We start from the raw sequence: 71,697 nt of genomic DNA, 5'->3' as shown, positions 1-71,697 counted from the left end.
GAATGGTCTGGTGCCATTTTATTATTGCAGTTTGAATCATGAAAGGATATTGCAGGATGAATGATATATGGATATTAAGATGAATGATGAATGGATGTTAGGATGAATGAATATGAGGATGGTTAACTGGGAAAAACAAGGAAAGAAAACAAATCCTTTACTAAAAAGTTCCACAGGAATCTTACAGGAATTTGGGCCTCTGTGAACGAATTGTGTAGGTACCTGCAGGAATCCTGCAGGATTAATATATATATATATATGTATAATTAATATATATATAATACTATCAACAAAAGTTGATAACTGTCAGAAGTTTTGTATATGCTTCTGCATGACTTTTGCATTTTGCTTTGCACCAGATCTTGAGACTAATACAACCTCATAGTTTGTCTGAGGTTAAGATTACTCCAGTGATAGATCCTTTATTCAAGTTGATAACATGATAACCAATAACCATAATACAAGCCATGATTTACTCAATATTAAACAGCGATTCTGCAAACTATATGAATAATTCCTACCGTAAGATAATTCTACAAATACAACGTTAAGTACTCAAATATTTATCTGAGTAATGCGCCTTCTAGTCTCCACGCGGTAGGTGGCGCTTTATCTATCTTAACTCTAACCGGATGCGCTCGCAAGGAAGGTCACAGTTATCGAAGATGGCGAAGTGTTGACAATAAGCCATATATTCTTACCAATATTACTATTTATTGAACAAGCTGGGTAAAAACACATTTTTGTAAAGGTTTTTCATCTCCATAGTAGTTCTACAGTAGTTGTGACCGGTTTCACAAAACCAAGGGCTTAAAATGTCTGAGTCGAGTGTTTTGCATCAACGGATAAGCTCCGTCATGGACATTCTAACCTCCGCTGCGGTGACAGAGATTTGCAAATTAGTAGAGGATTGCTGTGGAGCGTTAAGTGTAGAAGTCTCTCAAAGCAAAGAGCAAATCAAAATGCTAGAGAAGCAACTCAGCCTGACCGAGTCGAGGTACATGTCGGTGAGTGGCGAAGGAGGTCAGACGCCTGTCAGCAGCGGCTCACCAATAAACAACAGTCCTTCGGGCAATTACCCCACGGCCGATGACGCGGACGACACTCACGATGACAAAGGTGGGCTATCGATTTGTAACTGGCTGTTGTCAGCCTTTGACCTAATCGTAAACTAAGAAATGGTCAAGTTGATCTCTCTCTCTCTCCCCGGTAGCGCTGTACTCCAAATAGAGATCAATGGCAGTGGTGTAAAGTACTACATAAGTCGTTTGTATGGGTATCTGTACTTTACTGTTTATATTTTTGACAACTTTTACTTCACTACATTCCTAATGAAAGTAATGTACTTTTTACTTTTACTCCATACATTGACACTCAAAAGTACTAGTTTCATTTTGAATGCCAGGACAGGATGATGGTCCAATTAACGCACTTATCAAGAGAACATCCCTGGTCATCCCTACTGCCTCTGATCTGGCAGACTCTAAACACATACTTCTTTTGTAAATAATGTCTGAGTGTTGGAGTGTGCCCCTGGCTATCTGTAAAAAAGAACAACAAGAAAATTGTGCCGTTTGCTTAATATAAGGAATTTGAAAGGATTTACTTTTATTACTTTTGATACTTTAGTATATTTAAAACCAAATCATTTTAGGAGGGGCTGGAGATGATGAATACGAAGAGAACATAAAATACAAATATAAATGCCCCTTTAAGAGATTTTATACATTTTGTTTTGAGATAATCTTCATCAGGTAATGTAACATTTTGTGAATTTGAAGCATTTATTTAATAAAAACAAGCACACCGAATTCATAAGGGTAATGTTAACTGACTGATATTACCTCCTAGAACAAAATGTTTTTAAGATCTAAGAAAAAAAAAAAAAAAATGTTCCAAGACCAATGCAGTGTGATTGTGAAGATTTTGGACATGTTTCAAGTGTTTGCAGAAGGGAGAAGCCAAGACGTTCAAGTTGTGGAAAAGATCATACCATACGTTTTGAAAGTGATGAAAATGTGACCTGTTGCAATTGGGGTGGGAACCATGAATGCCCAACAAGGGTGAAAAAGTATGAGCTGGCCAAACTTGGGGCTGTCCAGAGCATTTCATATGCCGTGGCTGTTAAAAGGGTTGAGGGTTCGAATGGCGCTCCTGAAGAGTCCATGGTGTTGGATAGGCCTTCACTGAAGGCTGCAGGGTGTGCAGTTCAACAGCAAGACCCAGATATGTTAAAGGTTAACATTGTGGCCTTTATAGCTATGGGGATTAATGGCACTGCCAAGGTGGAGAGGAAGTCGAGGAACATAGATGTCATTGTGGACGGGGCAGAGCGGTTCTTGGAAATGAAATACTTCTCGGCGAAGGAGTTGCATGGAGTATTGTCACAAGCCAAACCACCCTCTCAGGTCATAGAGTCTGAGAAGGGAGATTTGGGGTTTTGTCAATGTTGTGTTATTGTGGGTGGATTAAATACATTTTCTCTATCACGTATGGGTTTTATTTATACCTTGGTTTTTTCCAACCCCGTCTAGTTGGTGGCAGTAATACACCTTTTTGGGATCCAGAACTTAATTGAACAGCTGACCAATTATGCAAAAGTTTAGTTCTTTAGATTACTGAATACAGTCGCTCACTGTACTACCTTTGCTTTCTTTAAATGGACCATTAGTGGTGTTTAGACCAGTATTGAGCAATGCGCCTTCCATTATAATCATTAGAGTCAGATTGCGGCTACCGGTAAAATGATTGCCCATTATACACACTTGAAAAACTGTTTGGGTCAATCGACAACAATACAGATGAGGGCGAAATCCTGAACTATCTTAAAAAAGAAGGTTGTGCCATCCTATCCTAGACCCCGTTATGTCAGATGGCGCATAAGCACCTATCTAATCGGTGTGTAAAGGTTTTTAGCAGCTCTAGTATTTGCACAACAGCGTTGATGGGAATTAGCTTGCAAAAAAAGCTGAATAGTGAAATAAAATGATATTTCTATTTACTCTGTCAATTGGGGGGGGGGGGGGAATAATTAAACAGACTTTCCAAACATGGGTCTGTTGTAGATCCACTTCCTCTCTGCTTACCTCATGTAAAAAAAATAAAAGTCCCCCACAACTTGTTGATTTTTTTTCTGTGCAGGACTTTTATTTTGACATGAGGTAAGCGAAGATGAAGTGGGTCTACAACAGACCCATGTTTGGAAAGTCTGTTTAATTTACATTCTATTATGTTTTTTTTCCAAATTTAAGTCAAATTAAATTTAAACTAACTTCTGTCCTCCGGCAGACTTCTGTTTTTTTTATTTAAAAAACCCCAACTAATTCCTAGCATTGCTAGTGTGTAAATACTAGCGTTGTTAAAACCAGCTAATTAGCATTTCAGTTCTAACTCATCCTTTCTCCTTCCCTTCAGATTTCCAGCAGTTCATTGTCTCTGAAGTGGAGTTTCTCCCTGAGCAGCAGCATTGTAAGCAGGAGTTGAGCCCCATCCTGGGGCAAGATGACTGGAACCCCATACAGATTAAAGAGGAACAGGAGGAATTCAGGATCATCCAGGAGGAGGAAGACTCTGTATTCACTCCTGCCTGGGTGAAAAGTGACTATGATCAGTACTCAACTCAGTCCTCACAAACCCAAAGTGAAGAATATGAAGACAGAATGGCCTCAACTGAACAGATCAAAACAGAACCTAAGGAAGATAATTCCTCAGAGCCAACAAGTGACTCTCATCCCCAGTGCAAATTGAAGAAGACATGGACAGAAATAGGGCAAAGCTCGAAGGGTAGAAAAACCATGGATCTAAGGTTACCAGTGCAAATGAGTCACACAGAAGAGAAACCATTTTGCTGTAGTGATTGTGGTGAACGTTTCACTCAGATGGGAAAATTGGATGCTCATAGGAAGGCCCACAAAGGAAAGAAACCGCATCGCTGTGATGATTGTGGCAAATGTTTTACTCAAATTGGGTATCTAAACTATCACAGAAAGACTCACACAGGGGAGAAACCTCATCGCTGTCATGATTGTGGCAAATGTTTCTATCGAGTTGGTGATCTGACACTTCATATGAGGATTCACACAGGGGAAAAACCACTTTGCTGCCAGGTCTGTGGCAAATGTTTTGCTCGTCCTAGTAATCTGAGGTCTCACATTAGGATTCACACAGAGAAATGTTATTCCTGTCATTATTGTGGCAAATATTTTCGGCGTAAAGATAGTCTGACCGTGCACATGAGGATTCACACAAGGGAAGTCATATAATTGTTGCTATAGTAGCACATCTTTCAGCACTGGCGGTAGTCACATGAGTTCATGTGAGGATAAATCACATGAGCTATAAACTATATCGCTGTCAGGATTGTTGTAAATGTTTCAATAATTGTAAGAATATGAGGAGACCAAGAGCAGGAACCACATGCTACCATGACTTGAAAATATTTCATAACTGCCTTTCTTTAACATTAGCTAGGTTTCCATTCAATTGGCGACAGATATTAATGTGAATATTCTAAATTCTGCATAAAGAAAATTTGCGAATTTTCCCACCAGTTTCCACCAAGCAGACTTGTTGTGGATAAAAATTTGTGTGTGATGACGTGGTGCACACAATGTACATTTTCGCTTAAGTTTTCATGTACCAAATAAAAATCTAACTATGTGAATAGTTTTGTCACAAACTGTTGCTTTAAATAGCAAATGTGCCTACTCTGGTCTTGGCTCGTGCTCTCTAACCAACAGGTCGCAGAGACAGGGTAGGCTGTGCGGGTAGGCTAGCATTCATGATGAGATTTATTATGGATAAGAGTGAGAATATTTGTATTCATGTCAATAAGACCCTCAATATTTTTGAGAAAGGAGCATCAAGCTCATACCATGCACTTTCACCACCCTGTGAAGTTCATCATAACATGACACGTTCTACTCTGATTTAGCCATCGTCTCCTGTGTTCCTGACCCTGAGTTGGCTCTAGAAAATGTATTCTCCATATTTATTCCTCTGGCAGATACACACACCCTTTTTAAACAATTCAGAGTCAAACATTGATCTAACCCTTGGCTTGAATCTGAGTTTTCTGAGCTCATTCAGATGAGAAATCAGGCCTGGGCCAATTCAAGGAAACTGACTTTGTAGTGGACTGACAATGTTTCAGACAATTGAGAAACAGATGTCCTATCTCGATTTCAGAAGCTTAATCAAGCAATCTCTGACTCTGCTGGTGATCCTTCTAAGTTTTGGAAAACAGTCAATGCGCTGAATAGAACACATTCCTCTTCTTCCCTGCCAAGGCAGGCCTCTGGCATCATAACGGAGAAGAATGGGATAAGTGATGCTTTTAGTCATCTTTTTTTATCTCGGCAGGCTTTTTACTTGAGAAAAACTGGTTTAATTGATCCTGGTAGGTCAAACAACTGCTCTTCCCTCTGCCAGCCTCCAGCTGACACGATGGTTAACCCGTCAACTTATAGTGAATCTTTGTTTATTTCAACAATTTACTATCTGTGATGTACTAGATGCCTTGCTTAAGATTGATGTGTAAAACTTTTTTTTGAAAATAATAATAGTAAAATCCCCTGGGGCTAATATGCTTGATCCATTTTTGCTGCAGTTCTCTGCCCCCCTGATTGCTGAATTATTAACCCATATTCATCCTGACCATTATACAGTGGGAAAAAAAGTATTTAGTCAGCCACCGATTGTGCAAGTTCTCCCACTTAAAAAGATGAGAGAGGCCTGTAATTGATCATAGGTACACTTCAACTATGACAGACAAAATGAGAAAAAAAAATCTCCAGAAAATCAGATTGTAGGATTTTTTATGAATTTATTTGCAAATTATGGTGGAAAAAAACTTTTGTTATTGACCAAATACTTAATCTCAATACTTTGTTATATACCCTTTGTTGGCAATGACAGAGGTCAAACGTTCCACACACTGTTGCTGGTATTTTGGCCCATTCCTCCATGCAGATATCCTCTAGAGCAGTGATGTTTTGGGGCTTTTGCTGGGCAACACAGACTTTCAACTCCCTCCAAATATTTTCTATGGGGTTGAGATCTGGAGACTGGCTAGGCCACTCCAGGACCTTAAAATGCTTCTTATGAAGCCACTCCTTCGTTGCCCGGGCGGTGTGTTTGGGATCATTGTCATGCTGAAAGACCCAGCCACGTTTCATCTTCAATGCCCTTGCTGATGGAAGGAGGTTTTCACTCAAAATCTCACGATACAGTGCCTTGCGAAAGTATTCGGCCCCATCGGGTTTTCTTCCAGAATGGTCCTGTATTTGGCTCCATCCATCTTCCCATCAATTTTAACCATCTTCCCTGTCCCTGCTGAAGAAAAGCAGGCCCAAACCATGATGCTGCCACCACCATGTTTGACAGTGGGGATGGTGTGTTCAGCTGTGTTGCTTTTACGCCAAACATAATGTTTTGCATTGTTGCCAAAAAGTTCAATTTTGGTTTCATCTGAACAGAGCACCTTCTTCCACATGTTTGGTGTGTCTCCCAGGTGGCTTGTGGCAAACTTTAAACAACACTTTTTATGGATATCTTTAAGAAATGGCTTTCTTCTTGCCACTCTTCCATAAAGGCCAGATTTGTGCAATATACAACTGATTGTTGTCCTATGGACAGAGTCTCCCACCTCAGCTGTAGATCTCTGCAGTTCATCCAGAGTGATCATGGGCCTCTTGGCTGCATCTCTGATCAGTCTTCTCCTTGTATGAGCTGAAAGTTTAGAGGGACGGCCAGGTCTTGGTAGATTTGCAGTGGTCTGATACTCCTTCCATTTCAATATTATCGCTTGCACAGTGCTCCTTGGGATGTTTAAAGCTTGGGAAATCTTTTTGTATCCAAATCCTGCTTTAAACTTCTTCACAACAGTATCTCGGACCTGCCTGGTGTGTTCCTTGTTCTTCATGATGCTCTCTGCGCTTTTAACGGACCTCTGAGACTATCACAGTGCAGGTGCAGTTATACGGAGACTTGATTACACACAGGTGGATTGTATTTATCATCATTAGTCATTTAGGTCAACATTGGATCATTCAGAGATCCTCACTGAACTTCTGGAGAGAGTTTGCTGCACTGAAAGTAAAGGGGCTGAATCATTTTGCACGCCCAATTTTTCAGTTTTTGATTTGTTAAAAAAGTTTGAAATATCCAATAAATGTCGTTCCACTTCATGATTGTGTCCCACTTGTTGTTGATTCTTCACAAAAAAAATACAGTTTTATATCTTTATGTTTGAAGCCTGAAATGTGGCAAAAGGTCGCAAAGTTCAAGGGGGCCGAATACTTTCGCAAGGCACTGTACATGGCCCCATTCATTCTTTCCTTTACACGGATCAGTCGTCCTGGTCCCTTTGCAGAAAAACAGCCCCAAAGCATGTTTCCACCCCCATGCTTCACAGTAGGTATGGTGTTCTTTGGATGCAACTCAGCATTCTTTGTCCTCCAAACACGACGAGTTGAGTTTTTACCAAAAAGTTATATTTTGGTTTCATCTGACCATATGACATTCTCTGGATCATCCAAATGCTCTCTAGCAAACTTCAGACGGGCCTGGACATGTACTGGCTTAAGCAAGGGGACACGTCTGGCACTGCAGGATTTGAGTCCCTGGCGGCGTAGTGTGTTACTGATGGTAGGCTTTGTTACTTTGGTCCCAGCTCTCTGCAGGTCATTCACTAGGTCCCCCCGTGTGGTTCTGGGATTTTTGCTCACCGTTCTTGTGATCATTTTGACCCCACGGGGTGAGATCTAGCGTGGAACCCCAGATCGAGGGAGATTATCAGTGGTCTTGTATGTCTTCCATTTCCTAATAATTGCTCCCACAGTTGATTTCTTCAAACCAAGCTGCTTACCTATTGCAGATTCAGTCATCCCAGCCTGGTGCAGGTCTACAATTTTGTTTCTGGTGTCCTTTGACAGCTCTTTGGTCTTGGCCATAGTGGAGTTTGTAGTGTGACTGTTTGAGGTTGTGGACAGGTGTCTTTTATACTGATAACAAGTTCAAACAGGTGTCATTAATACAGGTAACGAGTGGAGGACAGAGGAGCCTCTTAAAAAAGAAGTTACAGGTCTGTGAGAGACCGAAATCTTGCTTGTTTGTAGGTGACCAAATACTTATTTTCCACCATAATTTGCAAATACATTCATTTTAAATTCCTACAATGTGATTTTCTGGATTTTTTTTCTCATTTTGTCTGTCATAGTTGAGTACCTATGGTAAAAATTACAGGCCTCTCATCTTTTTAAGTGGGAGAACTTGCACATTTGGTGGCTGACTAAATACTTTTTTTGCCCCACTGTACATAGACTTGAAATGGCCACTTTAATAATGGAACACTAGTCACTTTACTCATGTTTAATGTTTACATACTGCTTTACTCATCTCATGTGTATATACTGTATTCTATTCTACTGTATTTTAGTCTATGCCACTCTGACATTGCACATCTTAATATTGATATATTCCTTAATTCCATTATTTTCCTTTTAGGTTGTGTGCATTGTTGTGAATTGTTAGATATTACTGCATGGTTGGAGCTAGAAACACAAGCATCACCACATCTGCTAAACATGTGTATGTGAATGTGACAAATAACATTTGATTTGATTTAACTCGTATAAAAACTGTGGATGGAAATGTGGCTACTGTGTATGAGACATTCACACAGGAGGAATCTTACAAGTGTCTGTCAAATGCTTAAGTGCCAAAAGTGCATTGAATTGTCTTCAGAATACACACTATATAGGCTAAGTGATGATTGCTTCATAACAAAGGCTTAAGCAGACACAGGGAGAGAATGCACGGGACATGACTGTGCCCTGTGTAGGGAAGGGCATCAGTTACTATTGTTCATAGTTTAACTTGATTATATTAGTCTCATTTTATAACTTTCCATGTGAACCCTGCCAGGCAATCACTGCACAACATCTGTCAAATAATTGGTCCAACGATAGTGATACAATTATCTTGATCTGATGAAATCCACGTTGATGCAAGCTGTAACCGAGTCTAGCTCAAACGGTCACTTAAACTGGTCCTATTGAATCCAGTAGAGACCATTAGATTCCAGTTCAGCCCACTAGACACCAGTAGCCATTCTCTACCTGAACAAGCTGGATTTTCACCTAGGGAATTGATACATTGTTTATCTACACATACATGTATGATACCTACTTCGGTGTGTAGTTATCGTGTGTTTAACCCTCTATTATTATTATTATTATTTTGAATATATATATAAAAAATGAAATAATTGAAATTTTAAAAAATGTATTAAAAAAATAATTATATATATATTCTTAAATCTTTTTTTTATTTTTATCACAGCCCCCATCTCCGCGGGTGGTCTTTTGCCTTTTGGTAGGCCGTAGTTGTAAATAAAAATGTGTTCTTAACTGACTTGCCTAGTTAAATAAAGTTTACATTTTTAAAAATGAGTATTTTCATCCTTGTAAATCATAAAACATTTTATGGAAAGGTTATGGAACGATTTCTTTAAGAGTGGGAATCCTGTTTTTTTTTTTTTTTGACTAAACAATTACCACATTACTTCAAGAGATCTGTGTGTTTTATAACTAGTATAAAATGTTAATTCCATTTGTACTTTTATTGTTAATTTTTCAGTTTCCCATAATATTCTTACTTTGAAGGATTAAAATAACTTGCCCCAGAAGTTCTTCATTACTCTTGTAGGCTTCACGGGCGACGGAACGCAATACGAGCTAGCCATGGGCATTATCTGAAAAAATGTCTAAATTGGAGTTGTTGAGAGTGATTTTTAACCAACGATGTACAGGGCCTGCGGAGGAGATATTCAGAGCCGTTGCAAAAACGATATCAGAGTACCAGGACAACGTGTATCTATCGAAAGAGGACAACCGACGTCTACAGGGGCTGCTTGACATCATCCTGAAACCTGAGATAAAGTTGTATAGAGCAGGTTTGTTACTTTAGATATAGTCTCAAATATTTTATATTTTTAAAGAGCAATGGGGCTGGCAGGTAGGTTTTAGTTTCACCCTGTCACTGGCCCACACTCCAGGACAGTAGGTGGCGGTAATTCATCATAACGTTGGATGCCAAGATTGACCACACCAAATAAGAAGTAGATGACTTTGGCTGTGGTATCTAGTGACGCAACTGTAGCTGGGGGCATTTTCATTACGCCAATTCTGTTGCAAAACAATTAGTAAACAGAAGCGAATGAAACGGGAGGGACCTATCTGAATTTGTCAAATAGAAACATTCGTTTGCTCTGTTTGGTTCTTAAAAACTGAACGGTTTCCGTAATGAAAACGCCCCAGATATACATGAAATGTATTAAGGTATGTGTTTGATATCATTCCATTCAATATTATTGTCCTCCTTCTGCAATACACTTGTAATAACCTAAGTGTTACAAAACTTATATTAGATTTTTAAAAAGCCTAATTTATCAAAATGGCAATACATTTTTATCTTGACAAAATTCCACAATCATTGCCCCCCCACCCACCCCCCCACATTACTTTGAGAAGCTCCACAGGTCATTAGTGGTGGTGCGTTAAGCCAGTCAGAAATACTATCAGATCCCCAAATGGGCATCTTTTTCTATGCCTACATTTGCACGCAGGCCAGGTAGCCTATAGAACTACTTCTCTGCGTGCACATCCTTACACAACATTGACAGCAGCGCTCCAAACAAAACACACCGACTAAATTGACAGAACTCAAATTGAATTAAATAAACCAAAACTTGTTTCTCACAAGTGGTTGTGAGGTTGTGCAAACAATTGTCCACTCTGACAATGAGAACAGGAATAATAATATTGAATGCATTAAAATAAATGACTGGAACCAAAGTAAAACATTGAAGATTAGTAATTATAAGAATGAACGGTAAATGTACTACTGGTGATACACACTACCGGTCAAACGTTTTAGGACACCTACTCATTCAAGAGTTTTTATTTTTGTACTATTTTCTACATTGTAGAATAATAGTGAAGACATCAAAACTATGAAATAACACATATGGAATCATGTAGTAACCAAAAAAGTGTAAAACAATTCAAAATATATTTTATGAGATTCTTCAAAGTAGCCACCCTTTGCCTTGATGACAGCTTTGCACACTCTTGGCATTCTCTCAACCAGCTTTGTGAGGTAGTCACCTGGAATGCATTTCAATTAACAGGTGTGCCTTGTTAAAAGTTAATTTGTGGAATATCTTTCCTTAATGTGTGAGCCAATCAGTTGTGTCGTGACACGGTAGAGGTGGTATACAGAAGATGGCACTATTTGGTAAAAGACCAAGTCCAGCTCAAATAAGCAAAGGGAAACGACAGTCCATCATTACTTTAAGACATGCAGGTCAGTCAATCCAGAAAGTGCAGTCGCAAAAACCAGATATGCAGGTCAGTCAATACTGAAAATGTAGTTTCTTCAAGTGCAGTCGCAAAAACCATCAAGCGCTATGATGAAACTGGCTCTCATGAGGACCGCCACAGGAATGGAAGACTCATAGTTACCTCTGCTGCAGAGGATATGTTCATTAGAGTTACCAGACTCAGAAATTGCAGCCCAAATAAATGCTTCAAAGTTCAAGTAACAGAAACAGACACATCTCAGCACCAACTGTTCAGTGAAGACTGTGTGAATCAGGCCTTCATGGTTGAATTGCTGCAAATAAACCACTACTAAAAGACACCAATAAGAAGAAGAGACTTGCTTGAGCCAAGAAACACGATCAATAGACATTAGACCGGTGGAAAAGTGTCCTTTGGTCTGTAGTCCAAATTGGAGATTTTGGGTTTCAACAGCCGTGTCTTTGTGAGATGTGGTGTGGGTGAACAGATGATCTCTGCATGTGTATTTTCCATCGTGGAGCATGGGGGAGAAGGTGTGATGGTGTGGGGATGCTTTGCTGGTGACACAGTCTGTGATTTATTTAGAATTCAAGGCACATTTAACCAGCATGGCTACCACAGCATTCTGCAGCGATTCACCATATGGTTTGCACTTAGTTCCACTATAATTTGTTTTTCAACAGGACAATGACCCAACACACCTCCAGGCTGTTTAAGGGCTATTTGACCAAGAAGGAGAGTGATGGAGTGCTGCATCAGATGACCTGGCCTCCACATTCACCCGACCTCAACCCAATTGAGATGGTTTGAGATGAGTCGGACCGCAGAGTGAAGGAAAAGCAGCCAACAAGTGCTCAGCATATGTGGGAACCCCTTCAAGGGGAAAAGCATTCCAGATGAAGCTGGTTGAGAGAATGTGTGTGCAAAGCTGTCAAAGCAAAGCTGTCAAGGCAAAGGGTGGCTACTTTGAAGAGTCTAAAATATATTTTTATTGAACACTTTTTTGGTTACTATATGTGTTATTTCATAGTTTTGATGTCATCACTATTATTCTACAATGTAGAAAATAGTACAAATAAAGAAAAACCCTTGAACGAGTAGGTGTTATAAAACTTTTAACCGGTAGTGTATGTAATGAGAATTAATATACACTAACAATCAAAAGCAAACATTTCACACAATGAAGTTGGATGTGCACAAATTGCTGGGAGAGAGCGCATTCTGGAGAGTGAAGTGCGTTGTTCATCTGGGCGCATGTTCAATCTGACGTTTGCATTTACCATGCAGCATTTATGATGATATGACCTCAGCAGAAGTCAGGGCATTCATACTTCTTGCGCTTCACAGAGCAGTGCAGAGATGTCAAGAAAGTGAGTTTGTGTTTATACAGAATGTACCACCCCCACCTACTGTCAACCAATCATGTCAATGCGGAGCTATACAGAGCCCTCCGCATTGTTGCAAAATTTGGGAGGCGCATGACGATGCGGTACAGAGCTCGATTTGGCCTCTACATGCCACTGCGTCACACCCTCCATACGGAGTCTCCGACCACAATTTCAAATCAAGCATATATTGGCTGTAGTCTAGGCCTCCGCAATGGATTAGTTCACAGAGATGGGCGCAGATATATATATATATATATATATATATATATATATATATATATATATATATATATATATATATATATATATATATATATATTTGTTACTGCTCGACTAAAACAATCTCGGTTGACCAACAGCCTAACGACCAAACAATCGACCAGTCGATTAATTGGGGTCAGCCCTAATTTGATTTGACATTGCACAGTTGCACTTCCATAGATGATTTGCTAGTTGTGGCTTAAGTTAGCCAATGTTTGTAGTGGCTGTTTAAAGATTTATAGGCTACTTTCAAGGTGAAGAACCAACTAGAATTACGTCGTAAAAGGCTGAACTTATCCTTAAACAGGGACCCCGATTATTTTTGTTGGGATTTGTCTACACTGTCAGTTGAGGATGAAGCACTGCCTGACTTAAGGCAATGCAAAGACATCAGCTTATAAATTCTAACTCTTCTTTTCTCCATCCCTTCAAATTTTGAGCAGTTCATTGTCTCTGAGGTGAAGTTTCCCCCTAAGCAGCAGCACTTTGAACAAGAGTGGAGCCCCGATCTGGGGCAAGATGGCTGGAACCCCATACAGATTAACAAGAAGCAGGAGGAATTCCGGATCATCCAGGAGGAGGAAGACTCTGTATTCACTCCTGCCTGGGTGAAAAGTGACTATGATCAGTACTCAACTCAGTCCTCACAAACCCAAAGTGAAGAATACAAAGACAGACCAAAACCTAAGGAAGTGGATTATTCAAAGCCAACCAGTGGCTCTCGGCCCAAATCGAGGAGGACACAGACAGAAAAGAGAAAAAGCTTTATCAGCTCCAAGGGTAGAAAATCAATGGATCTGAAATCACCAATGCAAAGGAGGTGTCAGACAGCAGATAAACCATTTTGCTGTAGTGATTGTGGGGAACGTTTCACTCAGATGGGAAAACTGAATTGTCATAGGATCATGATACACTCCCAGAGGTAATCAGTTTCGCTGTGTTGAATGTGGCAAATGTTTTGCTCAGTGGGGATATCTGGATTCTCATATGAGGATTCACACAAGGGTGAATTGTGGCAAAGTATTCACTCAGTCTGACCGCTTCGAACCCTCCTTGACCACTTTGAAGGATCACACAGGAGAGAAATTTTATTGCTGTGGGGAATGTGGCAAATATTTTTCTAACGCTGGTTCCCTGAATTATCATAGGAGGTCGCACACAGAGGAGAAATCGCATCGCTGCCATGATTGTGGCAAATGTTTTTTTAAATTTAGGGATCTGAATATTCACAGGAGGATTCACACAGGGGAGAAACGTTTTCACTGCCAGTTCTGTGGAAAATGTTATAATCAGCACACTTCTCTAAGTTATCACATGAAGAATCACACAGAGACATCTTGTAACTCTCATTATTGTGGCAAATGTTTTCGTCATAAAGGTCATCTGACAACGCATATGAGGATTCACACGAGGGAAATCAGATAATCGTTGCTATAGTAGCAGATCTTTAAGCACTGGCGGTCACAAGTGCATATGAGGATAATCAGATGAACAGTAAACTATTTTGCTGTCAGGATTGTTGTAAATGGTTCACTCCTTCCAATCTGAATCGTCTGGGGAGACGGAGGGGAGGAACCACATTAATACCATGACTGGCTAATCTTTCACAACTGCCTTTCAGTTGACACTGCGTATGAGACATTCACACAGGGGAGGATTCTTCCACGTTTTCTGTAGAAAATGCTTTAGTGCCAGAAGTGCGTTGACTAGTCATCGGAGAACACACAGCTAAGAACAACCTTCAAAGCCTAAAAGGGTCACCTGAGGACATTGCTTGAATGACCTTTACTCTGGTAGTCCTGAAGCCTGATTCTCTATTCAAATCTAATTTTATTGGTCACATACACATATTTAGCAGATGTTATTGCGGGTGTAGCAAAATGCTTGTGTTCCTAGCTCCAACAGTGCAATAGCAAGAAACAAAGGATCCAATTCGGGAAAGTTGTAATGCTGGGGAGTTACCGCCACTCTGATATCCAAAAGTACTTTCCGGCTCTATGTAATCACACAAAACGTTCTGGGCCAGTAATGTAAGAAATAACACACACAAAAAAACAAAATACTGCAAAGTTACTTAGCTAGAAGCAAAGCTGCCATGTCTGTCGGCACCATCTATGCATAACTATTAAAAAGCCATAATCGGGACATATTCTGCTTAACCTGTCATTTTCCATTCTGCATTGGCTGTAACTTTCATTAAGTGTAAAGCTGTATTTTTCCACTGAGAACAGAACTTGTATGGGTAATTGTGTAGCCCGTCTCTTCCAGAAACCATGTTGTGTGTTTCATTGTTCAGTATCACCCATCGTCTATAATGATGCATGTATGTCTCATTCAGAATTAATATTCTTGTCACTCCGAAGAATAATTTGCCTTTGAGCCATTTTAGCAGTTGTATCTTGAAGAGGTTGCTGACTTTGTGTCGAGTGATCTCCCAGTAGGCCTACTGTTTGCAACATTAAATACTTTTTCTGAATGTGATGACCATCACCTGACTCTCTTTTCACACTGACAATTTTCATTGGAGCCTTTAAGGCTATGATACACTTGGAATTTCTGGAGGTAATGTTGCCTCTGTATCATGGGCTTAAGAGTACACATGGAGAGAAACATGACTCTGTCCTGTGTGGGGGAAGGGCATCACAGAAGATTGAGGCACATTTTGTAACTTCCACCTGTTAGTGGAGACATGCCACAGTTCTTATTTTAAAAGTCATTCAGTTTTTCAGAAGTATCTAATCGGATTACAATATTTTTTTAGTCAGATTAGTTTTGAATGTGTTGAAATCTGTCCAGTGTTTTGGCGGGGAGTCGGTAGAGAATAGTGTTGCAGTAGTCCAGTCCGGATACAACAAGGGCGTGAATGAGGGTTTCAGCAGTGGGGTCAGTAAGAGAGGGTCTCAGTCATGAAATGTTTGTGAGGTGGAAGAAGGCTGACTTGGTGGTTTACTTCCCAGAAGATCCAATCAATATCATGAACGAGCAGCATTAGGTCAACATGAATGAGAAATACTCTTGGACATAAAGAAGGCAATATTATCTGGAAAGTATGCATTTTGAATGTATCAATAACATCATTCTGATACTCTCCTCATACAGAGACATTCAAAATATAACGGAATCCCTGTTTTTAATAATGTGAAAACAGACTTTGAACCAGAGCTGTGAGTTTCCTACAGTACTCTGTACTGTTTAATAGTTACATCATTCAAATCAAACTTGATTCACTTAGGGGCCTATTTACTCAGGACATTTACCCCATTCCTAGGCATGCCTTTACTCTGCACTTCTTAGTAGTTGGTATTCGGACTAACCTTATGTAGGTGCGAAACGAGATTTGTGGGAGTGGCTCCCTTGCGCGCACTGAATACATTTTGTTTTACCCCAGAAAACACCCACTGAGCGACAGACTGAATCGATCAGGTAATTTATTCAATTATTTTTTTCTGCTCATGTATCTAAAGCAATCCCTTTAAATACGGTGTACCTTTTAATTTGAATCTGATCGGCACAAGACAAATCTAGCCTACGGAGAATGCGTTCAGAATATGGAGCTCAATGAAAGATACCCATCAAAACATCAATATTTGTCTCCGTTTCAGAATCCATGGGTAGATTTAAAAACCCTCTGATATTACACATTTATCGTAAGGTAAGTAAGTATTCATGAATCCTAGGTTACTTCCAGGAAAAATAGGGTTGTAGGGCTTTTATGCATAAAATAAAACTAAGCAGTGTACATTATTAGTAGGATATAAATTAACCCTGATTGCCCGCACTGATCATGGAACTGTGTGACAATAAGGTCCAGGTCTTGCGCTGCAATTTGAGTTCAAACTATAATGATTTGGTCTGCGCTCCATTATTGTTTTATAAGCTTAGATGCCCGGATGTATACTACAATTTGTACGAGGCCTTCAATTAAATAATATCCACTATTACTAGCGACCCTCCGTAACAACCACAAGAACGTGAAAGCGTTTACAGAAGAAACAAATTAAGGTAGTCTAAACCAAACAATGCAATGGAATTATACGAAATGTAGGGTATCAACTGAGGGGAACTAACACTAAATGTGTTAAATAAGAGTGGTTAATACTGAGGGTCACTACCTATTTAGCTGCGAATAACATTTGACATAAAGCAAATGATAGGAAACAGGAAATGTCGTAGCATTTAATTAAAGCATTTTAGAGCGACTCACTGTGCTCGGCTTTGCTTTGTCATCCCATTTGGCTTGCGTCTCCAAGTTTAGTCCTGCAAGTTATAAGAGCATAGAATTGCAATTCTTTACAACGGCACAGCATGCCATACTTCACAGTGGGGAAAAGGGCAGAAATACCATTCATGTTGGTTTGCTTATGAGTTTTCTTCACATTTGTCTTCAGCAATCATAAAGGTAAATGCTCTTATCAGTTTATACATTACAGTGCATGGAGAATGGTGTCAAACCTATGGGGGGGAAATGAAGTATATGTTTTTCCACTTGAAACCGACAGGTTGCTCAACCTTATTCTTGGGATTTTCACGGTAAAGTGGTGACATCATGAGGGAATGAAGTCGAGGTCAGAATATGGCTTATATGTAGACACACCTCCATTTATTTGATCTCCTCCCCAAACACGTGCCTGGCTGGCACTAGCGTTTCCCATGCTTCAGTTTAACGTCAGAATACCATAGAGAGGGCAATGCAAAAAAAAAAGGGAATTAAGTTCCATTTACATTTGCAACTCGGTCTGAATTACCCCAATATAACTGTTTACAAAAGTAAATCTATCACATATTTTTTTTTCAGTTGTCCAAACCCTGCCTTTTAACTTCCATCTTCTGATGCAGGTCAGCGTTTTCTTCCGTTATGAGTCTTGTTCTGGAGGCAGCTCTGCAGAGTGGTCACTAGGTCGCACAGCCACAAATTCGTAAAATCTGATTTGACCTTAACCTTAAATTAAGACCAAAGAGCAAAAACATTTTTTCATAATTGTTTCAATATAGCTAATTTTGACTTTGCAGCTGACCCATCTAGCAGAAATCACTCAATTTTTCCTCAAGGACAAGACTCAACCCAATAAACGTCAACCGGCTCTTCTGACAGATCTTTGTCTAAATGTTATTTCTTCTGTTTTAGTCCTGTTCTCTTTCTTTTTGTGAACTTTATTCATATGTTTTAACAGCTGAGCTGTACGACTGAATCTTTTCCCACAGACAGAGCAGCCATATTCCTCTCATGTGTGTCAGTTTGTGTATGGTTAGGTTCCCCTTGACACTAAAGCTTTTCCCACAGTCACCACAGCCAAAAGGTTTCTCTCCTGTGTGAGTCAGTTTGTGCACATTCAGGTGCCCCTGCTGATAGAAGCTTTTCCCACAATCACCACAGCTAAAGGATTTCTCTCCTGTGTTAGTCAGTTTATGCTTCTTTAGCGAGTCCTTAAATTGAACCTTTTCCCAGTCACCACAGCTAAATGGTTTTACTCCCATGTAAGTCAGATTATACATGTTTAGGGGCTGCTTGCGATTGAAGCTCTTCCCACAGTCACCACAGCTAAATGGTTTCTCTCTTGTGTGAGTCAGTTTATGCATGGTTAGGTGTCCCTTCTGTTTTAAGCTCTTCCCACAGTCACTACAGCTAAATTGTTTCTCTCCTGTGTGAGTCTGAACATGTTAGGTTAGGTTACTCTTGAGACTGAAGCTTTTCCCGCAGTCACCAGAACTAAATGATTTCTCCCCTGTGTGAGTCCGTATATGTTGGGTTAGGTTCCCCCTGCGATTAAAGCTCTTCCCACAGTCACCACAGCTAAATGTTTTCTCTCATGTGTGAATCATCATGTGCTTGGAAATATCTACTTGGAAAGTCTTGCCACAAAAGGGACAGGGGCAGGTTTTCCCATTGTGACACAGTCTGACATGGGCCTTCAGTTTACAGGTAGACTTGTAGCATTCACTGGGTTTCTTCTTGGCGAGAGTCACATGCATCTGCAGGTCAGATTTTAGAGCAAAGGTTTCACCACAGTCATGGCAGCGGAGAGCTTTTATAGCTGTGGTGCTGGGTTTGGATCTTTGTTTCTTATATGGTGGGTTGTGATCCAATGGTGGGCTGGGATCTAATGTTGGGCTGCTGTCAAGTCCTATTGGGTCGCTGCTTTCGGCTGTGCTGTGGCTGGATGCATCGTTTTGATTATTTGGAGGGTCACCGGGAATGCTGAGAGACCTCAGCGGAGTCACAGTGCCAAAAGGTGTGAGATTCACTTGTTTAGGGTTATGTTCTCCACAGTCTGGATTTGAGGAGGAAGGAAGGACTGAAGTGGGTCCTCCTGATCACATTCACTTGTCACACAGAGAGGAGCGAATATGAATTCTTTGGTATCAAATAGTTATTGAAGCGGTGACTTCCTCCTCTTTAATCTGTGTGGGCTCAGTGTTCTCCTGCCCCAGACTAAGGCTCCGCTCCTGCACACAGTGCCCAGGGAGAACCTCCTCTTCAGAGACAGCGAGAGAGAGCTGCAGGGAGTCTGGAAGGAAGGAGATGGGGAGTAGAGGTTATACAGTCTTTACACATCAGGGTTGGGGTGAATTTGAATTAAAAGTGGAAATCTGCAGTTTAAACAATAACAAAGTGGCCACACCGCCATTGTTTTGGTAAAGAGCTGAGGGATTGGGCTGGAGAAATGTAAGCGCTCTCAAATTCAGACAGAGTTATGGGGAAGGTGCTCAAGGACTGACCAGCTATTATATCAAAATTATAGTTTTAACCATGTTTAAAGGCTATACTGTTTTTGATAAGTCACATTGTGTAGAAACACTGTGGTAGAACAAGCTTATATTTGGGGTTTTGATGGGGTACGACAGTTGAAGTAAGCTAATGAAGCATTATCTTAGGGTTAGTTATATTCTTCAACAGTCAATGGGTACATACACTGAGTGTACGAAACATTAGGAATACTTTCGTAATATTGAGTTGCAGAACAGCCTCAATTCGTAAGGGCATGAACTCTACAAGGTGTTGAAAGCATTCCACAGGGATGCTGGCCCATGTTGACTCCAATGCTTCCAACAGTTGTGTCAAGTTGGCTGGATGTCCTTTGGCTGGATGTCCACACGGAAAACTGTTGAGCGTGAAAAGCTCAGCAATGTTGCAGTTTGACACAAACCGGTGCACCTGGCACCTACTACCTCGTCCAAAGGCACTTAAAACGGTTGTCTTGCCCATTCACCATCAACAGCACACATACTCAATCCATGTCTCAAACATCCTTCTTGAACCGGCCTCCTCCCCTTCATCTACACTGTATGAAGTGGATTTAACAAGTGACATCAATAAGGGATCATAACTTTCACCTGGATTCATCTGGTCAATCTATGTCATGGAAAGGTGTATCATTTAGGTGTTCCTAATGTTTTGTACACTCGGTGTATAATTAATTTAAAATAAGAAAAAAAATTACCAATCGCAGATTGCCCCTTTAAGACAATAGATTTGATTAGTCAACTGAAATTCCAATTCAATCATTTGAAAACCATAAGCTATTTTTGATATCTTCTCAAAAATCTATTTCAAAAGTTTTGACTGTCAAGACATATGATTCACCTGTAAAACTAATGAGACGATATTTGGTTGCGACACACAAAAAGTGGACGAGGAAGCATGTTTGAATTAAGCAATAAGGCACAATAGGCAGTGCTATGTAAAGAATACAGTCATAGGTAAATGGCGTTGTTCGGCCCGACGCGAAGCAGTCATTATATAGCATTATATATATTATGTATTCATTATATATCACTGACTCGCATACCTTATTGCTTAATAAAACGATTACCAACATATTCGTCAGGTTGTCCATGTTACAGACGTGTGCGTGTCAGTCGCATTTTCATTTGTTTTAGCGTTTTTCTATTGGCATTTACTTTGATATATCCATAATAACGAAGAAAAACATTCGAGACGCTTCACTTTTTTTTGGCACAGGAGAAATCACAGTTCAAGAGTGAAACATCTTTCCGATGTCTGACAGCAACGCAAATGCCGTGTTCACGTGCTATCAGAAACCCGGAACCTCAGAGTTCAAACGGACACTTTTTTTTTTTGCATAGAACTTCCTATTAGTTGAATCTGTTACTTCCCAAGTGGGAAACTTATCTTTCTACAATGAGTTAGTAAATCAGACATTTCAGAGTTTCCTAGTTCCGACTAGCACGCGAACGTGACATTATACACTGCTCAAAAAAATAAAGGGAACACTAAAATAATACATCCTAGATCTGAATGAATGAAATATTCTTATTAAATACTTTTTTCTTCACATAGTTGAATGTGCTGAGAACAAAATCACACAAAAATTATCAATGGAAATCAAATGTATCAACCCACGGAGGTCTGGATTTGGAGTCACACTCATTAAAGTGGAAAACCACACTACAGGCTGATCCAACTTTGATGTAATGTCCTTAAAACAAGTCAAAATGAGGCTCAGTAGTGTGTGTGGCCCCCACGTGCCTGTATGACCTCCTTACAATTCCTGGGCATGCTCCTGAAGAGGTGGCGGATGGTCTCCTGAGGGATCTCCTCCCAGACCTGGACTAAAGCATCCACCAACTCCTGGACAGTCTGTGGTGCAACGTGGCGTTGGTGGATGGAGCGAGACATGATGTCCCAGATGTGCTCAATTGGATTCAGGTCTGGGGAACGGGCGGGCCAGTCCATAGCATCAATGCCTTCCTCTTGCAGGAACTGCTGACACACTCCAGCCACATGAGGTCTAGCATTGTCTTGCATTAGGAGGAACCCAGGGCCAACCACACCAGCATATGGTCTCACAAGGGGTCTGAGGATCTCATCTCGGTACCTAATGGCAGTCAGGCTACCTCTGGCGAGCACATGGAGGGCTGTGCGGCCCCCCCAAAGAAATGCCACCCCACACCATGACTGACCCACCGCCATACCGGTCATTCTGGAGGATGTTGCAGGCAGCAGAACGTTCTCCACGGCGTCTCCAGACAGTCACGTCTGTCACATGTGCTCAGTGTGAACCTGCTTTCATCTGTGAAGAGCACAGGGCGCCAGTGGCGAATTTGAAAATCTTGGTGTTCTCTGGCAAATGCCAAACGTCCTGAACGGTGTTGGGCTGTATAAGCACAACCCCCACCTGTGGATGTCGGGCCCTCATACCACCCTCATGGAGTCTGTTTCTGACCGTTTGAGCAGACACATGCACATTTGTGGCCTGCTGGTCATTTTGCAGGGCTCTGGCAGTGCTCCTTCTGCTCCTCCTTGCACAAAGGTGGAGGTAGCGGTCCTGCTGCTGGGTTGTTGCCCTCCTACGGCCTCCTCCACGTCTCCTGATGTACTGGCCTGTCTCCTGGTAGCGCCTCCATGCTCTGGACACTACGCTGACAGACACAGAAAACCTTCTTGCCACATCTCGCATTGATGTGCCATCCTGGATGAGCTGCACTACCTGAGCCACTTGTGTCAGTTGTAGACTCCGTCTCATGCTACCACTAGAGTGAAAGCACCGCCAGCATTCAAAAGTGACCAAAACATCAGCCAGGAAGCATAGGAACTGAGAAGTGGTCTGTGGTCCCCACCTGCAGAACCACTCCTTTATTGGGGGTGTCTTGCTAAATGCCTATAATTTCCACCTGTTGTCTATTCCATTTGCACAACAGCATGTGAAATTTATTGTCAATCAGTGTTGCTTCCCCAAACTGTTTCCATAAAGTTGGAAGCACATAATTGTCTAGAATGTAATTGTATGCTGTACCGTTAAGATTTCCCTTCACTAGAACTAGGGCTTAGCTCAAACCATGAAAAACAGTCCCAGACCATTATTCCTCCTCCACCAAACTTTACATTTGAGTTGCTAGGTTCTCCTGGCATTCGCCAAACCCAGATTTGTCCGTTGGACTGCCAGATGGTGAAGCGTGATTCATCACTCCAGAGAATGCGTTTCCACTGCTCCAGAGTCCAATGGCAGCGAGCTTTACACCTACCGATGCATGGCATTGCACATGGTGATCTTAGGCTTGTGTGTGGCTGTTCGGCCATGGAAACCTATTTCATGAAGCTCCCAATGAATAGTTATTGTGCTGACGTTGCTTCCAGAGGCAGTTTGGAACTCGGTTAGTGAGTGTTGCAACCAAGGACAGAATTGTTACGGGTTATGCGCTTCAGCAGTTCCATTCTGTGAGCTTGTGTGGCCTACCACTTTGCGGCTAAGCCATTGTTGCTCCTAGACGTTTCCACTTCACAATATCAGCACTTACAGTTGACAGTACACCTGTCAGCAATTTGAAGGGGTGTCCACATACTTTTGTATACATTGTGTAGGTGGGAGGATATACAGGCTGTAGCAAATGTAAGCTATTAATGCGCAATTTGCCTAAATGGATAAGGGAAACACTTTAACCATATTTTTATTTCGACATTCTAGCTTTTTGAGAACTTTTTGTGTGTGACTTCATTACTCCAGCTGTTTTTAATCGACACAAGACCGTTCAATGGAAACGCTCCTTAGCATGCAATTGTCAGGCGGATTTTTCTTTTGTCAAACATTCTTTATTGCGACAAATGATGGAAACAGAAATTTTCAAGTAAACTATGATTGCAGAAGGTATGCAGAGCACGTGATGTCATCACGTAAAAATAAAGCTCAACTGCACATTTAATTCTAAATGCCTATTGCTTGCTAAAAATTTTTTTTTTAAACTATAAAATGTATATGTTTCTTTGCCTGACAAGGCATATCCTGACTTTCAAGAATGCCTGAATTGTTCTGCCTTGCTTTTCGGGTTAGCTGGATGGCAGTTTCACCACCGCATGTATGGACCGTGGTGATACGTTGCAATATGCAAATGATTACAACATGGCAAATATTAGTTCATTATATCCATGCTGGCTATTGCGGGTTACCGGAGACCCTATGAGACAGTTTATGCTTGATCTGAAAATGTGGTCGGAGGGGCCGTTTGGATGGTGTGAAGCAAACGCAGAGGCCAAATTGAGCTCTGTACCACGTCTCCGTGCGCCTCGTGAAGAAGGCGGGGTTGCAATCGTGGTTGCAACGGGGTTGCGATCGTGGTGGAAATCACGTTGCCGAATTCCCGGAGCGCCCTGCTTAGGGTGAAGGAGTTTGAAGTAGCACGGCAAGTTTCCCACACAGAGGCGCAGGAAAGTGGAGCTGAGGAAGCTAGGACGGTGGATGCCTATCAGCCAGTTGAGATTCAGAATCTCGTTCATCAGTTGAAGGATACAGATACATTGATTTGTTGCGCAAGTGATTTAATTGTACTGCCCAAGCGAGCAAGAAGTCGGACATAATTCTATCCGCAAGGTTTTTGGATATTCAGGAATTACAGTTGAAACATGGTTGGGAATACTGTTATAATAATGTTGAACATTATTTACCCTCCCAGGCCCCTGATCCCGTGTAGGGGTGTGATTTGGATTGGACGATGACTGAAGGAGTGGGATGTTTTTATTTATCTATTTGTATTTTGTATGCTTTTTATTTGTCCTTTGAGCAATGGATTAAAACGTTTTTTCCAGTTCACTACAGTTAGTGGCGGCATATGCACATTAAGTTAGCGCGAACACCATTATATCCGAAAATAAGTCTTACTCAGTGGGTTTACTACATTTTATAATTCCCAGTTCCTATCTGCTTACGCCTTTTAAGGGGTGACTCTCCCATAGGCACCAGTGCTATGGCAGCTGTGTCTGGTCTGCTTAGATCACAGACAGTATATGGACCAGAAAAAAAAGGAGGGAGTGGAATCGCTCGCTTCCTCTTCCATCTCTGAAATAACCTTTGGAGCGGGTTTGTTTTGTTTGTGACGACCATTATTTCCTCGAAGTAGCCATAGTCGCTGATTACCCAACTCTCAGTCGACTGAAAATGTCTCCACTACAGTTGCTGCGTTTGTTTTTAAATGGCCGTTTAATGGCTACTGCTGTCGAGATTTTCGGGGCAGTTGAGAAAACGGTTACAGAGACTGCTGCGAATCACACCGGAGATAAAATGTTCATATAGAAAATAACTCCGTATGGTCGCCACATTCAACACTAGCTATTTCCATTAGGGATTTTTTTGTGTCGACATTTAACACGTTTGCATTGAAAGTAGACGCGGCAATTGCCTGCTACACTGCGTTTTCATTGAACTGTCTTGCAAATAAATCACACACACAACTTTCGCCAAACCTGGGTCATTTCTCAATTAGATTTTATCAACTAATCCGTCCTCCTTTAGAAAATAGTCAAAGATAATCCAAGAGAGGGAAAATTGGCAAAAATGACTGTAGAAGTCAGGGCCTTCATGCTTATTGCGCTTCGTGGAGCAGTGCAGAGCTGTTGTGAAGGAAGTGAGTTTGTGTTCATACTCGACCTCCCGCCACCCAATCATGTTAATGCGGAGCTACACGAACATTGTTACGGGAATTCGGCAACGTGATTTCTACCACGATTGCAACCCCGTATATCACCTTCTTCACTACATATAGCTTCTGTCGGCTCACACTTGATACATTACCATCACTTTTGCAATTAAGACACTGCAAACGTTTATTCACAAACGCTCTCACTGCATATCTTATGAGTAGGCAGATACTCTACTTCAAACATCAGTAGCACTAATTGACTTTCCGACTTCTTCCCATCTATTACCAGTGGTGGAAAAGGTACCCACCCTACATTTTTGAGTTGTCAACTAACGTGAAATCAACAAATAATGTCACCATGTCATTGGATTTAGGTTAAAGGTTATGTAAAAAAACAATTGCAAATATAATCAGTTTTCTGTGTTGATTCAACATCATCACATTAAATTTTTTTGATGTCGAAACAAAGTTGATTCAACCAGTTTTTGCCCAGTGGGCAGTGTAGATTTTGCCTTGTGTTGTAAGTCAGGAGTTCCCAAACCTTTTCACTCAGGCCCCTCTTCCAGGACTGGGAAACACACCCATACCATGATGCAGCCACCAACATGCTTGAAAATAAGGAGACAGTTACTCAGTGACGTGTTTTGATGGATTTTCCCCAAACATAAGGCTTTGCATTTAGGCCAAAAAGTTGATTCCTTTGCCGTGTTTTCTTGCAGTATAACTTTAGTGCCTTGTTGCATAGAGGATGCACGTTTTTTAACATATATTTTGTATTCTTCTTTTCACTGTCATTTAGGTCATTATTGTGGAATAACTATAATGTTGTTGATCCATCCTCAGTTTCTCCCATCACAGCCATTGACCTCTGTAGCTGTTTTAAAATGACCAATGGCCTCATGGTGACATCCCTGAGCAGTTTCCTGCCTGTCCTGCAGCTCAGTTCAGAAGGACGACTGCATCTTTGTTTTGTTTGGATGGTTTAATATATCATCCACAGCATAATTATTAACTTGACCATGCTTAATGAGATATTCAATGTCTAATTTGTTAATGTTACCCATCTACCAATCATTGCCCTTTTAGGCTTTATGAGCTCCCTGGTCTTTGTAGTTGAATCTGTTCTCGAAATTCAATACTTGACTGAGGTATCTTACAGATTTTATATGTATGGGTGACAGAGGAAGGGGTAGCCATTCAAAAATCATATCAATCCCTATTATTTCACACAGAATGAGTCCATGTCACTTAATATGTGACCAAATTGTACACCTGAGCTAATTGCCTAAACAAAGGTGAATACTTATGCAATTACCATATTTTAGTTATTTAATTTTTATTAATTTGGAAACATTTGTAGAATTTTCTTTTCACTTTGACATTATGGACTATGTTGTGTAGATCAATGACCAAATAAATCACTATTAAATCCATTTAAATCCCACTTTGTAACACAACAGAATGTGAATCTTAATATACTTACTGTATATTACTGTAAAACCAGGGTCCAGTCTACTGACTAGAGTTCCTAAAATACAAAATGGTTGAGTCTCCTGCACCAGAGAGAAGCTGAGTGAAATCCCAGGTCAGTTCTTCTCTATGGGCTTTCATCAAACAGGAGCATCACTGTCTATTATGTACCCTTTTTCCTGATAAATGAACATTTAGGGATTCCCTTTTGTGAGACTTCACATTGGTATGAAACAGATGCATTCAACTACCTACAGTATCATCTATAAAATACTAAAGGTACGAAAACAAACATATTTATCTGGTGTCTATAACTCCCTGTCATAGTGATTTGCTGGTGGCAAAATAATGATATGCGTCTCTGATTTGGTGGATTATTTGTGCTTTTCCAGAGGAGGAAGTAGAGGCTGAGGCTGTTGAAGAGGTGGCGGCAGAACCTAAAGCTATAGGTATATTGACGCTTCACGGTGAATGATGTAAAGTCACAACTATCACCGATACTGGTTCTACTATTTCTGATTTGTGGTACATGCTGCAATACATGGCCACACAATGAAAGATCTTATATGTTGGATCTGTCAACAGGTAGGGGGAAAAAACACCAAAGACTAAATAAACGTTCATATTTTACATTATCAGATCAAACGTTGTACTTCAGCAAGGTCATACTCCTGCCTATATCAACGCCTTGGTATTAAGATGTCAACACATTTGATCTTTGTCTTTACAGCACCACGCAGGTTCTGCCCTGACGGATGGTTCAGCTACCAGTCCAAGTGTTTTCATGTTTGTGAAAACTCAACTCAATGGTGAAGGAGGTTTCTGATGAACTCCATCAACAGAGTTGAACTGAGAAGAGGCTTTGTGGAATTCAGCTGTGACTACATTGATTCTCCCAAGGTCAAAACATTAAAAAAATGTATAGCAGGAAGATCGGAATGCTGTGAACCAAGAGGTTGTGAGTTCAAATTATAGGTCAGGACATAATGAATAATATTTACTGTATAAATGAACATCCACAATGTAATCATGTGTGTCAAATTTGTAAGTTTAAAACATTGTATGTTAAAAGCACTGTGTGTGTGGGTGTCCCTAACCTTGCCAACAGACAAAGAGCTGTAAATAGATCAGTGGTACACCAATTAGGGCCTTGATGGGCTCGGCTACAGTAACAAGGGGTGGTGTGTAAAAAAAAAATTGTTTGTTTTTTTTGGAAGGGCCAACATTTATTTTGTCTCAGGAACATGCTGGAAACTAAACAAAAACCTTCAGGCGACCATGACAGAACATCCTATGTTTTAAACGTCATCAGACACAGGAATGTTTTCACAAAGTTCCCATGGAAACATGTCTAGAACATTAATATCTTATATTCTGAGAAGATGGCAACCATGTTCTGTGCGATGTTGATGGAATATTCTCCTAAACCTCAAAACTGAATACATGAATGTTCTTACAACGTTCCCAGGAAACGTGTCTAGAACATTACTATTGAATATTCTGAGAACATGGTAACCACGTTCTGGGTAAGGTCGGTTTGAATGGTCTCTGAGAAACAGTCCTTGCACATCACTGGATCATTCCTATGAAAACGTTAGGTAATGATCTAATGAGAATCTTAAGGAATTGTAGTCTAAAGTTGTGGGAACGTTTGTTGTTAGCTGGGTATTTCCTTGAGATTCAATTGGCACATGCATTTGTGCTGAGTTGCCATCTTCGAGCACCAGCATTGAGCAAACGGTGGTTGTATTTGATTAACGTTTATTGAAAAAGTATGGATTCCAGGAAACAAAGAACTAGAGAGGACAAATATAGGTACAAGGCAAGATTTTCATAATTTACATTTAAAAAAAAAAAATGTTTTGACCTTAGATTAATCAATGTAGTCGGAGCAGAATTCCACAAAGCCTGGTCTCTGCTCAATTCCATTGTTGGAGTTCATCAGAAACTTCATTCAACATGGAGGGGACAATTTAAGCTTCACAATTTAATTAGTGTCTGAGTTTAATGTGAATTTATTAATATGATAGTACATTGTAGACTTAAAAAAAAAATATATATATATTTTTTTAGGTATTCACTGATAGTTACTATGAGGGTGCTTAACCTTTTTTACGTGTGTGTGTGTCTCATCTCCCCCTTCTCCTTTCAGTAACACTGCTACAAACTGGGCGCCAGCCTGGCCTCCGCCAGCTCCTCTTCTAAGGATTGTTACCTGCAACAGATAACAAGAACAGCCAACAGAGCCACCGCCTGGATCGCTGGATTCAACCTCCAGCTGAGAGAAAGGGTCCCCCGACAACGTGACGTGAGCAGAACCTTTTTGGTCCCAGAATTTTTCACTCGGGTCACATGGTCCGGAAAAACACTTGGGCCTAAGCAAAAAATTGTTCTGATACGTTACTCATGCAGCTAGGCATGATATCAGATCTGTTAGTGGAAAGGGACAGCAGTGCAGCTGTATGTAGCGTAGTGGTTAAGAACAGACAGTTAAGAGCATTTGGCCAGTAACGGCAACTGAAAGGTCGCTGGCTCGAAACCCCGAGCTGACTAAGTGGGGAAAATACTGCCATTGTGCATTTGAGCAAGGCACTTAACCCTAATTTCTCCTGTAAGTAATCTGCTAAATTACTTTTTAAAAAACTATAACAGCTGGTATAGGCAGAGCACTGCAACCAGCAACTACTTTATTTATTTAACCTTTACTTGTGTTACCCATTAAAATGAATGGCAGGTAGCCTGGTCTCAGAACTGTATGACGGATTAAAATATGGCAGATAAAACTACTAAAATGGCACATTTTCGTTTTTCCTTTTTGTAGTGGGCCAGGGCTGGAGGAACCTCACACATGGCACACAATACCCATTCATTTGCGCATGTTAGACCATAAAATGCTTCACAACGTTGACTATCTTGTTAGCCACACACAATTCAGTGCATGAAGATTTCTCACTGCTTTGAACATTGGTATTATTTTACTGCAAACAGTTACTCTAAATAAGTGTTCGCCAACAGGTGTGTTGTAATTTCTCTAAAAATGTATTTCTATGTACTTAAACTGGTATTGTTTTTTTAAGTGTGTGTGTGTGTGTGTATATATAAAAAACACATTGGATATGTTGCTTTTGGTTGACAGCATAAAATGGAATGAGAAAAGATTTAAGATGAGAACAGAAAGTCTGTAGAGTCCTCCATTTATTTGAGCCTCAATTGACCTGTTTACTGAGACCTGTCTTAGGCTCGGCTGAGGCTCTGTTAAATACAGCAAAGGGTGTAGACTGGATATGGGGGTGTTTCGATGAGACATTTTGCATGGAATGTTTTTACAGCCTTATTTGGATAAGAGTTTCCATTTCCAGTAAGAGATGGTGTACAAAAAAGACTGACCATATATAAAAACAGTTACTCAATTATTAAACAATGATTCTGCAAACCATAGGAATAATTCCTACTGTCAGAGAATACACCAAATTTAATTTGTGCTCAAAGATTTGACTCTGAGTAATGCGCCTTCTAGTCTCCACGCGGTAGGTGGCGCTTTCTAACTATTTGTCTATCTAAAATCTGACCGGATGTGCTCCCAAGAAAGAACACAATTATCAAAGATGGCGAAACATTGATAACAAGAAGCCATATGTTCTTTAAAAATATGACCATTTCGTGAATAAGCTGCTGCTGCAAAAAAAACAGTTTAGAATCCAAATAGATTAAGTAATTGTGTCCGGTAAAAAAAAAAAAAAACAAGGGCTTAAAATGTCTGAGTCGAGTATTTTGCATCAACGGATAAGCTCCGTCATGGACATTCTAGCCTCCGCTGCCGTGACAGAGATTTGCAAATTAGTAGAGGATTGTTGTGGCGCGTTAAGTGTAGAAGTCTCTCAAAGCAAAGAGCAAATCAAAATGCTAGAGAAGCAACTCCGCCTGACCGAGTCGAGGTACATGTCGGTGAGTGGCAAAGGACAGACGCTTGTTACCAGTGGTTCATCGAGAACCAACAGTCCTTCCGGCAATTCCACCGCGGCTGATGATGAAGGTGGGCTATCGATTTGTAACTGTCTTTAGGGTTGCCAGGTTGTTAAACGGGTGGGCCTAATCCTGAATGCTGATTGGTTAAAACCGCATTCCAGCCGTTGTTTATTTAAGCAATAAGGCCTGAGGGGTGTGGTATATGGCTAATATACCACGTGTAAGGGCTGTTCTTGAACGACTCAACCCGGAGTGCCTGGATACAGCCCATAGCCATGGCATGTTGGCCATATACCACAAACCCCTGAGGTGCCTTATTGCTATTATAAACTGGTTACCAAGGCAATTAGAGCAGTAACAATACATATTTTGTCATACATCAGACCTATACCACAGGTATCACGGCTGTCAGCAAATCAGCATTCAGGGCTCAAATCACCCAGTTTATAATCCACAAGTTGCCACAGGCATTTTAACTTAATAGATTTAGCCGATTTACTCTGTTCCATCTGACTGTGCGATCCACTGTCTCATCAGCCCAGCCAGGCAATTTATAAACTTGGATCTCCACTATAAAAAGCATCTAGACATTATCTCACATTTCTTTTAGACTAACATTTTGTTTTCAACAGCGGAGATTTATATATACCATGCTGTCTGTCTCAGACATTTGCAAAATAGTTTCAATATTTAAATTCGATCTCCTGCTGTCCCATAGTAATGAACGTGTCGGGACGAGACAGGCAGGCCGTGTTTCTCAGCCAATCGAAATCGTGAACCAACTGGCATCATTTTTATGGATATATATATAAAATATAAAACGAAACGAAGTGCAGCTAGTTTGCAGTCTTTTCAGCTTCAGTTTGAAGTGATTGTGTTTTCTGTGTTGTTGGCTAGCTTCTCTGATCAAGTGTCCTGACAAGTGAGCACATTTTCTATGCCAGGCAAATTGCGCCTCATTAGCTCGTTATGGATGTATCCAAATAAATGTCACTAGAAAACAGTTTAAACAAATGCGGCTACGTTGCTGTTAATCTGGCTGCACTTTTTGACGTGACTGTAAATTAGCCTTAGTTGGCTAGCTAGAAAGTAAGGGATAAGAACATACACAATGAAACATTTAGAACAAACAACTGGATCACGTCCATAGATCCAGGACAAAAAGACGGATTAACTGGGTCGTGTCTCCAGCAACCGAACCAATAGAACGAACAACCGCCCCCGGCTTGGGTAGCAACCCTAGATTTGTGTCGTCGGGACTATATCTTGTGGAAAGATGAAATAGTATGAATACATTTATCAAAATAACATTTTAATGAAAATATATCAATAACCCGTTGTATAAAAGTGATAATGCCCTCGAAGCTGGTGTTTGGAGGATATATTGGCACGGTTTGCAACACCCCGTGCTAATATATTCTCCAAACACCGGCTTCTCAGGCATTATCACTTAAATTACTACTTAAAATCAGCCAAAAAGGCCTGAAAACTAGCTCCAGCAGCAAGAGAGGAGTTACCACCTTAATCCAATAGGTGGCTCCATAATGACAATCTAACATGCTGACCAGACCGGACACGTCGCAAATAAAATTTAGAAATCCATGTTATTCAATTATTGCATCCACACTGCTCGCGCGCGTCTGCGACACCAAGGGCTAAATTAGAACTCATTCCTATTTCTGAAGCAGATTGCGCTGAAAGTCCTGCCTCTCCCATCTCCTCATTGGTTTATAGTAGCAGGTACCCAGCAGGTGCCATCTCCTCATTGGTTATACCCACGTGGGTGACTGAAAGACGAACTGTTTTGCCAGTAGTTGTGGTAATACTATGAAAGTTTAGATGCGATCACCATATAAGTTAAACGATGAAAAAGCCTGGAAGGAAGAGAGATGACTAGAAACGATTCGGTTGGTCGTTTTTTGTCGGAGTAGAGGTCCTTGTGTATTTCAGGTAAAATAACAACTCAATGTTTATATCCCAGGACAAATTAGCTAGCAACAGCAAGCTAGCTAAATAGGACAAATTAACGTTATCTAGCAAGTGCCAGCTAACTAGCTAAATTGCCATACATGTTTAATGATTTCCGACCTGTCCCCAAATTAATGTCATTGGTTCAGAGTTTGTTTTGATATTTTAACCTGCGTGTCGTAATCGCGTTCGGTGTGGGGGGGGGGGCAAAATACATTTATGCACGATGGCGCACCCGCGCAACCGTTTTGGGTTCCGTGTTAATCCAACTGCTTTACCTTGTTCTCTCCATTTCTCCCTTTATTGGTTCATGATAGTGAATGGTTAAAACGTATGTTGTTTTTTCTGAACATTCTTGTAAAATGGTATTGCTCTAAAATAATCATATTTTCAACTGGAGTATATAAATCCAAACGCGCCAACAGTTTGCTTTTTGTCTTGTTTTATGAAAAAATGTTTTAATTCATGTGTGGCTGCAGACTTCCATCCCTCTGAACAGCCAGTAATGGAGTTAATAGGAACCTCTCTGTCCTCCAGTCTGCTCCGTTGTGCACAGCTCTCTCTTTCTCTCTCTCTCCTCTGACTTTCTGGCAAATGCTAGCTAGGTTGCGACATCGAAATTAACTTTTTTCTTCACCATCCCAGAATCGGCCCAAACTGAAGATAAACTGTCCCAAATTTAAAATATATATATATTTTTTTCATATGCCGACATGGGTGTACTCTAGGACAAAGGTCATTCACAATGATTGAATAGGCTGTCATGACTTTACTTTCATTAATCTGATGACTTCTATTTATCTAATCAACTATGTTTAATTGTTACCCGATTTAAATTCATCATGTAACAATTAACTCATTAGGATTTGGGGCACCACGAGAGCGGTTGTTTAAAGACTTGCCATCTCCTGAATTAAACTCTAAAGGTCTTTACCTATCACATCCATAAAACAGTCAACGTATTAATCATAACCTCATATAATAATTCTGAACAGTCGTAACCTCCTACATTGCAAAAAAAACAGCCTTATGATTCAGTACGACACAAATTGGTTTATTTATTTACTAACTAACTAAATGGGTACACAGGATAAACACACACACTTAATACATTAAAACAGGTCCCTAGCAGTCTGACGCAAATGGCGGCTTGTTACAAAGGAGATGGGGAGGGTGAGAGAGAGGGACAGAGACATAATACTTTGGACCATTTAGAAACTACTCTCACAGTTATCATATGCACACGAACCGCTGCCCATTTGGAGTAAGAAATCACAAATGCTCTGACATGATAATTCACATATCCCAACTTCACCTAGGTAGAGAGGGACTCCGCTTAAAAAAACAAAAGGACGCTCCTCACTTTCTCTCCATTAACCACTCAATTTGCCCGACCTGCGTCATCCACTCCAGGGATATTCTTCTATTCTTTAATGTCAACTCCCCATGACACGCCCAATATTACCCCCTTAATCTGAGTTTTCACATTGATGGGCGCCCTGCTCAAATCGGATGAGCCAAAACACACGCTCTTTCTGCTCCGCAGAAGTACAAGAAATTAAAACTAGCCCACTTCTCCTGATCCTCACAGCTTTAACTTTACCTAATACCTTTCCCACCAGTTAAATCTAATCAAATGTTATTTGTGACATGCTCCAAATACTACTAATACTAATACTAGTACTACAGTGAAAGGCTTACTTAACCAACAATGCAGTTTTAGGAAAATACAAAAAAAAGATAATAATAACAAATTATTAAAGAGCAGCAGTAAATAATAATAGCGGGGCTATGTAGAGGGGGGTACCGGTGTCGAGGTAATTATGTACATGTAGGTAGAGTTATTAAAGGAGCTATGCATAGATAATAACAGAGTTGCAGGTGGGGTCTGGGTAGCCATTTGATTAGCTGTTGATTAGCTGAGTCTTATGTCATCTCTTCTCTGTTGACGTTGAGACTGGTGTTTTGCAGGTACTATCTAATGAAGTTGCCAGTTGAGGACTTGTGAGGTGTCTGTTTCTCAAACTAGACACTCTAATGTACTTGTCCTCTTGCTCAGTTGTGCACCGGGGCCTCCCACTCTTTCTATTCTGGTTAGAGACAGTTTTTCGCTGTTCTGTGAAGGGAGTAGTACACAGTGTTGTATGAGATCTTCAGTTTCTTGGCAATTTCATGCATGGAAGAGTGGGAAGAAGGCCAGTTTTATTGCTTCTTTAATCAGGACAACAGTTTTCAGCTGTGCTAACATAATTGCTAAAGGGTTTTCTAATGATCAATTAGCCTTTTAAAATTATAAACTTGGATTAGCTAACACAACGTGCCATTGGAACACAGGAGTGATGGTTGCTGTTAATGGGCCTCTGTACGCCTAGATATTCCATTAAAAAAAATCAGCTGTTTCCAGCTACAATAGTCATTTACAACATAGTAACGTAAAACATTAACAACGTATACAATTTGCTGTTATTTAATACAAAAATGTGCTTTTCTTTCAAAAACAAGGACATTTCTAAGTGACCCCCAAATTTTTGACATCTTGTACATCTCTTTTCCATAAGATATGTTTGAATTTTTAAAATAATTTTCATTGGGAAGGCAGATAAAAGCATTTTTATCAAAAGCAATCACTTTTGTTTTGAGCCGACTTCACCCATTGCAAAACACGCTTACCCGGGCCAGATTAGTTAAATCCCCTCACCAGTCAAGAAATGGTCAAGTCAGGGGTCGCCTTCCCCTGCTCAGTCCTTGCATGCATCATCCAATGGCTGTGTGTCACGTCAACAACCGTGTCATCGACTGACAGATTGCTGTAACATATGATACTGTAAAATACCTATCTAGGCGTTGTAAGATCTGGCAGGCCTCTCACTCACACACAGCACTGTATTGCTAATTATCCCAACTGACAAATCAAGAAGATTGAAATACCGCTCGTTTTTAAAAGATGTTGTCAGTAGGCTAGCTAATGCTATAGCAGGTCAAAATCAATGGGTTGATTTAGTATTAGCTAAGTTCAAAGTTCCTCCAGAGAAGCCGCTCCATCTAGGTGCATTTCTGTGGGCCTAATTCAGATAATGCATGTCCAGCAAGATGTCCAGCGCTTCAACCCAAACCTTCTCCACCCTCTCTCCCTACCAGCAAAATGTTAGTCGCATCTCGCTCAAACTAGCTTGCCTGATCCTAAGAAAGCTGCTCTATCCTCACTGTTGGAAGTAATTTAATGAGCTAAATGTGAGAGGAAAATAGTATTTTACAGGTTAAAAAAATAACAATATGAACGGTACTTTTTTGGTTTGAACCGGTTCAGAACTTTATTTTGCTGGGAGGAACAGTGGAACGGATCGAAAAAAATGGTGGTTCTGTTCAAAACAAAACGATTGGAAAATTATTTTGGTTCCAACCCGTGGTTAGGATAGTTAGGAGTTTGTTTTCTGAGCCATATCTCGCGCCGGCTGTCCTGATCGTGGCATAGCACTGTTCTGACTAGAGCGAGAAGTCGTGAACATCTAGTCGGATTCTTATGGCTAGCAAGCTCCCACTGCTCAGCCACACAAGAACTGTGAAATGAGCAACATTAACAGTAGTGGAATCAAATGTTCGCCTCCAAATTAAAAGTCCTGTATTGAAAACGATGCAAATGGACACAATAAATGTGCCGAACAATGTTGGAATGTCTTTACATAATTTCAACAAAATACAAATTTATTTATTTGACAACAAACATTAAAAAAATCTGTACTACTTCATTACACAAAGGAAAAACCTCAACCAATTTCTAAAGACTGTTGACATCCAGTGGAAGAGGTAGGAACTGCAAGAAGGTCCCTTAGAAATCTGGATTCCCAATGAAAATTAAAGAGTGACCAAAAAAAAAAAAAAATTCTGAATGGTTTGTCCTCAGGGTTTCGCCTGCTAAATAAGTTATGTTATACTCACAGACATGATTCAAACAGTTTTAGAAAATTCAGTGTTTTCTATCCAAATCTACTAATAATATGCATATCTTATCTTCTGGGGATGAGTAGCAGGCAGTTGAATTTGAGCATGCTTTTCATCCAAAATTCTGAATGCTGCCCCCTATCCTAGAGAAGTTAAGAACACATTCTTATTTTCAATGACAGCCTAGGAACGGTGGGTTAACTGCCTCGTTCAGGGGCAGAACAACAGATTTTTACCTTGTTAGTTCGGGGGATTCAATCTTGCAACCTTATAGTTAACTAGTCCAACGCTCTAACCACCTGCCTCTCATTGCACTCCACGAGGAGACTGCATGTTGCTCGAATGCAGTAAGCCAGGGTAAGTTGCTAGCTAGCATTAAACTTATCTTATAAAAAAAATCAATCAATCATAATCACTAGTTAACTACACATGGTTGATGATATTACTAATTTATCTAGCATGTCCTGCATTGCATATAATCGATGCGGTGCGTATCGTTGCTCCAATGTGTACCTAACCATGAACATCAATGCCTTTCTTAAAATCAATACACAGAAGTATATATTTTTAAACCTGCGTATTTAGCTAAAAGAAATCCAGGTTAGCAGGCAATATTAACCAGGTGAAATTGTGTCACTTCTCTTGCGTTCATTGCACGCAGAGTCAGAGTCTTGTTTTCGAGATGATAGTTTCCGGATTCGACCATATTAATGACCTAAGGCTCCTATTTCTGTGTGTTATTATGTTATAACTAAGTCTATGATTTGATAGAGCAGTCTGACTGAGTGGTGGTAGGCAGCAGCAGGCTCGTAAGCATTCATTCAAACAGCACTTTTGTGTGTTTTGCCAGCAGCTCTTCGTTGTGCGTCAAGCATTGCACTGTTTATGACTTCAAGCCTATCAACTCCCGAGATTAGGCTCGTGTAACTGATGTTAAATGGCTAGCTAGTTAGCGGGGTGTGCGCTAATAGCGTTTCAAACGTCACTCGCTCTGAGACTTGGAGTAGTTGTTCCCCTTGTTCTGCATGGGTAATGCTGATTCGAGGGTGGCTGTTGTCTTTGTGTTCCTGGTTCGAGCCCAGGTAGGAGCGAGGAGCGGTACGGAAGCTATACTGTTACACTGGCAATACTAAAGTGCCTATAAGAACATCCAATAGTCAAAGGTTTATGAAATAGAGCGAAATAGTCCTATAATTCCTATAATAACTACAACCTAAAACTTCTTACCTGAGAATATTGAAGACTCATGTTCAAAGGAACCACCAGCTTTCATATGTTCTCATGTTCTGAGCAAGGAACTTAAACGTTAGCTTTCTTACATGGCACATATTGCACTTTTACTTTCTTCTCCAACTCTTTGTTTTTGCATTATTTAAACCAAATTGAACATGTTTCATTATTGGAGGCTATATTGATTTTATTGATGTATTATAGTAAGGTAAAATAAGTGTTCATTCAGTATTGTTATTGTCATTATTACAAATAAGTAAAAAATAAATAAAATCGTCCGATTTATCGGTATCGGCTTTTTTGGTCATCCAACAATCGGTATCGGCGTTGAAAAATCATAATCGGTCGACCTCTAGTCTGTTTCAGAATGTGTGGAGCTGTCAATAAATCAGTGGAATTAAATTCAGGTTTGAGACGTCAGGCAAACCTCCCTCCACAGACATTTCCAGTCAAATATCAGGTTTGATCGGGGGTTTGGGCTTTGTCCACTCTAGGATTCTAACTCTACAATCAATAGTGCAGGTTTCATATAGCGAGCGAAATTAAGTAATTTGCAGTCAATATTAATCATTTTAAATGTGAATATAATAAACAATATAAAATCCATGTTTATTAAGTACATCCTCTGTAGACGTTCTCTCGTGGACAGACTATGTAAACATAAATGAGCAGGAATAGTTCCGGTGCTTGGATTTTTCCTGTTTTTTTGTTGTTGACAAATCACGATTTCACAGTTGGATAGCATCTTTAGAATTTCGGGAGGGGACTTTTGGCCCATAACTTGCAAAGAGAGATGGTGGAGCTCCTCGTTCTTGTTCTAGTGTCTCTTCTCTTAACACGTATGGACCCAGAACTGAATCAAGCAGCTGACCAATTACACAAAACTTGAGGTCTGTGTTAACAGAGATTACTGAAGACAGTCGCTCGCTGTACTACCCTTGTGTTTTTTTATGGATCATTATTGTTGTTTAGACCAGTAATGAGCTATGCCCCCTCCATTATAATAATTAGAGCCAGATTGCGGCTGTTGGTGAAAATGATTGGCCCAAACAGTTTGTGTACATAAGTCAATCAACAACAGCACAGATGAGTGCGAAATCCTGAACATAGCATAGGATATCTTAGACCCCATTTATCTTATGTCAGATCATCAGTACCTAGCTCATCAGCTTATAAATTCTAACTACTCTTTTCTCCTTCCCTTCAGATTTCCAGCAATTCATTGTCTCTGAAGTGGAGTTTCCCCCTGAGCAGCAGCATTATAAGCAGGATTGGAGCCCCAGTCTGGGGCAATATAATTGGAACCCCATACAGATTAAAGAGGAAGACGAGGAATTCAGCGTCATCCAGGAGGAGGAAGACTCTGTATTCACTCCTGCCTGGGTGAAAAGTGACTATGATCAGTACCCAACTCAGTCCTCACAAACCCAAAGTGAAGAATACGAAGACACAATGGCCTCTACTGAAGAGATCAAAACAGAACCGAAGGAAGACTATTCCTCACAGCCAACCAGTGACTCTCATCCCCAGTGCAAATTGAAGAAGACATGGACAGAAAAAGGACAAAGCTCGAATGGTGGAAAATCCATGGACCTGAAATCTCCAGTGCAAAGAAGTCGCACAGAAGAGAAATCATTTTGCTGTAGTGACTGTGGTGAATGTTTTACTCAGATGGGAACACTGGATTCTCATATGAGGACCCACACACGGGAGAAGTTGTATCACTGTCAAGATTGTGACAAAGTATTCACTCGGCTTGACCGCTTCAAATTGCATAGGAAGGCCCACACAGGAGAGAAACCGCATCGCTGTGGTGAATGTGGCAAATGTTTTTCTCAAGTTGGGTATCTGAACTATCACATAAAGACTCACACAGGGGAGAAACCACATCGCTGTCATGATTGTGGCAAATGTTTTTTTCGAGTTGGTGAGCTGACACTTCATAAGAGGATTCACACAGGCGAGAAACCACATCGCTGCCTGGTCTGTGGCAAATGTTTTGCTCGTCCTAGTAATTTGAGTAGTCACATTAGGATTCACACAGGGGAGAAATCTTATAGCTGTCATCATTGTGGCAAATATTTTCGTCATAAAGGTAATCTGACAACGCATATGAGGATTCACACGAGGGAAATCACATCATTGTCGCTATAGTAGCAGATCTTTCAGAACTGGCGTTAGTCACATGAGTTCATATGAGGATAATCACATGAGTGATAAACTATATTGCTGTCAGGATTGTTGTAAATATTTCACTAATTGTTTGAATTGTCTGGGACATCGGAAAGAAGAGACCACATTACTGCCACGAGTAGAAAATATTTCACAACTGCCTTTTTTTGACATTGTGTATGAGACATTCACACGGGAGGAATCTTACAAGCGTCTGTCAAATGCTTAAGTGCCAAAAGTGCATTGAATTGTCTTCAGAATACACACTATATAGGCTAAGTGATGATTGCTTCAAAACAAAGGCTTAAGCAGACACAGGGAGAGAATGCACGGGACATGACTGTGCCCTGTGTAGGGAAGGGCATCAGACAGACAAGTTACTATTGTTCATAGTTTTTAACTTGATTATATTAGTCTCATTTTATAACTTTCCATGTGAACCCTGCCAGGCAATCACTGCACAACATCTGTCAAATAATTGGTCCAACGATCGTGATACAATTATCTTGATCTGATGAAATCCACGTTGATGCAAGCTGTAACCGAGTCTAGCTCAAACGGCGACTTAAACTGGTCCTATTGAATCCAGTAGAGACCATTAGATTCCAGTTCAGCCCACTAGACACCAGTAGCCATTCTCTACCTGAACAAACCTAGAGAATTGATACATTGTTTATGTACTCATGTATAATACCTACTTCGGTGTGTAGTTATTGTGTGTTTAGCCCCTTATTGAGTACTGTCTTCCTTGTAAATCATGATAAAACATTATGGAAAAGTTATGTAATGATTTATTGAAAAGAGTGGGAGCCTTGTTTAAAATTTTTTTAATCAGAATTACTTTGAGGTCCATGTGTTTTATAACTAGTATAAGATATGTTGATAATACAATCATTCAAGCCTTTATTATTAATTTTACAGTTTCACGTGACATGACTAACTTTGAAATATTTACACTTGACCCGGAAGTGCTTCATTACTCCTGTTGGCTTCACGGGTGACAGAACATAACACAAGCTAGCCATTATCTGAAAAATGTCTAGATTGGAGTTGTTGAGTGATTTTTAACCAGGCGCTGTGGATGAGATATTCAGAGCATTTGCAAAAACGATATCAGGGTAACAGTTACCAGGACAACGTTTATCTATCGAAAGAGGACAACGGACGTCTGTCTACAGGGGCTGCTTGAAGTCATCCTGAAATCTGAGATAAAGGTTTATAGAGCAGGTTTGTAACTTTTTTTTCTGTTATTCAACGTTCATTTTAGGAACATTGACGATGTTGACGGTTTAATTCAGTTAGCAGGAAGATAGGCTACATCTAGCAAGCTCACACTGGGTCACTAGCAGCCCGGCCTCTGCATCATTTATAGCTTGAACAGCCGCTAGTGATCGTTGCAAGGTTATAGTTTTGTGATTTAATATTCATTTTTTATTTTGATTAGAAATTCAGTTTAGTTGGAGTTAGTTTTTAGACTTGATTTGCTAGTTTTTATTTTGTTTGAGTTTTGATAGAAATGTTTATTTTGTTTTTATATTTAGTAGCCTATGTGTGGGAGGCCAGGAGACATTTGTTGTTTTAGGATGTCACTTCTGGGCGCTGTAATATATAAGTTGATGGGCCTGGACCATAGACATAACATCTCTGTGTCACGATGGCATCTGTGAGAGAATGGGCAGTGCCGTTGAGGTCATCTCATCTAAAAAAGTCAATTTTCTTCTTCATGAGTAAAATTCATAGGGTGATTATTCCTAATGACCTGGCATCAGGACTCAAACTGGATCATCAGGAAGGAACAGACAATGAATTGGGACGTTAATGAAATCAAAATGGTGAAAGTCCTCAAAAACACTGCCCAGGCTTTTAGCCAGTAGAGACAACTCCATGCAACTTAATGGCTGGGACATAGGTTTGGTTTCAATTATAAAACAATCTGAATGTGACTTGGATTTAAAGGATAAGCCCCTGGTGAAAGAGAACTCTTTCCCAATTTTACACCAATCCAATGCCTTTTTAACTTTAGTAGTTTGTTAGAATAATTAAGTTCCTTAACCTGACAGAGAGGAAAAAACAAATGAAGGTCATGGCACATTTGACATGCTATGTTTATGTAATATTAAACATGTACAGTGCATTCGGAAAGTATTCTGACCCCCTGATTTTTTTTCCACATTTCATTAGATTACAGCCTTATTCTAAAATCGATTAAATCACCCCCCCCCCCCCCCCTATAATGACAAAGCAAAAACAGGTTAACATTTTTGCTAATTATTAAAAGTAAAAAACTATCACATTTACATAAGTATTCAGATCCTTTACTCAGTACTTTGTTGAAGCACCTTTTGGCAGCGATTACAGCCTCGAGTCTTAGGTATGAAGCTACAAGCTTGGCATATCTGTTTTTGGGGAGTTTCTCCCATTCTTCTCTGCAGATCCTCTCAAGCTCTGTCAGGTTGGATGGGGAGTGTTGCTGCACAGCTATTTTCAGGTCTCTCCAGAGATGTTTGATCGAGTTCAAGTCCTGGCTCTGGTTGGGCCTCTCAAGAACATTCAGAGACTTGTCCCGAAGCCACTCCTGTGTTGTCTTGGCTGTGTGCTTAGGGTTGTTTTCCTGTTGGAAGGTAAACCTTCTCCCCAGTTTGAGGTCCTGAGCAGGTTTTCATCAAAGATCTCTGTACTTTGCTCCGTTCATCTTTCCCTCGATCCTGACTAGTCTCCCAGTCCCTGCCGCTGAAAAACATCCCCGCAGCATGATGCTCCTGCCACCATGCTTCATCGTAGGAATGGTGCCAGGTTTCCTGCAGATGTGATGCTTGGTATTCAGGCCAAATGGTTAAATCTTGTATCTCATGGTCTGAAAGTCCTTTGGGTGCCTGTTTGTCAAATTCCAAGTGGGCTGTCATGTGCCTTCTACTGAGGGGTGACTTCCATCTGGCCACAATACCATAAAGGCCTGATTGATGGAGTGCAGAAGAGATGGTTATCCTTCTGGAAGGTTCTCCCATTTCCAAGTCTGGAGCTCTGTCAGAGTGACCATCGGGTTCTAGGTCGCCTCCCTGACCAAGGCCCTTCTCACCATATTGCTCAGTTTTTGGCCGGGCCGCCAGCTCTAGGAAGAGTATTGTTGCTTCCAAACTTCTTCCATTTTTAAGAAAGATGAAGGCCACCGTGCTCTTGGGGACCTTCAATGCTGCAGTCATTTTTTTGGTACCCTTCCTCAGATGTGTTCCTCGACAAAATCCTGTCTCGGAGCTCTACAGAGAATTTCTTCCATCTCATGGCTTGGTTTTTGCTCTGACATGCACTGTCATCTGTACAAAGTCTGTTTTTACATCCATTGAAAATGACAATTCCTCAATGTATTTCTAAAAAAACTTTCCAGCTCTCTCCCTTTCGATAACCACTCAGCGTGAAAGTAAAAAGTTTCATTCTCTGATCCAGTGGAAACATCAAATGTGATTTATAGGATATTTTATTTTTAGCAGCATATTTTTTTGTGGGGGCTTTCTAGTCTATTTTTACATAGGTGGCAATGGACAGACCACATGACAAGTTATTTTTTAGGTTTGTATAATTTTCATTTAGATACAATTGACTGACCACATGACAATGATTTTGAGATGTTATTATAAATGTGCACATGAAAATCATAACTTGCACGCAGATCAATAAGATAAATTGGCATTCCACATGAGAAAGGTTGCAGACTCCTCGTGTAACCTATTACCGGCAACTTCAGGAGCGTAATGGCAGAATCTGCGAGAGCCAGCAGGAGCGAGAATAGTTGGGTCAGGTTAATTTTTTTTTTTTTTCTGGTAATCCTGGTCTTTGGCTCCCTCTTGAGTCATTAGTGTCTTATTTAATCAAACCGGGAGCTTAAAGCATCAGACAAGCTCAATGCATATATCGTTGATTCTATTAAAACACACAGGGTGTATCTATATGCTCACATACGTTTGAAAATTTCGACCAATTGACTGATATTTTTGGGGGGTCGGAGGTAGCCCTACTTAGGTCAATCGTTTTCCTCATTGTAATGCTCAAAAGAACAGCAACTGGATACCTGACTGCCTGCTTTATACAGCAAGACACAACCCCGTGACTCACGGTCTGTAGGAGCGGACCATTTTGCTGAACAGGGTGGTGTACCTAATAAACTGGCCACCGAGTGTATATCATCACATGTATCTACAGATTAAGATCTGATCCGCAAGATGCAGCTTCCACCAACACCACAGAGGAGACCGACACCAGAGGATACCGAAGACGATACCTCAACAAAGGAAACCAGGCTGGAAATGCAAAAAAGAAAAAGCAGTCCAGGCTGCTTTTCATGTACTCCCACTTTTCTGCATCAAAGTGGACACGCTAGGGGGGTCATTGTTACACCTGACACAAAGAATCACATCACGGCATCCTTGTGATTCCCACCCATAATTTGTTAGCGGTACTCATGATGTGGTGTGAGAGCGTAGGTATCATCAGCTTTTTGACAGAGGTAATGACAACCTGTAAACCTTTCTTGGTCTGGGGACTTCATCTTGGGCACTCCAAAGGTTCCAGGGTATGGATTAGCCCGGACATATAAGAGAAGTAACCAGTGGAGCTACCATAAAATGGTATGTTTGTTAAAGTCAAATTGGTTAACGTTACAGCTGATGTTGTACACAATATAGTATGCGCCTGCTTTTTAAATTATGGTGAGACATACCCTGCAGCGCAGGAACATTGCTGCTCCATTTCATTCCCCTTTGCCTCGATTGTCAGCTGGTGGGCTTTTTCTCTTACTGGGACCAGTAGGCGTTGGACTCTTAGTCATTTTATTAAATTCAGACAAAGCCTTTTCTTCTTTAAAATATAATTGCGTCACCAGCGGTTATGGATGAAGACAAACGTGCGTTTTGAGTAAGTTTCTTAACGTGTTAACTTTTTGTTGCTCCTTGCTGAAACAAGTAAGGTGTTGTGGAAAACAAGTCTACAGTTGCCTAGGCAACACCCCCCTCCATGCAGCACACAGAAATATACTGCTCAAAAAAAATAAAGGGAACACTAAAATAACACATCCTAGATCTGAATGAATTAAATATTCTTAAATACTTTTCTTTACATAGTTGAATGTGCTGACAACAAAATCACACATTATCAATGTAAATCAACCCATGGAGGTCTGGATTGTGAAGTGGAAAACCACACTACTGGCTGATCCAACTTTGATGTAATGTCCTTAAAACAAGTCAAAATGAGGCTCAGTAGTGTGTGTGGCCTCCACGTGCCTGTATGACCTCCCTACAACGCCTGGGCATGCTCCTGATGAGGTGGCGGATGGTCTCCTGAGGGATCTCCTCCCAGACCTGGACTAAAGCATCCGCCAACTCCTGGACAGTCTGTGGTGCAATGTGGCGTTGGTGGATAGAGTGAGACATGATGTCCCAGGTGTGCTCAATTGGATTCAGGTCTGGGGAACGGGCGGGCCAGTCCATAGCATCAATGCCTTCCTCTTGCAGGAACTAATGACACAATACCGCCACATGAGGTCTAGCATTGTCTTGCATTAGGAGGAACCCAGGGCCAACCGCACCAGCATATGGTCTCACAAGGGGTCTGAGGATCTCATCTCGGTACCTAATGGCAGTCAGGCTACCTCTGGCGAGCACATGGAGGGCTGTGCTGCCCCCCAAAGAAATGCCACCCCACACCATGACTGACCCACCGCCAAACCGGTCATGCTGGAGGATGTTGCAGGCAGCAGAACGTTCTCCACGGCGTCTCCAGACTCTGTCACGTCTGTCACGTGCTCAGTGTGAACCTGCTTTCATCTGTGAAGTGCACAGGGCGCCAGTGGTGAATTTGCCAATCTTGGTGTTCTCTGGCAAATGCCAAACGTTCTGCATGGTGTTGGGCTGTAAGCACAACCCCCACCTGTGGACATCGGGCCCTCATACCACCCTCGTGGAGTCTGTTTCTGACCGTTTGAGCAGACGCATGCAGATTTGTGGCCTGCTGGAGGTCATTTTGCAGGGCTCTGGCAGTGCTCCTGCTTCTCCTTGCACAAAGGCGGAGGTAGCGGTCCTGCTGCTGGGTTGTTGCCCTCCTACGGCCTCCTCCACGTCTCCTGATGTACTGGCCTGTCTCCTGGTAGCGCCTCCATGCTCTGGACACTACGCTGACAGACACAGCAAACCTTCTTGCCACATCTCGCATTGATGTGCCATCCTGGATGAGCTGCACTACCTGAGCCACTTGTGTGGGTTATAGACTTCGTCTCATGCTACCACTAGAGTGAAAGCACTGCCAGCATTCAAAAGTGACCAACACATCAGCCAGGAAGTATAGGAACTGAGAAGTGGTCTGTGGTCCCCACCTGCAGAACCACTCCTTTATTGGGGGTGCTAATTGCCTATAATTTCCACCTGTTGTCTATTCCATTTGCACAACAGCATGTGACATTTATTGTCAATCAGTGTTGCTTCCTAAGTGGACAGTTTGATTTCACAGAATATATAGTATAATTAATAGAATGGGCTTGGAATCTAACATGCTGACCGGACCAGACACATCGAGTGTGTGAGCATCGCAAAATAAATGTAGATATCCAAGTTATTCAATTATTGCACCCACACTGCTCACGTGCCAACGAGTGTCTGGAATACCAAGGGCTAAAATAGAACTCCTTTCTATTTCTGATGCAGATCACGCTGAAAGTCCTGCCTCTCCCATCTCCTCATTGGTTTATAAAAGCAGGTACCCACATGCCATCTTCTCATTGGTTATGCCCACGTGGGTGATTGAAAGACGAACAGTTTTTTCAGTGGTGGTGGTAATACTATGAATGTGTAGATACGATCACCATACAAATTCAAAGATGAAAAATGCCTGGAAGGAGAGATGACTAGAAACGATTCGGTTGGCCGTTGTGTGGATTAATTGTCGGAATAGAGTTCCTTATTCATTTCAGGTAAAATAACAACTCAATGTTTATATCCCAGGACAAATTAGCTAGCAACAGCAAGCTAGCTAAATAGGACAAATTAGCTAACAAACTAAATTGCCATACATGTTTAATGCTTTTCAACCTGTCCCAAAATTAATGTCATTGGTTCAGAGTTTGTTTTGATATTTTAACCTGCGTGTCGTGATCGCGTTTGGTGTAGGGGGACAAAATACATTTATGCACAATCGGTTTGGGTTCCGTGTAACCCTGTCAATTTGACTGGTACACTCACAATGACTAACTGGTATTGTGATGCAATAATTTCCATGGTAATGTTCATTCAAATGATAACTGCTGTGGCTCATGCAAAGTGTGCTGTATTCACTAAAGCCTTGCTCCCATTGATATTTTTTTTTTTAGCTACACAGCCAGTTTAAACTCTTCCATAAACCAGGCTGGACCTGTCTTAAGTCCATTTAAAGACATGCACCGGCACTTTGGTTACTAAGTCTTTTTTAAACCTCCCATTTTTGACTGGATGTGTAAATGTTTACCTCATACATGCATAATCTGATCATAATTAATTCTTATTTTTTACCACAAAATCTGTAGTTTTAAAGCAACTTTGTCTGGATGCTATGCTGCACCATTTTCCCCCACGTGGGCCAACCCCTAGCCAATGAGCTTCAACTCCTCGCCATTTGAGTGGCAGCTAACAAGTTGCACACACAGCAGTGCGAGAGAGAGAGCAAAGGTGTGGTACACATGTGACATAGTATGCAATTTTTGGGGACCACTTTTGGCTCGTGAGCACTACTTTCAGAACTACTGGCTAAGAAGTGTACAAAATAATCTCTTTAATCAGAACTGTAACAAAATACATAGGATACAACAGGTAAGTACCATAGGTTGCAATTACACAAGCAGTCCAATTCTGATATTTTTTTCACTAATCGGATCAACTCTGAAAAAGATCTGATGTGATTGGTCAGAAGACCAATTGGTGGAAAAAGTATCAATTGGCTGCCTGTGTAAACAACCATATTGGGGTTCTACTAAGCTAACGTATTGAATTGTTTTAAGATGGTCATACCAAGGATCATTTAGCTATTTGATTTAAAATTTTAGGTTTAAAAAAAAAAAAAGTATACTTTTTGGGAGGATGAAACATTGGATTTGGCCTAACTGCTATTGGCTCATATAAATGCATTGAATAACAAATTCATACAATGGAAAAAGTCAAATAAATCAAGGAAGTTTGTTTTGAAATGTCTGTCCTTTATCAGGGATATAAGAAGTATTCATATTTTTGGGGGGAACCCTTTTCTTAGGCACTAAACTTCTTCCATACATTTTAACCTGGTACCAGGCTACCTTCAGACGAGGCTCGTGGGCATCCTAGAGTGATTGGTCATCCAAAATTCCATGACCGTCACAGCCCTATCGAATATTAATGCCTGTTAGGTACCGTTAGTCGGCTGTACCAAACTGGAGTCTTTCTCCACCTTTTTAACATGCACTGTTACTTCCATGACTGATCAAAAAGATTGCAAACTTATACCACAACTAGCTAACAGACTACTCTCATGGTGCTGAACCTATCCTGTAACAGAGACCCCATTGTCTTACGTCAGATAGCACAAATAGTCTGTTAGTTGAAGGACGAGCACCTCCTGACAAGACAATTCAGAAACCCCTATCTTATCAGCTTTTCAGTTGTAATTCATCCTTTTTCCTTCCCTTCAGATTTCCAGCAGTTCATTGTCTCTGAAGTGGAGTTTCCCCCCGAGCAGCAGCATTGTAAGCAGGAGTTGAGCCCCATCCTGGGGCAAGATGACTGGAACCCCATACAGATTAAAGAGGAACAGGAGGAGGAAGACTGTATTCACTCCTGCCTGGGTGAAAAAGTGACTGATCAGTACCCACAAACCCAAAGTGAAGAATACAAAGACACAATGGCCTCTACTGAACAGATCCAAACAGAATCTAAGGAAGAGGATTCCACAGAGAAAACCAGTGACTCTCAGCCCCGGTGTAAATCGCAGATGCAGACAGAAACAAAAAAAGTTTTTCGGAAGTTGGGTATCTGAATTATCACGAGGATCCACACATGGGATAAAATATTTAGCTGTAATGATTGTGGCAATTGTTTTCATTTTGGCACTGGTCTTAAAATCCACATGAGGAGTCACACAGGGGAGAAATCATATCACTGCCAGGTCTGTAGAAAATGTTTTGCTCAGTGGTGATTGGGAGTTATCGCATTAGGATTCCCCCCCAAAAAAAGAAGGGAGGGGGGGGGCAACCTTATCGCTGTCATTGTGACATATCATTTCTGCATGGCCATAATCTGACTACGCATATGAGGGAAATCATATTGCTGCTTTAGTAGCAGATCTTTGAGCACTGGCGGTCACGAGAGTGCATGTGAGGATAATCGATACACCATTATGCTGTCAGGATTGTTGTAAACGTTTCACGAATTGTTCTAATCTGAACTGGCATGTGAGGAGACCGAGGGGAGAAACCACATTCTACCATGACTGTTGCACAGCTTTCACAATGGTCTCTTATTTGACATTGCATACGGAAGTTCACAGGGTAAATCTTACACTGTCATGCTTTAGTGCCAGAAGTACATTGTAAGAGAATACCCACTGAGAAAACAACACGATACAAAGCAATGCCTAAGGAAACGTGGAAAGAAGGCACAGAAACATGACTGTGCCCTGTATGGGGGAAGGACATCAAACAAGTTTGAGAAGCATATTTTATAACTTCCACCTGTTAGTGGCAACGACAGTTCTTGGGCAATGAGGATATGACTACCAATATTGTTTATAGTTGAACAATATACTCGTTCACATCTCTTTTTCCCCCTCCCACACTTTAGCAGTGGTTCATTCTGATTTAGAACAAAAATAATATTTGAACGTGTGCTTCTCATGAGGGATTCAAAATTCTGCCCAACCTAAACTGTTTAGCCAAACACAAAATGTAAAGAAATGTACAAAATGTATTGATTGTGGCTCACTACACACCCATTTGAAGAGTATTGAGATGCACCCGTTGTCAGCAAGGAATCCACTTTAAAATACTGAGCAGTTTTATGATTTAAGTAATACAGTCAATAAGGAAAATGTATCGGGTTACCAAATATTACTCTGTTGTATGAGCAGCTATTTTTTTGGGGGCGAAAGAGTTAACACGATACTCAATTGATAGGCAATTTATTTAAATCAGTCATTACCACACATCTTAGTCTACAGGGAGTCATGTTTCCTTCAATGTCAGTGCATTTCACAGGTCAGCAAGACAAACGAGTAATATTCCAAACCACCAAGCCGACGTGTAAAACACCATTCAGGGGTCTGCGCTACTAATGTCTTTCTTCAAAACAGGAAAGAACGCAACAAATACCCCAAAACGAATCACTATTTACATACGATTGCATCATTCATAACAGTGACGGGGAAACGAACAGGGCTGGATTACAGAACTCGCACGCAGGGCATATGCCCCGGGGTCCCCGACCTCAACGGGTCGCTTCCCCAGATATCATATGTAGAATTGCCCAAAATGAGCTTTAAAACAGCTAAATGTACTCAGGCCAAAATGTGTAGAACAGCAGTGTGAAACTGCTATGAATTAGCTGACTTCCAAATGCAGTAATCCATCCCTGGGGGGGGGGGGGGGGGGGTATGCTATAATCTTGGACTGGAAGAAGCACATAGGAAGAGATTGCTTAAGGCACCATGACGTGGAGAGAGTAGGTTATCAATGCGGAGTTAAAAAATCCCATCCCATGCTTCAAGCAGGTCTTCTCTTTGCATTCTACCTATCAAAAAGGGGTTGGGGACACCTTTCCAGGCTGATATTGACTGCATTAGTGTTCATGAGACTCCACTTCTGTGCATTTTACATACATTTTGGGGAGGGGAATGACAATTTGAGAACCGTAGCTTTTGAAAAGAAACACCGCGAGGGCCACAATCTCATTCAAAACCAACAAATAAAGGTGACGATATTAGTTATATTCTGTCCTCCAAATCAGAACAGACTGACAGATATCCAGGAGGTTAACATTCATTTGTAAACAGAAAAATAAGTAAAACATTTGTTTGCATATGAAAACAAATTCATTTTGGTTAAAAGCTTTAACAAAACATTATATTGTGGAATTCAGACATAGTAACCAGAGTATAATACTTGCAGTACACAGTACACAAAAAAAAAGGACATTGCTCATCATGTGTTCCATTTTCCAAAATTCCTCAAGCAAGGAAGGAGAACTATATCCCTTTGGGACTGCGAAAGAAATGATTGTTGCTTTAATCATACATCTCATATCAACAAATGCATTCACTTTGCGGGCCTAAATCGTTAAAATACTATCTGTATCAGGCCAAGCCTCGTCATTCATTCTGAACGATGGAATCATCCAAAATGGAGACGTCTGAGCAAAACCAAAAGGAGTAATGTCATTCATTACCTACAGTATGAATTCAGGAACATTGTCCCCATTTTAAACTTGTTCATTGTAGTGACAGGTTGTGTGCGTCTTATCCAAGCTGTGTCATTAGGCACCAAACGGAATTAAACTCACTGAAACAGGGAGGGACTGTATGCACATATCCAATAAGAACTCATTTTCCATTGTAATGCGTTTTAAAACATTCTGTCACATGCCCTAATGAACATGACCCGGGCCTTGCCAATCACATCCCAAAGTATGGATATCCAGTTCACACCTTCGAACGTCAATTGTGTACTTTGAAAGATGCACTTCGATTCTCGGTCTCGTGTGCGACATCACTGTAAAACAAAACAAACCTCCCTCTGCTGAATCGTGATTCTTGAACACTTTAAACAATCCAAACGAGCGCGGCGTCACACGGTTGTTAAGGCGGCGTAAACGGAGTACCTTTTTATCTGTACAGGGAGAAATGTCCTCATTCAGAGTCGATTTACAAAAAGTCATCATCGGCACAAAAGCCTGTACAGCGAGCGTGAGATGAAACTATATAGCCTTTTGTCACGTTATAGGGCTTCCCCAATACTTTTGCATCCGTATGCATGCAAGTGGAGGTCGCGCTTTACCTCGACCGTTTAGGAAATAACCCCACACACTCGCGCGCGCGCACACACACAAACCAAAAGAGAGCGTCAGTCTCGTGGCTACACCCGTTATCGATGATGGGATCTCGCTGACCGGTAGGACTAAGTTTTCAGCGTGGGTGCTTTCCACAGTGGGTTGTGATACATCCAGCCTTCGCCCTAGCACAGAAAGAAGACAATAGAAAACATGACAAAAAAATAAAAGTACAATCTGTGAGATTTCCGATTACTCAATTGTCATTTCAACCTATAAATGTCTGACAGATCCATTTATTCCTGAATATAAACTGTAAATGCCTCATTAGATATCATGTTCATTATCCTTGCATTCTTCTCGGAAATGTGGGTGTCAAAATGTCTGACCGCTTAACGAAACAATAATAATAGAACGTATCCTGAAGAAAATGTGCGCTTGCTTCAGCTGTACAACAGCATGTCTGCCCAAAGCTCCCAAGAAGGTTTGTCAAGATGATGTCCTACGTACCTCACTCTCAAAATATCTGGTCCTCCACGGGGTCTCGGTCTCAGTGCGGTGTCTCTCCTCGGTCCTCTGTCTCTCCTCCAGGATCCTCTTGTACTCCGTGGCCTTCTCAATGTCTTTCTGACGCAGCGACTCAGTCACGTGCTGCCACAGGCGCCTAAAAAAAAACCCAGAGTGATCTATTTGTATCATGACTATTAAATGGGACAAGACACAATAAATCAACAATACAGAGGCGACAGCGCCAGAATTAACTAAACATCTTATTTTATTCTACAGTCCTCATCTATGCCACAACCTCACATGAAAGCAAATCTGAGCATATTAATGCAAATATGAATTTACTTTTTTTGTCTAACCTTGATTCAGTTGGTCCTTGCTTGTCGTTGGGGCGCACCCGCTTCTTGGTGACGGGCAGCTTGGTGACGTCCACCATGCGCGTGTCGCCGTTCTGGTAGCTGAACTCGAGCACGCCGTTCCACTCGCCCTGCACGCGGCACACCACGGCGTTGGTGGCGTTGTGCTTTACCTCCGCCGTCACCCTGCGTGAGGCGCCACGAGAGCAGAAGGACACATGGCCAACGATATCAACCAACATCAACCAACACAGCCTCTCCACGCAAACTATGCAAAACAATTTGAGGTCACTTCAATCCAAAGAGTTGTGGCTTTTGTAAATTTCCCAAACACACTAACTCAATATCAATTCATCTTTATTTAGCCAGGATAATCCACTCAGTCACTGTGTTCCAGGGAGTCCTAGGATCCATAAAAAAAAAAAATAGTTTAAATCTAAAAAAATAAATAAAAAAAAACAGTAACATAACATGGAAATTACTTTATGAAGCTGTAACGGCACAGGGACATAAACCTAACCTAAAGCCAATGCAACAATTTATTGACAGCATTAGAAATTCCTCTGCAGGTGTGTGCGAGCTCTGTGAGGGGCACTCACTTGTGCAGTTTTCCTCCGTAGAAGGGCTTGGTCTGGAAGGTGATGACTGCGGAGTATCCCGACTTGGTGCAGTTCACATTTACCTTTCCCCCCAATTCCACCCAGGGCACGGTAAGGATGGAGCGGGCGTAGGCACAGGGCAGCGTGAACGTGTACTCCTCGTCATGCTCCAGCAGGTATAGGCAGCCTACACATACAGATTACATTATAGTTTATATCCTGTTAGCATTAGACAGATGCATATTACAGACCATTTTTAGCCAGGGGTTTAGCACCAACCACTCTGGTGCTAGCATGCACAGACGGTGCAATAATCGATACCCAGTCTCTAGCCGGCCTTACCTTCCCCGATCATGGACACCCCGATAGACATGCCCATGAACTTGCTCTTGGTCCACACGTGGGTGTTGATGCACATCTGCCTCTCGGGGCACTCGGCATAGAAGCCCGACACGGGTGGGTGGTGGGACACCTGCTCAGCCACGAAGCGCAACTGGTAATTGCCGTTCTCTCCCTCGGTGGTGGGGCTTCCCTGGGGAGGAGAGGAGAGCGAGGGGGCATCCTTGGCGGGTTCCCCTGACCTGGGCACCTTCCAGGAGCAGTGGAAGCTCTCGCCGATGATGGGGTTGTAGGGCTTCTTGGCGATGGCGCCCTTGCGGCCTTCGTGGAAGGAGGTGAGGTAGTACTCGACAAAGCACACCATGCGCTCCTCGGGCCCTTGGCCATCTGTGATGGCTACGAACAGGTCCGGGTGGGACATGAAGTCAGCGTACATCTCTAGCAAGGAGCGCTTCTCCAGGATGAAGGTGGGCAGCACCACCTGAGGAGACAGAACTATTTATGACCTTTAATAAAGCAGGTGAGTTGACAACTGTTCAATAACCTAGTGTGTGATCTATAATGACATGTAGCTATGAGGTAAAGATGATTTTAAAGAAAGCTTCAATTTTAATTTGATGGTCAATGAGAATACATTCACTTTTTTATGACTTGACTAACCACCATCCGACACCCAACAGGCTTTGAGCCTACACTAGCTGCTGCTAACCATGGGAAACTGAATTTCACTGAAGTAGAGCTGGGACGATGACCGAAAATTATTAACACTGATCACTTAGTGCAGGAATTTTGTAACCTATACTAGAGAAATGTGAAGTTTGAAACAAAATAAGTTTGCTAATATGGAGGATTGTTCATGGGAAAACTGATGGCTAAAACTATCAAACTAGTAGTATTAGTTTAAAAGATAATACCAATAAAAACTGGTGCACATTAACTTTAAAACGTATCATTCTATTTATTGTTATCGCATCAATTCATCACCCAGCTCCACTATGAAGTCAACAAGAGGAACGAAACGACAAACCGAGGCATTTCTTAACTCCATTAATGCAATACTTTACATTAGCCAATCAGAGGACGGGAAACAAGACACTACTATGGTCTGTCTAGCTGGGCCTTGGTCCAGCCCGATGTATGTTTCAGGCTGTGTCTGGGGGGGGGGGGGGGGGGGGTGCAGCTTTGTGAAACTCGACCTACCCGCGTGAGGTCCATGCCCAGCTTGAGCTGCGAGAGCAAGTGTAGGACAACACTGCGCTCCTCCTCCACCGCCACAAGTTCCTCCTCCTTTTCCGTGAAGGCGTCCTCCACCTCATCCTCCCCGTCAATCTCCTCCTGGCAGGGGATACAATATTTACTTTGAGAACAACAAAAGTTGTGGCTTGCATCTTGAAAAACAGTCAAGCTGAAGCACCAACAATAAAAAAAACATGATTGAAAATAAAAAGGCCTTTATTTAGTTATTTACTTTACCATCCTCATCTGACCATGAACACGTTGTTAGATAGACAAATTGATAATTGGAAATGTTCATATTTATTTAATTATTAAATGAAAAGTACTGAAGTCAAACAGTCCTGTCCAAAGAGATACACCTACATCACTTTCCACATGGCCCTTTCCAGCACAGTTCCAGTAACTGTGCTGGATGCGTAACCAGGCCACCTTCATTCAGAAAGTCTAAGAGTATCAGTGCTGATCTAGGATCTGTTTTTCCTTTTAGATCATAATGAATAGGATTATATGGATGATCCTAGATCAGCACTCCTACTCAGAGCTTGATACATACAGCCTCATGTCAGTAGACTTTGGCTTGATAGTGTGAAAAGCCCTTTTGGGTCTAGTAATGTTCTGTGTCCTTACCCCAGAGAAACTGCAGGGCTCCGTGGCACTCTGCTCCAGGAGGCCGCGCTCCAGGAGGCCGCCCTCCAGCAGCCCTCCCTCAGTGCTGAAGCTGTCCAAGGGCCCGCCGTTCTTCAGGATGTCAGGCAGCTTGGGCTCCAGCCACTCGATGGTGGGCCCTGTAACAATTGACACAGCGGCGGCCGCAGCGGCCTTCAGCTCAGAGGTACTCATGCTAGGCTACAAGGCTACACTACGAGGCCCCTTGAAACTACCGGACCAAAACTAGGTTGTATGCAGCGACCATTCAAAAAAAACACCCAGGCTGGCTAGATGGGGTGGCTGGCTGGCTTGTTCCTCTGACAGTTCCCCAGGACCACAGGATGGAGACGTTAATCCGATCCCCGGTGAGTATCGAGATACGTTTCATGCCCCGCCAACAGGAAACGTCCTCGCCTGATTGGTGGGTTAGCATTAGCGCCACATAGGGTATTTCTATGGGTGTTTGGGTGGGAGGCAAGACCCATTCAAATTAGCATTGCCCACACAATCCTTGACAACTTTTCCTGATTGGCTAGTCCCCAGGTTCAGTCCTGTTTGTGGGCCTAATGAAATATGGATGCCAGGTAACAAGATCTCTTACGATCTCCTACGTCAAACTGGGAACTTTTCCCCTACTCCACAATGTCTGGTTGGCTCTGTCAAAAGAAATGGCTGAGATTCTACTTTTGGTAAGTCTCTTGGCTGTCAGTATGGTGCTGTGTGAGCAAAAAGGAAGAAAGGTGGTTAATTGGGAGAGCTGTTATTACTCAGTTACCCAATGAGAGATCTGGTTACCACCCTAGACAGCCGGTAAGAATAAGTACCGCTCCTTCATAAATTATTGAAAATAATTCCACTGTCGGCTTTCGGAGTACTTCTGGACTGGGAGGGTCTACATGTGCAATTCCATGATTTGTGAGGTAGAATTGTGCAAGCACATGATGGGTGTCTAGTACATGTCGCATACAAACTAAACACAACTAAAACCATTCTTGGAAACAAACCACCTTTAATCCATGTAGACTTCCATGGCTAACTTTGAGCAATGGGGCAAAGAAAAGGTAACTTAAACCGTTTCTACCTTGCTCTCTTCAGTGGTAAATTAACCTGCATCTAGAAGGCAAATCTGAGAAAGCCTGGCAATAAAGATCTAAAACTAACCGTGCATGCACACAGATCCCCTTCTTTTCATTGGAGTTCATCCATAAATTAACACTCATTAATGTCACCAGTAGTGACCTACTCCCCCTCCCCTCCAGGCCCCCAGCCTTCACCCTCACCTCCCAGGGAGCTCTTCTGGCGGGCCACCTGCTGCAGCTGCAGGATGTGCAGGCAATCGTTGAGGCAGTTCATGGTGGCCATGGAGGTGGCCTTGAGCATCAGCAGGTCCTGGTCCAGCGGGGAGAGGGGGCCCGCGGCCGGGGGCAGGCCCTCGATGGTCTGGATCAGGTCTCGGTGCTGGCCCTGGGCCTGGGTCATCATCTAGGAGTAAGAAGAGCGGAAGGAACCGGAGGAGTGCGTTGATACAGATATATAAATGTGCTTACCGTATTCGTCATTAGATTAAAAGAAGAAGTCCCTGTAACCTAGTCCTAGATGAAAGGTCTTCATAAAATGACAAAAAAAAGCTGGGTTAAAAGACTAAGAGAATACCCTCGAAGACAAAACACATTTCAAATAAGGCAGAAGAGATATTCTTCTCTCTACCACCGGCTATTCCTGTTGAGACGCAAAGTTATAAAAAAAAAACATTGATGGAAAATAAATACAAAACACTGAGAAAAAACTTAAAGCTATGCTAAACCCCAGTTCTATTTTGGTTCATAAGGTAATAGCTACCGTCCCCATCCCCAGCCTACCTCTCTGGCGTCAAGCAGATGGTCGGGCAGCAGGGACCTCTTGGAGGAGTACAGCGAGGAGCCCTTGTGGAGCTGAGTCATGCTGAAGAAGGAGGCCGCGTTCTGGTTCTGGAGCTGGCTAGGCCTGCGCTGGGACAGGGGCGAGCTGGCGCTCCCTTGAGACGCCATAGAGTAGCTGCGAGACTTGGGCGGAGGGTTACTCTGGACAAAGACAGAACATATTTGTCATACAGTGCATCTCATCTGTGATAAGATGTTGTGAAAAGTATATTTTGATCATTTGAGCTTGTGGAATGTAAGTAAAGTTACCCCTAGATGCTGATATTGGGTCATTTCCCTCACTAATGGTTACAGCATAGAGATAGAGGACTCATCTTTGTACCTGTGCCATTATAGTGTGTGTGACAGCATGGGCAGTGACATTAAGGCTTAGTCCATTGTCTTCTTCAGCTGATTGCACCCAACTTATAGGAATCCCCACCAGTTGACTACTTTCAAAATGGTGGAAGCCCTCAATGGAAAAGTCCATGTTAAAACAAGTTATATCAATGATGCGTCCCCTCTCTATTAGTTACAGTTAGGATTGTGGGAGGGGAAGAGGATCCTAGATCTGTACCTAGGGGAATTTTAACCTATGGTGCCATCTTGTTTGTGACTATTTGTGTGACCTTATGGTGTCATGTCAATGTGTAATGTAAAATGTTGATTGTCTTCAACTCAAGTGCTCAAGATGCGAGACGAATTAAGGCCAATCATGTGAAGTACTGAATCAAGTTATGTTACGCCACAATTTATCCAAGAATAGAGATAGCATCATTCTTGTGGTTTGTCACTTTCTGTCTTATCAGTATTTCAATGGAAAGTGGAAATCTGTTAGGAAGGAAATCCCACTGAGTAATGCTGACTCACTGACTTCAGCCAGGAAAGTAAGATCAAACCTGTTTGTTTTATAAGGAAGTGTCACCACCCCCGTTTGTCTGCTATGATGCAGCCAGGCGTGTCTTTGGCGCGTTACAACACTACACTCAAAGGCTGGCATCTAGGATGGTCTTGGCTCATAACTAAGCTAAATGAATAGTAGCTCGAGTTCCCCATCAATGTGTTCTCATTATCAAGCAAAAACACTACTACACCTAATCTATATACAAGACATCCCCTCTGCACTTCTGTTATGAAGCTCATGTTACAGGCAACCATGGACACGATCAATGGGATTGCATAACAAAATGAGCTAGTAGAGTGTTTGGATCAAGGGAAAACATTGTTGCGAGTGAGAAAGAGCTTGTGGTGGGGAGTGCGTGTGCCCGTCTGTGTACGCATGCAACTGTGTGTATATATGCATCTGCGAAAGTGGGTTTGTGTCAGATGAAAAGCCCTTGCCTTTACCTTCCCCATGGCCTCAGTGTGGTGCTGCGTGCAGATCTGCAGCCGGCTCACCCAGTGCTGTCTCTCTTTGGCATCCGTGGCTGGGACACACACACACACACAACACCACCACCACAGGGTCACATTCATTAGTGCACACCGTTGCAAAATGTTTTGCAACTGAAAATGAGTTTCCTATTGGATATGTTCAGTTAGTGCATCCCTGTTTCGGTCAGTTTTCTTTAGTTTGTTGCCTAACAGTGAGAGCTCATTACAGTGCAGCCGAATGAATATCTGCATGGATCAATAACGACAATGTTATCCCTCTCTTGACCGAGGATAACGTTTTACATGCTGTCTCCCCTTCATAAAGTCTTGTCTTGGTCCAATAGTCTGACAGTGACTATATGTGTATCTTGCCTGTCCAACAACTGACTGATTCATTTAGGATATAATAACATTGTGCTGAAATGATAACATGTCCTGTAGTAGGCAACTCATACAACATGACACTCTTGTAGGAGTTGTTGTAACTGTTTTGATTGGTGAGTGTGAGAGACAATAGTGTGTGTGTTTTACCTCGGAGCTTGTATTGCTCCCCACTTATGGCATTGACCGTGAAGGTGTGGGAGTCCTCGTCGCTGGGGGATATGACCGCCCCTGCCAAGGGGAGTGTCCCGCGAGGTTTCTGGGGCCTGGACTGCTCATTGACAAAGTACTCCAACAACCCTGCCTCATTGTTGAGGACAAAGAACCTGCACGAAGAGAAGAACGTTCAATCAAAAATATTGACATTTGAGTAATTTAGCAGACGCTCTTATACAGAGCGACTTACATGAGAAAATAGGGTTGAGTTCCTTGCTCAAGGGCATATACAGATTTTTCATCTGGTCAGCTCAGGGATTCAAACTAGTGACCTTTTGGTTACTGGCCCAATGCCCTTGAGCTCAAGATGCTTGTTGGCAAAACATTGAATCTATTCAATAGTATGTGTAGTCGATTTGATCATATTGTAAATACTTTTATTAAATGCACATAGCACTTTTTCATCAATGTTCTTCAACCTGGGCTGGCCACTCACCTATATTGCCATCCTGTTACCAGGTTGGTGTATTTCATCAGGCAACCATCAATATTTTCCATGTGGTCACTGAACAGAGATTGAGAAAATGATTGACAGTTAGTAAAAAAAGCTAGTTATGCTACAATAACAGCAGTGGGTTGGCAAAGTTCAACTCCAAATGAACCTCTGATTCAACTCTGGCTAGCCTGTTAATTAACTAATAGCGAAGTCAGTAAACTCAGCTAAGAAAAGCTAGAAACTAACATTTGACCAAGGGCTTGCTAATTATAGTTACCAACTGAAGACGTGTTGCACTGCCTATTAGCCAAACACATCACTGCAGTTAACTAGGTTAGCCAGATATGGCTAAATCATAGAATTAGCCTAGCTAGCTAGACAGTCATCATACCTGTACTGCCAGCCTTTAGAACTCCCTCTCCCAGAACTACCAGGCGTCCCTTTCTGGGTAAAGACATCCAGTTTCCCTTCACTGTCCGATATTCGTAGTGCACTGGCGGTTTCCCCTTGCATAGTCATAGCCAACGTTAAAGTTAGCTAACAAGCTACAAACCGTGCCAGAAACGCTAGCCAGCTGGCTAGCTAGCTTCAGCGCTAGCCACACATCAAACGCTAGACTGATTTGCTAACTTGAAGGCCTTGCTCGCAGATGGACTTTTTCTGTTTATGGCTTGACAAAACACATCGTTTTTCCATGAACGATAGCTATCTAAACGACTGATTAAGTCATCCATCACAACATATTCTTATAAAAACAGTGGCGTGCTAGGTTGTTAGCTTGGTGTTTACATGATCCAAATCGCTGCTAACAGGCTTCGCGATGACGCGGTCCTGAAGTCATGTGATTCAATTCCATGAAAGGACTTCCGTATTGGCAAAAAAGGGGGAATATTTTAGCATACAAAGTTTGTCCAATTCTACAAATGCAACCTATCTTCAAATATATCCTGCACATACCCCATCGAGCTACCGCCAGCATATATTCCAGTCATGTTGCATGACAGACAGTGATAATTTTGTTTTTCCTCGGAGCTCTGCAAATCGAGAAAACTATAGGACTTTTTCCATGCATTAATGTTCGTCGTGGTGGCACACCCAGAATAACCCTACTGTTATCTAACACGTACAAACCCCTTTCCCTTCTTTTATAAACAAGTACAAAAAGGGCGGTGTGCTAAAAAAGAATGTGCTGCCCACACGACTATGGCGTATAAGGAAGTTATGGTTATAAACACGGCATTTTACTGATATGTTAACACTGTTAAAGGAATCCTGCCTGCTACTCTACCTTAAAAATGCCCGCTAAGAAAGTGTGCATCGTTGGATCTGGAAACTGGTATATTTATCCGCTTTATCAATTTGCATGTGCCTGCATTCGACAACATTGTATCGTCATTAATTCCACTGATTGATTCATAATGTAGCCAACTAAGTGCTGATATTTGGCTAAATGTACAACTTGCTTGTAGTTTCATAGAATATCAAACATAACGTTTGATTTGAAGGTTTGGGGATATGCAAGCCATTCCGTGTACTGTTATAATCTGGTTATTGTACCCCCAGGATATATTTAGCATGTTCATTTTGCGACTGGGATTTTGAAAATATGAATGGTGTTATTTCATTGCCCTTCAATCTGTTTTCATCATCTCCTAGGGGCTCTGCGATAGCCAAAATCGTCGGTCACAATGCAAAGAGATCCAACAGGTTTGACCCCATTGTCAACATGTGGGTGTTTGAAGAGATGGTCGAAGGCAAAAAGTTAACAGAAATCATCAACACAGAGCATGAGAACGTCAAATACCTACCGGGTCACAAGCTTCCCAAAAATGTGGTAGGTATTGTGTTTTGTTTAATATGATATTTTTTTGCCTCAAGATTACAAATCATTGAGTTGGGCAATACATCGGACTTAACATTATCTCCTATCTCCGGACATGCTTTGTGGTTGTGTAAAAGGACACACACAGATAAGGTGAGTGAAGTTTGACCTATACAGAGCTAACAACATATCCGTCTGGGTTGTTCTCAAGAACAAGGCATTCTGCCTTATCCCTAGGGTTCTCAGCTATAAACACCGTTTACCGGTGGGCCCATTTAAACTATAATCCCATCTCTTTGTTTTAAAGTTTAGAAAACGCCAATAATCATTGCTTGCAATGCGGTTTTTGAAACATGGAATAATCTTTCATATAAGTGAGAAATAATCTTTCAAATATAAAATATAACGCTTACTGTATCAGTTTTGCACAGAACCATAGGGCTGTGTGTATGCGCAGTATGGGATCAATATCATGCCAAATGTGTTCCTCCAGACCACAAACTACATTTCCTTTCCAGTTACACACGGGTGTTCAAGCACGCTAGATAGCTAATTAGCACAGGTGGTCTTCTCTGCCTTCCATCAGTCTTCCTTAATAAAGTGTTTGTAACATGGCCATGTGGGAACACAAACCCTAACCGTATAAAATAGTGCTGGTGTAAGAAATCTATACAGTTGCATTTAAGGATATTACTTTTGACAATATATCATGCGCTTTTGAAAATATCGCAATATGTTTTTTTTTGCTAGTTGTTTGTAGCTAAACCAAAACTCCTTCATAACTTGTTCTCCGTCTTATTCTTTTTTTTGAACCTTTATTTAGCTAGGCAAGTCAGTTAAGAACAAATTCTTATTTTCAATGAAGGCCTAGGAACAGTGGGTTAACTGCCTGTTCAGGGACAGAATGACAGATTTGTACCTTGTCAGCTCGGGGGTTTGATCTTGCAACTTTCCGGTTACTCGTCCAATGCTCTAACCACTAGGCTACCCTGCCGCCCCAGGGAGCCAATTTGTTTTCAGCAGTTTTATTCCCATGACTGATCCAAACTTGTTTTCTCATGTTCTTGCTTGTTCCACTGCAGCTATGATGAACAGTTTGGAACATTAAATCGCAATAAAATCACAGTGTCGAATCGCAATACATAGAAATGTGAGAATCGCAATACATATCGTATTGGCACCTAAATATTGTGATAATATGGCATTGTGAAGTCCCTGGAAATTCCCAGACATACTATAAAGGTGTGTAGGAATTTACACTTTAGGTTTTTGGGTAATTATTTCTCGCTGCTATAAAAGATACGTTCCTTATATTTCCCAAACCGTACCGCAAGCGATGCATGTTAACGTTCAGAATGAACATCAAGGCTCTTAACAAAACTCCCCCGGCCAGAATATACCTTCATGGATAGATGCAAAGGTACTTGGCATCTTTGAATGGCCGACCAGTCTGACATACCTTGCTTTCCACTGTGTCAAAACGTAATGTGTGTATTATTGTATCCAGCCGCCCCTTATGTCAATTCCTTAATCGACCGTGTAACAAAATAACATTACATAACGTCTTGTAATCACAGGAGGTTGGTGGCACCTTGATTGGGGAGGACGGGATCATGGTAATGGCTGGAGCGGAAAAAATGGAAGGGCATCAAACCCATGGTCTCTACGTGTTTGACGGCATTGCGTTCGCTCCGTTCCAGCCATTGATTATGAGCCGTCCTCCCCTCAGCAGCCTCCACTGCGTAATGTAGATTCACGATAAATGCTACTACATAGTAACATCCATCATGAATAGTACAGTGTATCATGCTATCTTTTCCCACTCCGGTTTACCAGGTTGCTGTTCCAGAAATCACAGAAGCGGTGAAAGGGGCCAGCATACTCATCTTTGTCATTCCACATCAGTTCATTGGGAGGCTATGTGATCAGATGAAACCTCATATTGCACAGGGAACCATTGGGATATCCCTCATCAAAGTAATGTCATTTACCTCTTTCTCACACCAGCTCTCACTTAGAAAAACCATTGCTAAAATCTATACAATTTATAAGTCTGACTTTACTCTGGCTTCTTATCACTCAGGGAAAGTCTCAGCTGTATGAATTTATCATCATGGCTATGATTTTACACTCATTATGTAACAGCAGCCTAGTCAAAAAAATGCAGCCACCCAAATGCTGGTAACTAGGGTTATATGTTACAAAATGAGTGATAGAAGGCAGCCTAAGATCTCTTTTCTGCCCTGATCCCTATTCAGGGCATCGATGAAGGTCCCGAGGGCTTGAAGCTCATTTCTGACATCATCCGTGAGAAACTGGAAATTGAGGTTAGTGTCCTGATGGGGGCCAACATTGCCAACGAAGTGGCTGATGAGAAGTTCTGTGAGACCACAATTGGTAAGACATTTTTAGATACATTTTATCTACACTTTTGCTGTAATGTTTTGTGTCCTCGCTTGTGTGGCAACTCCCACTGATGCAGTTATGTGTACCTTGACTTTCTATCACTTCCTAAACAGGAGCGAAGAACGAATCAAACGGACATGTCTTTAAAGAGCTGCTGCAGACTCCCAACTTCAGGATCACCGTGGTGCAGGAGAGTGACACCGTAGAACTCTGTGGGGCTCTCAAGGTAGAAATTACATTTCAACTCAAAGAGAACAACTTTTGCTACGTATAGTTACATCGTTAACGTAACTTACACAGAAGGCCTATGTTTCGTTGCAATGCACCTCTGTTTTATTTGCTCACATTGTCAAATAATTCTTTACAAACCATGAATCATAATATTGCTAGAAAAAGAGTAGAAAACTGCAGATAACACTTATGGTTCCTTTCCCACTCTCTCCTTCCCAGAATATTGTAGCGGTAGGCGCTGGGTTCTGTGATGGTCTGGGCTTTGGGGACAACACCAAGTCTGCGGTGATCCGGCTGGGGCTGATGGAGATGATCGCCTTCACCAAGCTGTTCTGTAAGGGCCAGGTGTCGTCCGTGACCTTCCTGGAGAGCTGTGGGGTCGCCGACCTGATCACCACCTGCTATGGGGGGCGCAACCGCAAGGTGGCCGAGGCCTTCGCCAAGACGTCCAAGGTGACATATCTAGACAAATACGACTCAAGGATGTGACTGCTGTGACCAGTACAACTTTCACCTGTTTTGTCTGGTTGATAACAGTTAAGATTTTACTTCTTGAAACCAATGGAATGTTTGTGTGTGGATTAGAGGTCGACTGATTATGTTTTTTCAACGTCGATACCGATACAGATTATTGGAGGACAAAAAAAGCCAACACCGATTAATCGGCCGATTTTTACATTTTATTTGTGATAATGACAATTACAACAATACTGAATGAACACTTATTTTAACTTAATATAATACATCAATAAAATCAATTTAGCCTCAAATAAATAATGAAACATGTTCAATTTGGTTTAAATAATGCAAAACAAAGTCTTGGAGAAGAATGTAAAAGTGCAATATGTGCCATGTAAGAAAGCTAACGTTTAAGTTCCTTGCTCAGAACATGAGAACATATGAAAGCTGGTGGTTCCTTTTAACATGAGTCTTCAATATTCCCAGGTAAGAAGTTTTAGGTTGTAGTTATTATAGGAATTATAGGACTATTTCTCTCTATACCATTTGACTATTGGATGTTCTTATAGACACTTTAGTATTGGCAGTGTATTCCTCGCTCCTACCTGGGCTCGAACCAGGAACACATCGACAACAGCCACCCTCGAAGCAGCGTTACCCATGCAGAGCAAGGGGAACAACTACTCCAAGTCTCAGAACGAGTGACGTTTGAAACGCTATTAGCGCGCACCCTGCTAACTAGCGAGCCATTTCATATCGGTTACACAAGCCTAATCTCGGGAGTTGACTTGAAGTCATAAACAGCAGAGCTGCTGGCAAAACGCACGAAAGTGCTGTTTGAATGAATGCTTACGAGCCTGCTGCTGCCCACCACCGCTCAGTTAGACTGCTCTATCAAATCATATAATTAATTATAACATAACACACAGAAATGCAAGCCTTAGTTCATTAATATGGTAGAATCCGGAAACTATCATCTTGAAAACAAGACGTTTATTATTTCAGTGAAATACGGAACCGTTCCGTATTTTATCTAACGGGTGGCATCCATCAGTCTAAATATTCCTGTTACATTGCACAACCTTCAATGTTATGTCATAATTACATACAATTCAGGCAAATTAGTTCGCAATGAGCCAGGCGGCCCAAACTGTTGCATATACCCTGACTCTGCGTGCAATGAACGCAAGAGAAGTGACACAATTTCACCTGGTTAATATTGCCTGCTAACCTGGATTTCTTTTAGCTAAATATGCAGGCTTAAAAATATATACTTCTGTGTATTGATTTTAAGAAAGGCATTTGTGTTTAGGTACACGTTGGAGCAACAACAGTCCTTTTTCGCGAATGCATCGATTATATGCAATGCAGGACACGCTAGATAAACTAGCAATATCATCAACCGTGTGTAGTTATAACTAGTGATTTTGATTGATTAAGTTTAATGCTAGCTAGCAACTTACTGCATTCGCGTAACAGGTGGGCTCCTCGTGAGGCAGGTGGTTAGAGCGTTGGACTCGTTTTTTATTTATTTATTTTATTTATCTGTTATTTTACCAGGTAAGTTGACTGAGAACACATTCTGATTTGCAGCAACAACCTGGGGATTAGTTACAGGGGGATGAATGAGCCAATTGAGCCAATTCAGATTGGGAATTTAGACAGGACAACGGGGTTAACACCCCTACGCTTACGATAAGTGCCATGGGATCTTTAATGACCTCAGAGAGTCAGGACACCCGTTTGACGTCCCATCCGAAAGACGGCACCCTACACAGGGCAATGTCCCCAATCACTGCCCAGGGGCATTGGGATATTTTTTTTTAGACCAGAGGAAAGAGTGTCTCCTACTGGCCCTCCAACACCACTTCCAGCAGCATCTGGTGTCCCATCCAGGGACTGACCAGGACCAACCCTGCTTAGCTTCAGAAGCAAGCCAGCAGTGGTATGCAGGGTTGTATGCTGCTGACTAGTTAACTGTAAGGTTGCAAGATTGAATCCCTGAGCTGACGAGGTAAAAATCTGTCGTTCTGCCACTGAACAAGGCAGTTAACCCACCGTTCCTAGGCCGTCATTGAATATAAGAATGTGTTCTTAACTGACTTGCCTAGTTAAATAAAGATTAAATAAAAAATCGGCGTCCAAAATTACAGATTTTCCGATTGTTATGAAAACTTGAAATCGGCCCTAATTAATTGGCCATTCCGATTAATCAGTCGACCTCTAGTGTGGATACATGCTTTAAGTAAAGTAACTAGCTATGTTGCATACTTCTCCAGTCTATTGAAGAGCTAGAGGCTGAGATGCTGAATGGCCAGAAGCTGCAAGGCCCACAAACCTCTGCTGAGGTGTTCAAAATTCTCAAGAAGAGAGACATGATCAGCAAGTGAGTACAAACGCTTTCACCTTAAAGCGAGACTCAGCGCTATGGCTTTGCTTGCTCTCACACAGAGTATCTGCGCCTGTGCACTTGTCCGCTTCACAACATAATGCCAATGGGACCAAAATAGTGCTTCAACGCTCTTGTGGAAATTGGCCCGATGTTTTTGTTTACTTCGTGAATTGCTGAGCCTACCTTTTTAATACATTTAATGACCTGAAAATGTTCCTCCAATATTCCTCTACTCATTCACAACATAAATGTTCATCAAATTACCTGCAAGTATGAACTGAAGCTCTCCTCAACATATGTGTGAGTGCTGCTAATGGAACCACCTCTTGCTGCATTGAGATTTAGTGCAATGTTTTGTCTTGTAGGTTTCCGTTGTTTGCCTCTGTGTACCAGATCTGCTTTGAGGGAAAAGCTGTGCAGGAGTTTATCACATGTCTGCAGAACCACCCTGAACATATGTGATCACTCTGGAACCTGCAGCTCCTCCAATGGTGTCGAGTGAAGTTTCCCCTAGATGCTGATCCTGTCAGTTTTGCATTCCCCTATGGTTAGGTTGGGATTGGAGAGGGGAAGCTGATCCTAGATAAGTATCTATAGGGAAACTTCACCCCCGGAGCCACTTCCATTAGCACCATCATACCATCAGAGGGCAGCAGCGCTGCATAAATGCTCATTATAATACTGTAACTACATAAAAACGTAACTGTAACCACAAAATATTCCTTATCGTTTGATACTAAGTCTGAATAACCACTACTTAACGTGCTTTGTCGAATATTAATATGTTTTGTGTTTTGATTGTGTATCAGCTTATCAACTAAAGCACTTGACAAATGTTAAGTAACCATTGTTGGTTACAAAAATGTTTTCTATTCATTTGACATTTTTACAATTTCTGGAACAAATATTCTCCCCAAAATTATTTTGATTAAAAAAACAAATGTATTGTGATTGTTTTGTTTCACTTCATCTTGTCACATGGGGGCACGCTTATTACTCTAGCTGCAAGGAAATGGATGTCACTTGCCCTTTTTTTTTTTTACTTTGAAAGCCTTTCAGAGGAGAACAGTGAACAATTACATATTTTAAATAGTTAAGATGAGGGAGCAAGAACAAAGATAAGTTTATTTGATTGTCTAATGTTGTCCGTGCTCATGTTTTGAAAGAAAATGAAAGATCATATTATATTTATTTGAATTAGATGTTCCCCTGATGAAATAAGGATTGCTTATGTTTAACTGATTGATCAGCTGTTAATAACAATTACATTTATCTAGTTCTTGCCTTAACTTCAAAGATGTCCTACTTATCCTAGAGAACACAGATGTAAATGTAGCACAGATATCCCACAAACCCTATTCCCGGGAGTCTTCTGTGACACAACCATATCAGACCCAGGATTAAAGAACAATCGTGGCCCTTGTCTCTCCGTCTCTTCTGGCCGTATCACAGCGAGAAGAACAGGCTTAGTGGGATAGCGAGTAATCAGCTAGGCCTTTAAATGTCCCATCAGATCAGAGGGACCTTGATGCTTCCATCCATCCCTCCACGCTTCCACCTTGTCAGTAGCCACGACGTGTCCAGCGGGGCAGCCCGGTTCACTCTTTCCTGGGTAACCTGATGAGGAGGAGGCCTCTTTTCTGGTTGACAGCTCCACAGACCGGGCTGCCCCAGATCCCACACATCCCTGGACATCAAAGAGCCCAACGGCAGGGAGACATGGAGATGGCAGAAGCTCAGGTTGAGGCACCCTGTCATCCACAGTTTCCCGTGGGACATGGGGCCCCAGGAGAGGACCTGCGTGGGTTCTTCCAGCAGGTTAGGCTCCCCCTCATCTCCCTTCACCTCCAACTGAACTGTCATCAGTGTTTTGATGTGAGAGCCTTGTGCAGGTTGAGACCCTGATCCTCTGTCACAAAGAGAAGAGGTGCACATTCAGTCCTGGGCCTGAAAGAGCAGCTTAATCACCATGGTAACTGCACTGAGGCCAACCAGTCCCTACACAACACTGTCCCGTTGTGAGAGAGAGTGAGTCTTGGACTCAGGAGGAGAAAGTGAGCAAAACAGAGTGTGGGGTCCGGATAGTTCATGGTTGAGATATCACCGAGTCTGCATGCTGCTGACAAATACATCTACTTATCCAATTATAACAGAACAAGTTGACAGTGTGACTGACTGGGGTTCAAACTCGGCTCTGCTGGCTGACACAAGACTGTGTTAGCCTGCTGAGCTAAAGCCTAGGCATTAGCTTGAGGAACTAACACAAGTTGTCAAGCCTCAGGCAAGGTTACTCATTTAACCAGTGCGGTTCTGAACCACCTCTGTTACAGCATCAACAAATCAAGGCTGTCATTACATGAGGATTAATTCAACACTTTGCAATATTGAGTTACAACAAGTAGTGTTCGCTGTGATTTACTGCGTGTAATGAGGTGGGGTGAGTTATTCACAGTTGGTTGATCACACCTGTGTCTCACATGGATGGTTCTGTCAGTGTTCCTCCTCCAAATGTTTCCCCCAGGCCTTGCAAGCTCTATATGGGCCACCCCAGGCCCCAACCACCTGGCTCTCACAACCTTAGATTTATAACAGTCGTATAATTCTAGTTCTGTGTGAAATCCCACACAGACTTTTGCAGAGGTTGATGGTTTTAAGTCCTCCCTTCTCTCAGTCTAGTTCTGTGTGAAATCCCATGCAGACTAGAATATCTGGCTGGGTAAGCTATATAATCTGTGTCAAATAGGATGTATTTTCTTTCAAATGCTTGATTATTTCACTTGTACTTCATCGAACACAGTGCGAAGGAAGCAAAGGAGTAGGGCAAACCTGCACCCTATACTTAAAATGTATGCACGCATGACTGCTAAATGGCATATATTGTTATGTTATAAACTGGGTGGTTAGAGCCCTGAATGCTGATGACAGCTGTGGTATATCAGACTGTATACCACGGGTATGACAAACATTTATTTTTACTGCTCTAATTATATTGATAACCAGTTTATAATAGCAATAAGGCACCTCAGGGGTTTGCGGTATATGGGCAATATACCACGGGTAAAGGCTGTGCGATGCGTCGTGCCTAAGAACAGCCCTTAGACATGGTATATTGGCCATATACAGTTGAAGTCAGAAGTTTACATATACCTTAGCCAAATACATTTAAACTCTGTTTTTCACAATTTCTGACATTTACTCTGAGTAAAAACACCAGAGCTGGTGTAACTGAGTCAGGTTTGTAGGCCTCCTTGCTCGCACACGCTTTTTCAGTCCTGCCTAAAATGTTCTATGATTGAGGTCAGGGCTTTGTGATGGCTACTCAAATACCTTGAGTTTGTTGTCCTTAAGCCATTTTGCCACAACTTTGGAAGAATGCTTGGGGTCATAGTCCATTTGGAAGACCCATTTGCGACCAAGCTTTTACTTCCTGACTGATGTCTTGAGATTTCGCTTTAATATATCCACATCATTTTCCTCCCTCATGATGCCATCTATTTTGTGAAGTGCACCAGTCCCTCCTGCAGCAAAGCACCCCCACAACATGATGCTGCCATCCCCATGTGCAGTTGCAAACCATAGTCTGGCTTTTTTTATGGTGGTTTTGGAGCAGTGGCTTCTTCCTTGCTGAGCGGCCATTCAGGTTATGTCGATATAGGACTCGTTTTACTGTGGATATAGATACTTTTGTACCTGTTTCCTCCAGCATCTTCACAAGGTCCTTTGCTGCTGTTCTGGGATTGATTTGCACTTTTCGCACCAAAGTACGTTCATCTCTAGGAGACAGAACACATCTCCTTCCTGATCGGTATGATGGCTGTGTGGTCCTATGGTGGTTATACTTGGGTACTTATGTTTGTACAGATGAACGTGGTTCCTTCAGGCGTTTGGAAATTGCTGCCAAGGATGAACCCGACTTTTGGAGGTATACAATTTTTTTCTGAGGTCTTTTCCTGATTTCTTTTGATTTTCCCATGATGTCACGCAAAGAGGCACTGAGTTTGAAGGTAGGCCTTGAAATACATCCACAGGTACACCTCCAATTGACTCAAATGAGGTCAATTAGCCTAACAGAAGATTCTAACGCCATGACATAATTTTCTGGAATTTTCCAAGCTGTTAAATGGCACAGTCAACTTAGTGTATGTAAACTTCTGACCTACTAGATTTGTGATACAGTGAATTATAAGTTAAATAATCTGTCTGTAAACAATTGTTGGAAAAATTACTTGTGTCATGCACAAAGTAGAT

The 71,697-nt window shown here is 41.6% G+C and overlaps 5 protein-coding genes across 6 annotated transcripts; 4 read left to right on the top strand and 1 right to left on the bottom strand.

The window, feature by feature from the left end:
* Positions 1–590: 590 nt before the first annotated feature.
* LOC110527463 (uncharacterized) lies at positions 591–4,663 on the top strand. The gene is made up of 2 exons (XM_021608738.3): positions 591–1,119; positions 3,415–4,663. Exons 1-2 carry the CDS (start codon positions 816–818, stop codon positions 4,260–4,262), a joined length of 1,152 nt encoding a protein of 383 aa, XP_021464413.3. The 5' UTR covers positions 591–815; the 3' UTR covers positions 4,263–4,663.
* A 7,221-nt stretch (positions 4,664–11,884) lies between these two features.
* On the top strand, positions 11,885–14,437 carry LOC149982326 (uncharacterized). Its single transcript, XM_090242207.1, has 3 exons — positions 11,885–11,896; positions 13,453–13,876; positions 13,965–14,437. The coding sequence occupies exons 1-3, from the start codon at positions 11,885–11,887 to the stop codon at positions 14,435–14,437; spliced, it is 909 nt and encodes a 302-aa protein (XP_090098333.1).
* A 15,996-nt stretch (positions 14,438–30,433) lies between these two features.
* Positions 30,434–42,271, top strand: LOC110527461 (uncharacterized). The gene is made up of 2 exons (XM_036982878.2): positions 30,434–30,884; positions 39,162–42,271. Exons 1-2 carry the CDS (start codon positions 30,605–30,607, stop codon positions 40,106–40,108), a joined length of 1,227 nt encoding a protein of 408 aa, XP_036838773.2. The 5' UTR covers positions 30,434–30,604; the 3' UTR covers positions 40,109–42,271.
* An 8,000-nt stretch (positions 42,272–50,271) lies between these two features.
* LOC110527460 (oxysterol-binding protein-related protein 11) lies at positions 50,272–61,455 on the bottom strand. 2 transcript variants are annotated; one of them, XM_036982875.2, is made up of 13 exons: positions 60,531–61,455; positions 60,140–60,208; positions 59,638–59,813; positions 59,080–59,159; positions 57,694–57,894; positions 57,115–57,316; positions 55,814–55,971; positions 55,151–55,285; positions 53,954–54,431; positions 53,612–53,798; positions 53,016–53,198; positions 52,660–52,813; positions 50,272–52,334 (listed from the first exon to the last, which is right to left on the bottom strand). In XM_036982875.2, exons 1-13 carry the CDS (start codon positions 60,656–60,658, stop codon positions 52,278–52,280), a joined length of 2,208 nt encoding a protein of 735 aa, XP_036838770.2. In that variant the 5' UTR covers positions 60,659–61,455; the 3' UTR covers positions 50,272–52,277. The 2 variants fall into 2 exon arrangements, with proteins under 2 accessions (XP_036838770.2, XP_036838771.2); XM_036982876.2 differs by having other exon boundaries at positions 61,097–61,292.
* On the top strand, positions 61,313–68,400 carry LOC110527462 (glycerol-3-phosphate dehydrogenase [NAD(+)], cytoplasmic). Its single transcript, XM_021608737.3, has 8 exons — positions 61,313–61,475; positions 61,796–61,973; positions 63,798–63,938; positions 64,220–64,358; positions 64,481–64,593; positions 64,818–65,051; positions 67,337–67,443; positions 67,815–68,400. The coding sequence occupies exons 1-8, from the start codon at positions 61,435–61,437 to the stop codon at positions 67,909–67,911; spliced, it is 1,050 nt and encodes a 349-aa protein (XP_021464412.3). The 5' UTR covers positions 61,313–61,434; the 3' UTR covers positions 67,912–68,400.
* Positions 68,401–71,697: the final 3,297 nt, after the last annotated feature.

Source organism: Oncorhynchus mykiss, chromosome 7, assembly GCF_057628025.1.
Source record: "Oncorhynchus mykiss isolate SJ-2025 chromosome 7, ASM5762802v1, whole genome shotgun sequence".
NCBI lineage: Eukaryota > Metazoa > Chordata > Actinopteri > Salmoniformes > Salmonidae > Oncorhynchus > Oncorhynchus mykiss.
The sequence above is the reverse complement of the archived record's forward strand: the minus strand, read 5'-3'. Positions and strand labels throughout refer to the sequence as shown.

Bases quoted from the DNA above. Each gene is read 5' to 3' on its own strand.
- LOC110527463 (XM_021608738.3), top strand. From the start codon at position 816: ATGTCTGAGTCGAGTGTTTTGCATCAACGGATAAGCTCCGTCATGGAC. The intron at 1,120-3,414 runs GTGGGCTATCGA...CCTTCCCTTCAG, and splicing joins CGACACTCACGATGACAAAG to ATTTCCAGCAGTTCATTGTC.
- LOC149982326 (XM_090242207.1), top strand. The intron at 13,877-13,964 runs AACGTTTCACTC...TTGAATGTGGCA, and splicing joins TTGCTGTAGTGATTGTGGGG to AATGTTTTGCTCAGTGGGGA.
- LOC110527461 (XM_036982878.2), top strand. From the start codon at position 30,605: ATGTCTGAGTCGAGTATTTTGCATCAACGGATAAGCTCCGTCATGGAC. The intron at 30,885-39,161 runs GTGGGCTATCGA...CCTTCCCTTCAG, and splicing joins CACCGCGGCTGATGATGAAG to ATTTCCAGCAATTCATTGTC.
- LOC110527460 (XM_036982875.2), bottom strand. From the start codon at position 60,658: ATGACTATGCAAGGGGAAACCGCCAGTGCACTACGAATATCGGACAGT. The intron at 55,972-57,114 runs GTGAGGGTGAAG...CAATTGTTACAG, and splicing joins CCAGAAGAGCTCCCTGGGAG to GGCCCACCATCGAGTGGCTG. The intron at 53,799-53,953 runs GTAAGGCCGGCT...CTGTATGTGTAG, and splicing joins GGTGTCCATGATCGGGGAAG to GCTGCCTATACCTGCTGGAG.
- LOC110527462 (XM_021608737.3), top strand. From the start codon at position 61,435: ATGCCCGCTAAGAAAGTGTGCATCGTTGGATCTGGAAACTG. The intron at 61,974-63,797 runs GTAGGTATTGTG...CCGGTTTACCAG, and splicing joins ACAAGCTTCCCAAAAATGTG to GTTGCTGTTCCAGAAATCAC. The intron at 65,052-67,336 runs GTGACATATCTA...ATACTTCTCCAG, and splicing joins CCTTCGCCAAGACGTCCAAG to TCTATTGAAGAGCTAGAGGC.